This window comes from Perca fluviatilis, chromosome 7 (genome assembly GCF_010015445.1).
Source record: "Perca fluviatilis chromosome 7, GENO_Pfluv_1.0, whole genome shotgun sequence".
Classification (NCBI taxonomy): domain Eukaryota; kingdom Metazoa; phylum Chordata; class Actinopteri; order Perciformes; family Percidae; genus Perca; species Perca fluviatilis.
In genome coordinates, this window is record NC_053118.1 from 8,363,908 (window position 1) to 8,435,996 (window position 72,089).

Consider the following 72,089-nt stretch of genomic DNA (forward strand, 5'->3'; position numbering starts at 1 on the left):
TCCAGCTTGCTTCTCTGGTGGTCATTCACAGGAGTTTGGTTGATGGAGGACATCTAAAAATATAGAAAATGCTTCATGTTGTTTTCCCTAAATGATCAGCATAGTGATCACAGTGCATTCTGGGTCTAATATATGTATTTATGTTTCAATGAGATGTATGTTTGCTTCAGGAAAAGGCCAGTGTCCCAATAATGCGCCTACGGTATGGTATAAGTTTGATCATTGCTTATGATATTTTGTCTGTAGGCTACAGAGAGCTTCACCATTCAGCTGATAGCATGCTAGCTGACATGTCATTGTAAATGAAGAGTTCTACTTTGTCGAACTGATCTCAGTACTTCGACTGTATCAGGTAAATATGCATAGCCCATAATTATCAATAGCGCATAGGCTACATGTGCCAATTAAAGAGGTGAGTGTCATCGCGAGATCTGAGCGCGGGATTTCCCTCGGCGGTAGGCGGAGACTGGAGCCTACCAGCAGCCAGCAGAGTGGACGGTATCCAGCGGCAGCTGCTCCGTCTCTCTCGTTTATATACTGTCTATGGTCTCTCTGCCGGTTCGCAGCTAGACTATTAGCCCGTCCCCGGAAACAGCAGCACCGAGAGGAGCTGCGCCGCGCCGACGGGAGGCGAGAGAGGAGCCGCGCCGAGAAGAGCCGCCGCCGCTGGTGCCCTGCCAGTCTCGGCTCTGCTCTGCTGTTGTGTCCCGCTGCATGGCTTGTGTTGCCCGCCGCTCAGCACCGTCCGTGGAGCTGCAGGAGGAGAGCTAACGCTAGCGCCGACCCAACCTGTCTGCTGCGAGGCAACGTTTCACCGAAGAGCCACGGTAATGATGATGGGCTGTGTTTGTGTTTGTGTTTGTGTTGGGCGGGCAGACGGAGCTATATATATATATGTATCGAGGTGACAGTCCTTTCTTCAGTTTGATAATAGCAACTGTGTTCTGTGGATCTCTGCTTTAACATGCAGTTCAGTTCTTATCCAGAAATAAAAAGAAGAGAGAGTAGAATGAGTTTGCGTGATGCAGCTGCTCCCGGTGTGTGACAGTATATGTGATGATGGGAAGGTTATAGAAGGTGAGGGTTTAAGAAAAATGATCCTTCCTCAGTGTGACTGAGCAGGCAGGGAGCTTTATAATACACACACATATATATATATATATATATATATATATATATATATATATATATATGTAAAAAGTGTCTATGGTGGTATTTTCTTATACGTATATAATATATAAGAAAATACCACCATAGACACTTTTTCATCCAGTCCCTGGAGTTTGTTGTATTCTTAAGGAAAACACCCTGAAGTGACAACTGATGTTGACCACATGTGGTTGTCGATCCCAGAATTATGATTGGCTTGTTGCAGAGCAGGGGCGGATCTACAGGGGCAAGGGGCAGCTGTTCCCCCACTGTAGGCCTTGCCCCCCAGCTGCCCCCTAACTTTGGCATTCAAAAAACCTTTGCTTGTAAAACAAACTGCCACTATGTGCACAGGCTTCTTAAAACATTGAAACAAACAATTAATTTATATTAATTCATAATAAATAATAATTGTAGATGTAATCTTACCCCCCTGCCACTGCACATATGCTACGTCCCTGCATCAAACGTGCAGAGCGCCGTTCGCACATTCAGGCTCGCACACAGCGAGTCTGCTGCGGTGTGGGGGCCCTGCATCCCGGCAAAGACTGGAGCGACTGAGCTGCCCCCCCCCCTCCCCGAGCCTCTCAAAGTGAAGTCTGTTTCCCAGGTGAAGTTAAAACACACGTTTCATCTAAAGTTAAATTTGTAATAATTATAATGTCTGCTAAAGGCGAGTCAGTATCAACAACTGCGCGTCCATTACGTTAGCCAAAAGTCAAATCGCTCCCTCGTGGGTTGTAAGCGCATTCTGCTGTTTGATTAGTTTGATTTCAGTAAAGAAAAGAAGAGCATAATACAGAATATTACAAACTGGCATGTTTGAATTCATAACGTTTACAGAGGGTCGCCGTTTCGGTGGCGTTACGTTACAACACACTACACAGTGCTCGCTGAGACCGATCATTTGTGTGTGATTAGTTAAGGAGTAGGCTACTATAAAATCCACTTCCTCTCACATATCACGGCAATACGGCTGCACAAATTAAACCAGGCAACATACTTTACTGTCAAACTGGGAAAACCACAAATACAACGGGATTAAGAAGGCTAGTCTAAACATAACTGATGTGTGCATGTAATAAATCTCGTCTGATGTTATGTTTTTTAGGCTACTTATTAGCTACAGGGCCATACAGTCTAATGTAATACAAGAATAACAAGAGCTTTTTACATCTTGACTTTTGCAGGCCAGAGTAGCTGGAGATATTAGCTGAAGCCTAAAAGTGGGGATATTGCCAGCCAAGAAAATCCTGAGTAGTGCACAGGAGGAAGAGGAGGAGGGAAATGAAGAAGGAGAAGACAGTAAACTGGAGAGACCAGGCAGGTCAGAGCAGGAGAAGACCACAGAAGGAGATGCAGAAATGAGTGAAAGAGAAGAGGGAAAGGAAGAATTGACAGTGAGGGATGAAGAGGAGGCTGCAGGTTCAGAGAGAGGGACAGAGGCAGAGAGTGATCAGGAGGATGAAGATGACAGAGAGGAAGAGGAGGCTGCAGTAACCCCTGGACCATATGGTTGGTTTATATTCTCCTTACATATAAATTGCAGTACAGTAACATAACATGTCCTGTGACATGATGTGTTTTCAGTTTTTGGCTATTTCCATTCTGTTGTATATGTTATAGGGTTAGATATGTAAATATTTACATATACAACAACAGTTCACTCTTCTCAAGACACTTTACAGATAGAGTAGGTCTAGACCACACTCTTTAACTTACAATGACCCAACAATTCTCCCAAGAGCAAGCATTTGGTGCAACAGAAACATCAGACATATCCAGGGTCTTGGTGGTCGCTGGTTACATACAGATGGATACAGATATAGAGAATTATGATTCATAATAATGGTAATTATAGTAACAAAAAAGATAATGGAACTATGAATAGAAATAATAGTTGTAGCAGTTTAGGGCGTAGCAGTTTAGGGCATAGCAGGGCGTTGCGGGGCGTAATAGGGCATATCAGTTTATGTATGAGGGTTTCCATGTACCGTCTTCCCCTGCCACCCTACCAAGATCTCTCGCTACCCCTTTGCCCCCCCATGTAAAATTTTCTAGATCCGCCACTGTTGCAGAGTCATAATTAGCCTCTGTATCCTGTTGTTTCTGGGGCTGCTCCCTCTTAGTCGATTAGTCAACTAATCGGTCGTTTTGGTCTGAGTCAACTTAGATTTCTTTAGTCGATTAGTCATGTTTTATGCTTTTTTTTTCATGCTGAATGACTTATTTCCAAGAAACGTACGAGCACACCTCTGGTAAACACAAGAATTAAAGGGGTGCTTTTGCATGACTCTTTGCGGAGAAACTCGGATTTACAGATCGGTCGATTAAATCAACTAATCGGTTAGTCGATACAATTGAATGAGTGTTAGACGACTAAGAATTTCTTCAGTCGAGCACAGCCCTAGTTGTTTCCAGTATATATGCTGCATTCAGCGCATGGATTGGCTGCGCTGGCTCACTTTAGGAAGTAGCTGCTGTACGTAAATGTGAAATGTCGTCACATGTTAATTACATCACCATGTGCAATTTTGTGCAATTTGTCAGTTTCTTTAGTATTCCCTGCCCTCTTCGTAAGGTGTGAAAGGTCTGGTGTTGCAGACCCTGTCGTACTTAGGATCTTTTTTGGAGTAGTTCGTTCATTTAAAGCCTTTCTTTCCCAACAAAACTGAAGTGCGGACCAGTGCTGACAGATGAGTTTGGATCACCCTCTGTGAATCTTAAACGTCTGTTTTGTTTCTAAGATCACTGGTATTCATGTCTTTCCACATCCCATAAGCGCCGAGCAGAGTTGTGTGCCACAGCGGACGTTCTCCCACTCAGTGTGGGCTCCAGAGCTTTGTTAGAAAACAGATTATGCATCATGTATAGTATATTCCACCGCAAAGGTGCACATAAACGCATCTGCAGAGAGACGTCCAAGCTGCTGTGCGTGCACCTGAAACCTTCAGTGATTCAGACCGTGCTCAGCAGGATTCCTGACCCAGTGACCCCGGTACGGGACTAAAAGAGGTGCATCTGATGACGAGCTGATCCAAGGCTGGCTCTGTCTGTTTATATGCATCAGGTGACCCCATTGTTTGATTTCCTGTTGTTTGAAATCGATTTTTAGTTCCATGTTTTCTTGTTTGGTTCTGTCTCTGGTGCGCGTGCGTGTTTTGGGCTGTTGGACGTCTGTTAGCCCTGTTTGGGACGGTCTCATCCACTGAGTGGGAGACATAGAAACACTGTGGGGAGTGGCTGTGCTCAAGTTACCCAGATGTACGTTTGCAAAATAACTCATTTATTCTTTATTGTAGATAAAAAAAAAATACAGTTTGAAAACACTGAAACTCTGATAAAACATAAATCTCACCTTTTGTATCACTTGTCAAAGTGCGAAGGGCCCAAAAAGGTCTATTAGGCGAGAGAAGAAGATGCTGCACTAGAAAACCGACTCGGACCACAGAGGGGAGCTTTATGTTTTATCTGAAGGGTTTTCCAACGGTATGTTTCCACTTTACTGGGGAAAGAATTCCAGGAGGACGACTAAGTGCTCGGTTTGGCAAACGTACGTGTGGTTGACTTCACCTCGTGGGATAAAGCGCAGCACACGGTCTCCCTGCAGCATCAGGCCTACTGTATGCAGGCTACCCTCAAGTCTAGTTCAGGCTTTTTATCAAAGAAAGTCAAACCCCATGTAACTTAACGGAATAATCTGTTGGTAATAATCCACTTGCTCCGTCTAAAGATTCAGGTTTCTTAATGACTTTATGTTATTTATACATATATATTATATTATTTATCCTGCCCGGGGCGTCAGGAACAAGGAGAACACCACTGCCAGAGGCTTCGTCTAGATAAGAAGCTCTCTTTTCAGATTTACCCATAGAAGGTGGCAGTAATTCTCTTTGTGGTAATTCATTTGAACCTCCTCAAAGCTGACTAGCATGCTGTGCAGCCAAACTTTCTTAGTGTTGAGGAAAAACTCAGGAGCAGCACAGCTCCTTCACATACGTTCAGAAGGTTCGGGAGACTTACACAGGAGCATTTAAAGGTCCCATGGCATGAACATTTCACTTTATGAGTTTTTTTAACATTAATATGAGTTCCCCCCCCCCAGCCTGCCTATGGTCCCCCCAGTGGCTAGAAATGGTGATAGGTGTAAACCGAGCCCTGGGTATCCTGCTCTGCCTTTGAGAAAATGAAAGCTCAGATGGGCCAATCAGGAATCTGCTCCTTTATGAGGTCATAAGGAGCAAGGTTACCTCCCCTTTCTCTGCTTTGCCCGCCCAGAGAATTTGGCCCACCCATGAGAGAGAGAGAGAGACATCATGGCTTTCAAACGAGTAGTGGCAGTTGGTCAAGGCCACACCCCCACCCTCCACCTTGCCCCCCCCCCTCCTCAATAGCATTTAAAGCTACAGACACAGAAATGGCACATCCTAAGGAAAGCTCATTGTGGGACTGGCTCTAGTGGCTGTAATTCTGCACCGAGGCTGAATTTCGGGAAAGAGACTTCAGATACAGTATTAGGGGACCATTAAGGCCTATATAAAAGAGACTTCAGATACAGTATTAGGAGACCACTAAGGTCTATATAAAAGAGACTTCAGATACAGTATTAGGAGACCACTAAGGTCTATATAAAAGAGACTTCAGATACAGTATTAGGGGACCACTAAGGTCTATATAAAAGAGACTTCAGATACAGTATTAGGGGACCACTAAGGCCTATATAAAAGAGACTTCAGATACAGTATTAGGGGACCACTAAGGTCTATATAAAAGAGACTTCAGATACAGTATTAGGAGACCACTAAGGCCTATATAAAAGAGACTTCAGATACAGTATTAGGGGACCACTAAGGTCTATATAAAAGAGACTTCAGATACAGTATTAGGGGACCACTAAGGCCTATATAAAAGAGACTTCATATACAGTATTAGGAGACCACTAAGGCCTATATAAAAAGGAAATTCAGATACAGTATTAGGGGACCACTAAGGTCTGTATAAAAGAGACTTCAGATACAGTATTAGGGGACCACTAAGGTCTATATAAAAGAGACTTCAGATACAGTATTAGGGGACCACTAAGGCCTATATAAAAGAGACTTCAGATACAGTATTAGGGGACCACTAAGGCCTATATAAAACAGACTTCAGATACAGTATTAGGGGACCACTAAGGCCTATATAAAAGCATACAAAGAGCACCATGTCATGGGACCTTTTAAGCTTGGAGATTCAGAGCTGTGACGCTAGCATTAGCTCGAGCAACTCCACATGTCATCAGAGTAATACATGTCCATGGAGTCTGTGTTTGATCAACAGCCCTGTGTCCACATCCATTCTGGAATAAGGGCAGGGATGCACCAGGTGACACTTCTGTCCCTGACACTGTGTCATACACAGATTCTAACAAGACGGACATCCTTCCGATTCTCCCTTCTATTTCTGTCTCTTTCTGGAATATTGCCTGTTGTCTTGTAGAGGTTGGCCTTCTCACTTTGTTCCTCCTTCTCTGTCTGTCACACACAAACACGCACAAGGTGTGCAGTTGGGCTGCACATTATATGTTTTTTTTTAATTATCGTCATCGCAATATCAATTGGCGCAATAGACACATTGCGAAAGGCCGCGACACATCGCGAAAGACAGAGATTTTTTTGTGTTTGGATGAAAGAAAAAATCAGTAGAAAACTGCACTTTAAAATGTAATTTTCATTCTTTTTAAGTGTTGCCTTTTTATATTCTAATACATGTTCACTTTATTCAACAAAAGAATGTTGGAAATGATTTTCTTTCATGCGTTTAAAATTCAACAAGCAATGTGTGGTACGAAGTTTTTAGCAGAATACCGAAAGCAGCAGAAATGTAGGACTTTATTTTTATCGCAAGCACTATCGTTATCGGGATATTCAACAACGTTATCGCACATTTTCCTCATATCGTGCAGCCCTCGTGTGCAGATCGTCCACACCAGCCTCGGTTTTCTGTGTGTCTTGGGAGAAGAGACGGCATGATGTGGTGGCGGGCAGCGTCGGCCTCATATCTGCCGTGTTTCACCCAGGCACAGCGGCTCGCTGTTAGCAAACGATACAAACAAGGACTGACATGTTATTTAGTGTGCAGGCGCTCGGTCAGGCGGCTAATGAGTCTCGGTTCAGAACAGGCGAGAGGACGGACACACCGTGTGTCTCGCACAGACCAGGGGCTTTTTCGGACACTCCCTGGAAGACATTTATGAGGCAGACAGCCTATGTTTCACCACCAGACTGGATGGCATTGCACTACATTTATGAACTGTGTGTGCGTGCGTGTGTGTGTGTGTGTGTGAGATGCACAGTGAGAGAGAGGGTATGAGACTTGTCTTTGTGCAGCCAGATTATGGCTGCTGAGCCATTCGTTCTCCCCAGTGCCGCACTGAGCACCGAGCTGCTTGATCCGAGCTGACGGGCCACATTGGGTCCAGGAATGAGGACGACAGCGAATAAGGACACCTCATCACGGCCAGAGGAGATCAGCAGTCAAGTGGCCGGAGGGAAAGAAAAAGCAGGTGGAGGGAGGAAGGAAAAAAAAAAAAAAAAAGGACTTCAGCGATAGGCCTACAGTTAATGTTCTTCATTTTTATTTCTCTTTTTGAAGAGGCATGTCAGGGCAGTCCGTAGAAAGAACGTAGGGGAGGAGGGAAGAGTATCTCCAGAGAGAGGGGACTGCGAGTGATGCGAATGCGCCGCCACTCCTCCCCGTAGCCCCGTGGCTTTGGCTTTCCACCATTCTCATTAACATGCATAAGACTCTCCAGCGTGCCCCGGCACCACCTTCCACCACACCACTGGGCTGCTCGGTGTCTCCACAGCAACCACACAGCTAAATAGAGAGAGAGAGGGAGGGAGAGAGGGAGGAGAAGGATCGCTTTGTGAACCCGGTGCGTTCCCGGCGTTTGGGGATGGTGGTGCCACATCAGGAGGGAAACGGGTAAAATCCTACTCCCGTTCAGACAGATTTCCAGCCCACCAGACCCGGGTCGGGCCAATCCCAACTATTTATCTCCTATGGGGCGGGTTTCGGACGATGACCGACAACTTGCACTTTGCGCAAAATGTGTGACGGCGTCATTTTTTTGGCTCGGAAAACGACCAAGATGGCTGCAGCCGATTTCTGTTCCTGTGACTAGAGAGATCACATTACACGTCATTTAGCTGACGCTTTTATTCTAAGCGACTCAACAGCTGCTATATGTGTCAGAGGGCTCACGCCTCTGGAGCAACTAGGGGTTAAGTGTCTTGCTCAGGGACACGTTGGTTGATGTATCGCAGTGGGAATTGAACCCAGGTCTCCCACACCCAAGGCATGGGTCATAGCCACTGCGCCATCACCACCAGAGATCTTACGACCCAGACGCTTACAGTGGCTTAATAACACGCATACTCAGAAATAGAACACGGAGATGAGACCATTCCCTAGTGTTGGAGTAGCTCAGCAGGTGGAGCCCATCTAACATTTGATTATATTTAGAACTGCTGTGACCTTTTTTCCTGATCTGAACATTTTTCTTCTCGGGCAATGTCTCTGCTCGCTCCTTCACACTGCTGACCACACGCACGCACACACACACACACACACACACACACACACACACACACACACACACACACACACACACAGAGGCGTCCTTTAGCTTCCTCCGGTTTCTGCGTGCTTTAAAGAGCCGAGTGTTGTGCAGCTCTCTGTCTGGAGGGGGGCTGTGTGCGTGCTGCGCTGCCTTGGCTTTGACATTTCAAAGCTCGGCTCGGACAAATTGCAGAGGGCACGGCCACGCAGTGGAAGCCTGTGTGCAGGGAGAGGATTCCCAGTGAGTGGCGTAAACCCAACCCCTGTCCCTGCCATTAGGCAGCCTCCTCTTCACACTTCATTTCACTTCATTTCACTTTAGTTTGGCTGCTGCGTCAGTATCAAGGCGACACTCCAGCATATATTCACATCCACTGGAAACGACTAGGGGTGTGAGGAAAAAATCGATACACTTGAGTATTGCATTATTTTATTTAGCAATACTGTATTGATTTTCAAAAAGGCAATATCGATTTAAAAAAAAAAAAAAAAGTGGTTCACGTTTATGTTGTGTTTAAACCCCCCTACCGCTAGATGGCTATGCTGAGACGCACCACTGGTGTCCTTGCCTAACAGTGCCTAACAGTGCCTGACTTTTTGCTAGAAGCTAACAACGTAGCTATGGCTGAACTTTGGCCTACTTCAGCATATCAACATTAGCTCACTAAGAACCTGGGAACCACAATCCCCAACTGGCAGTTTGGTTTTCTGTGTACTGAATTGTTTGACTTTTATGAACATAACGTCTTTTTTTAAATATTTGTTTTTTTCTAAAATGTTACTTCAGTTCAAGTGTGTTTGTCTGTTCTGAATGTTTAAAATGAAAAGAAAAATGAAAAAATCCCAATATATCGCCTTACGCACAGTATCGAAATATATCGCAATATATTGAATCGTGATACGTATCGTATCGCCAGATTCTTGCCCTAGAAACGACATTATGCAGAGTGTAGACAACTCTTTTCCTGGCGGTCTTTATGGGCTGCGTTGCTTTCTCTTTAGAATTTTAAAGTGCACTGGAGTTTCTCCTTCTCCAGATTCATTTCCTTTTCTTGTTCTGGATCTCTCATCCACCAACACATGGTTTCTTATGTAACAATAGCTAACCAATATGTATCCCTTTTGTGTCCTATCTGACCGGAGGCGGTTTTCCCAGCCATGTCAGAGGCTTGGCTGTGGACAGTCTGGGCTAGGTAAAGCCATGAAGAGGGCACCACAACGTAGCCCGCTGCATGCAGCTGTGTGCCTGCTCTGTCTGGACCTGGCATGCTAATGAGGCGGCCACAAAAACACAAGAGACGGGGACAAAAGGAGGGTTTGTTGTCTCCACCTCTCAAATCCAGGTTTCCAGGTCCTCATTTATTAGTCAATGGACAGCAAATGAAAGTGCAGCCCATTTTAATAATGGATTCGTCATTAGATTTGGGCATCGTTTTGATTTGAACCATTTTGATTTCAATTCCAGTTCTTCATTTTGTTCCCGGTTCTTATGGATTCCGATTCTTTTTGAGGGGTGGAGTTGAAACGGGTCACATGCTTATTTCACAGATACGAGGAACATTTTGTTTTGGTTCAGTTGGTACCGAGCCTTTTCAGCGTAAAATAAAGCCACTCTAGAGCGCCGCTTACTGCGCTCCATGGCTGCAACGCAACAAGCCTTGAGGTACGGTGGTCGCTACAGGAACCCAAACTTGCGCGTGTTAAATTTGGAACCGATGATCGCCTTCAGTCAGCTTGAATCTGTTTTTGCAGTTGTCCAAGTTGTCCTTTCTTTGAACAGTCCTCCGCTGCAACCTTGGTCAGCTTTTGTCTTGCGTCGTCTTCGAGGGAGGTTGGCTACAGTACCATGGGCCTTTTTAAAGCAACACCAAATCACTTTTCCTCTTCGGTCCCCCAACAGTTTGGAAGCGGGAATCGTCCATTACCGCTGTCGTAATGTCTCATTATGTCTCATTCGAACTACAGATCCACTACCCTGACTCCGCCAGATGGATTACTTCGCATTTGCTCGGCATATCCATCTGGGAACTTTCCGTTGGAGAACTTTTGGGAAGGGGCGAAAATACTGGTTAGCTGATTGGATAAACCATCTGTCTATCACCTATGTTGGTGATAGACGGGCCAAATCAACCAATCAGATCCACGAAGCTTATGAAAATACAACCACAAGCCGCACGGGCCTGCGCTGCAGGCGAAGCGCGCTCGTTAGCTCAGCAAGCAAGCAACATGTCGGTAAAGGAGATTTGCCGTTTGTGTAACGATAATTTAGGAATAAAAGACACCCTTTCAGGTTCCCGCTCCATATTCCAAAAGAAGGATCCAAGAGAAAAAAGCATTAGCGAGCGGCTAACAGAATTAGGGCTACCGCTGTCTGAAAATACTGGTTAGCTGATGGGATAAACCATCTGTCTATCACCACCTAACCCGCCTCAAAACCAACGCTGATTGGCCCGTTCGTTTGGCGAACTGCTCCAAATTTTCTCTATCTCAAGATGCCAGACTGATCTGCGAGTGGAAAACTGGAGCTCGCGAGATCAGGACGGTCTCACGAGGCTACAGATCCACTACCCGATCTGGCAAACGTGCATAGTGCAGTTATAGCCGATAGAGGGCCGCAAAGCGAATGCAGAAGTGCCGTTCACCCTGTTAGGAGTCGATGAACCACTGGAACGATTTTGGAAACATTATTTTAAGGTACATTATTTTAGTGCAAGTTTGCCAGATCGGGTAGCAGATGAGTTATTCTTATGTTCGAATGAGACATAAGAATAATGGGAACTGTAATGGACAATTCCAGCTTCCAACCTGTAGGGGGACCGACGCGGAAAAGTGCTTTAGTGTTGCTTTAAACCTGTTAACAATGGACATGGGACCATCATCTCTGGAGATGGACTTGGAGGCTTGAGATTGTCCAAGTTTGGCTATCATCTTCTGTCTGTCCTCCCCAGGACAATTCTCTGATTTTGTTCCTTTTCTCCATGCTCAGGGTGGTAAACGGATCTTTAGATGTCAGGCACCTGTGACTCACCACAGGTGAGTTCAAGGTGAATCACCTGCAGGGCTGGGTGCTGAATTTGATACTTTTTAGGCACCGACCGAATTGCCTCCTTAGTATCGAGAATGGAAAACGGCCTCGTCATTCAATACCCAATTTCCAGACCTTAGGAGTAAGTGAGCGTCCGTGAGCCAATCAGCATGCAGCACACTTCCACCAAGATCTAATAATGTCTGCGATTGGCTGTTTAACGTTGCACATTGTAGAGGCATGCAGGAAAAACTCTGTTACACAGAGACGGCTCACGCAGTAGGTTAAAAAGATTTAGCCCTATTCACCTGCTTGAAACGTTGAGGGATGGGTCATGATTTTCCGAGTCTTCGAATAGTCAATAAATTATAAAAAATCGAATAGTTTAGAACTATTTTAACAGTGTTATGGTTTTTGTCCTTCCTTGTATGCATGATGTAACGTATGATCTTTTTACCCTCATCCCAGACCATGAAAGTGCTGTGCTTTTGCAACTTTTAACAGGCTGCGAGTGAGTTCTCTTTTAACTTGTCCAACAGCTTCCCCAGCATTCAGTTCACATTGTAAAGACGGCTGCATTTGAGATGCAAAGTGCTCTGTGGATTTGATCACTGTCAAGTGTTATAGTCGTTTACATCCTGAAGTAGAGAATAGCTCGTTGGATATTTCAGCGTTCAGACTGTGAGACTTATTAACTTTGTATATGCATTTTAAGACTCTCGTCTTTTCAGCTGACACTGTCCTCTCTTCTGCAGAACAGCTGCTTTGTGAATTGTGCATACTGTGCCCATATGCATTCACTGAGCTTCATCACAAAGAGTGACCCTGTTGCTAGTGACATATTGTACTTGTTGGGATGACAGAAATAGCCCAGGGACTCTGCTGCTCTGCAGAAGGAAGAGAGAGAGAGAGAGAGAGAGAGAGAGAGAGAGAGAGAGGCGCCTTCACATGCCGGCGGCAGTTTTTACGCAAGTAATTTTTTTTTTTTTAATGGTTGTTTTTGTCATACTTTAATGCAGACTATTATGCAGCAAAAAAAGATGACATGTTGTTACATAACAAGGTTGATTTTGTGACCTTTCGAACCGTGAATAAAGCCATCAACCAATCACAACGTGATAACGGGGATTATAACACAACAACACGGACGCAGTAGTCCAAACCAAGATGGCAATCTTTATGACTCTAATTATTTTACTTTTTACTTCTACGCTATTATCTGTACTTTCTCCTCCTTACATTTTAAAAATAGCCTCGTTACTCCTATTTCAGTTCGGCTTGTTTTCATTCCGGCTCCTCATCGTTCAAAAAAACACCCAACCTATCCGGATAAATCGCGCCATCCAGACAGCGTGAATGTGATTGTGGTTGGATGAGAAGTATAAACATATACCATTCTGACACCCTATTGGTTTGTACGCGATCCATCGCACCTGCACAGACCCGGTGCTAATACGGCACCGGTACCTTAACGACCGTTATCTACCGGACCGAATAGCAACGCAAATTTCGGTGCCTTATTTAGGTGCCGCTTAAATGACTGCGCTTCTCTCTGATGCTCCGAAAACGGACGTTAGAGGGAACTGAAAAGTGTGTAAAAGTGTGTCTGTATTTCACTGGAGAGGATTCTAACACCAGAGTGTAGCTGCCGTTGTCTGAAAAACACAGACTGAAATAAGTTATGGTTATGTTATTGTTATTATTATATAGATTTTTAATAAATCATTTAATTTTGACCCTGTGGCCTTAGCAATACACAAGCCGCTCTTTAATATCTCCTTGTGCTTCTTTTTCTTTTATTTAGATCAACTTTTAATTGTTTTATATTTTTGAACATACAGAATAGACAAATACAATTGAACAAGGTGCTCCTATTTTTTTAATAAATAAATAAATATATCTATATATAATAGAGAGAAGAGATGTGTCACCTTTTTCAGCCCTTCTGAGTTTGCAGGTATGATTTTAATATAACATTATAGTCATTATGGCCTTTAGAAAAATCTTTTTTTGTGGAGGTGGGGTAGTGCACTATAGGCCCCTGTGGGGCAGGCTAAGCATTTGTCCTTAATGCCATTTTTTTCCCCTTACATTACTTTTATACTTTAAGTAGTTTTGAAACCAGTACCTTTACACTTTTACTTGAGTAAAAAGCTTGAGTTGATACTTCAAACCCTAGTATCTATACTTCTACTTGAGTAATGTATGGGAATACTTTTGACACCTCTGGTAAGGAGTAAATCTCATCAGCGTCAGGGAGCCAATAAGCATGCGGCATGTTTCTACCAGGATCTAATAATGCTTGTTTGTGATTGGCTGTGAAGAAACTCTTATGTTACGCCCAGAGACGGGGCTCACGTAGTAGGGGCAGAAAAATAAATGGTAAGATTTGTGCCGTAATGTGTGATGTTGTAATTTCTTTTTTTTTTTTATGAAATTGGTATCGGGCAAAAAAAGTGTCGTTTAGGAACCGGTATCAACGTCACGGTGTCCGTATCAGTTAGCCTGGCTGACGCCAGACCCTTCTCAGTTGTAACTGAGAGTGGGTCTGGGAAAGGTTCATTGACAGTTCATTTCCAGAGGGGGCGTCACCAACGGACGCTGCTCAAATGCCTTTGGCCGCAATTGGATAGTCCTTCAACCAATCAGACCAATGATTCCGGTGACGCTGCGCTTCGGTAGCCGTCATGTTGAATGTAAACAAAAAACTGTGCGTAAAGCCCGCCTCAACGGTTGTGATTGACTGTAAAGCCCGCCTCAGCGGTTGTGATTGGTGCCTCGATTTTGGGGACATTGGAAATGGGTTTGAATGGGCTCATCGCCAGACTGACTTGCAGAGCAAATCTCAAATTTGCCGGAAGTTCGTCAGGGTTTACCCAGGCAAGGTATCAGTCGGGGTATAGAACATTTTTAAATGATACCCAGCCCTGCCTGTGTTTATATGTCACACCCCCGGTGTGTAAAGGCCTTTAGACAGTAACGGAGAATAGAATGAAACAGTGGACATGACAAACGGGAGCATTAGGACAAAGCCAGAGCCGTAACAGAAGTTCAGTGAGTTATTAATCCTACTGACCCAAGAGAGAGTCCGACAGAAAGAGGAGAAGGAGTTGGTGTGTGCGTGTGTGTGTGTGTGTGTGTGTGTGTGTGTGTGTGTGTGTGTGTGTGTGTGTGTGTGTGTGTGTGTGTGTGTGTGTGTGTGTGTGTGTGTGTGTGTGTGTGTGTGTGTGTGTGTGTGTGTGTGTGTGTGTGTGTGTGTGTGTGAGAGCGAGAGCGAGGAGTAAAATAGCCGTAATGTATGTGCGTGGAACCTTTGCCGTAGGTTAATCTAGCCCTTAGATGGGTATTTAGCATGCTAGTTGGCTGGTGTTTGCAGCCAGCTGCTGGCAGTTAGCTGTTGCTTTGATTTGGACTCTCTCAATGACTCACTTGTTCCCTCAGTATGCAGATGAGTAGAGTTGTTCTGTTCTCTGTGCCTCCACAGTTTAATTTGTCTTGACATATCCAGGGAGGGTGACAGGGGGATGTAAGGTTAGGAAAATGTCTCATTCCTTTGCCAAGGTAAATACCCACTACTCCCAAAGGTGAGAGCAGAACGTGCTCTCATGAATCACTGCATGGTGTCGCTTACATAAAGAGCACTGCAGCATTATACTGTAGGCTTGACTATTGATTTGGTAATTATACCAGTGCGCTTTTCTTTTCTCCTGCACTGGAGATAAGGTAATTAATACAATATTAAAGGTCCCATGGCATGAATTTTTTTTAAACCTTAATATGAGTTCCCCCAGCCTGCCTATGGTCCCCCAGTGGCTAGAAATGGCGATAGGTGTAAACCGAGCCCTGGGTATCCTGCTCTGCCTTTGAGAAAATGAAAGCTCAGATGGGCCGATCTGGAATCTTCTCCTTATGAGGTCATAAGGAGCAAGGTTACCTCCCCTTTCTCTGCTTTGCCCGCCCAGAGAATTTAGCCCACCCATGAGAGAGAGAGACATCATGGCTTGCAAACAAGCAAAACATGGCAGTTGGTCAAGGCCACACCCCCACCCTCCACCTTGCCCCCCCTTTCTACTCCTCAATAGCATTTAAAGCTACAGACACAGAAATGGCACATCCTAAGGAAAGCTCATTGTGGGACTGGCTCTAGTGGCTGTAATTCTGCACCCAGACTGAATTTCGGGAAAGAGACTTCAGATACAGTATTAGGGGACCACTAAGGCCTATATAAAAGACTTCAGATACAGTATTAGGGGACCACTAAGGTCTATATAAAAGAGACTTCAGATACAGTATTAGGGGACCACTAAGGTTTATATAAAAGAGACTTCAGATACAGTATTAGGGGACCACTAAGGTCTACATAAAAGAGACTTCAGATACAGTATTAGGGGACCACTAAGGCCTATATAAAAGAGACTTCAGATACAGTATTAGGGGACCTCTAAGGTCTATATAAAAGAGACTTCAGATACAGTATTAGGGGACCACTAAGGTCTATATAAAAGAGACTTCAGATACAGTATTAGGGGACCACTAAAGTCTATATAAAAGAGACTTCAGATACAGTATTAGGGGACCTCTAAGGCCTATATAAAAGAGACTTCAGATACAGTATTAGGGGACCTCTAAGGTCTATATAAAAGAGACTTCAGATACAGTATTAGGGGACCACTAAGGTCTATATAAAAGAGACTTCAGATACAGTATTAGGGGACCTCTAAGGCCTATATAAAAGCATCCAAAAAGCAGCATGTCATAAGACCTTTTAAAGGTGACCTATTATCTTTTTCTGTATTTCCTGTCATATCTATAATGTAAAAATGTCAGATGTTCAGATGTTGAACGTAGCCAAAGCTTCAAATAATGAGGTAAACTGATTTAAAAGAAATCCCTGTGAGCCAAAACCTCAGATTTGCCACTGTTCTGAACCCTACGGTTTCAGCAGTTTGTTCTTCTCTTGGCTCCGTGTGAACCATATAATCACTTCATACGGCGTCGGCTTTCTTTATGCGGTAATCTGCTCCCAGGCAGACACGCTGCAGAGTTTACGTTAGGGTGTGACGGTAAGGTTTTTTTCTTACCGCGGTGAAGAACCAACGTATCACTGCGTGATCTATTTCACAGACCGTTCAGAAAGCTCCATTATCAATAAAAAAAGGTGTGTCGAAGGCAGGGCATAGCAGAGGCTCTGCAGCACAGCAGGCTAGCAGCTGAGCAGAGAGGGCAGTCCCCCGACTTGTTGCTCTCCAATATAAGCTGCTCTGTTTTAGGTTACAAAAACGTGCATGCAGGCAAAAATTCACTAGCTAGCTGCTAGTGTGTATATATAGCAGTGTAATGTGCAATGGTAAAACACTGCAGTGCTCCAGCGACAGCAGAGACTCTGGAGATCCGGAAATGCTGACCAATCAGAGCAGACTGGGCTTTTATCTGGAGGGGGCTTAAAGAGACAGGCGCTCAGACAGAGGGGGAATACAGGAGCAGCTTCCATGGCCAGTGTGATAATAAGTTTTTTTTTTTTTTAACATTATAGCATGTAAACATGTTCTAGTACAATCACAAAATACAAGTATGAACCTGAAAGCTGTATTATCTCCTTTTAAAGACTTTTAGTTGTGGTTTTAGTTTGGCTTAATAATTAATTTGTTCTCAACCATATGTCTTTCTTTCTCCTCACCTACCCTGCCCTATCCTCCCCCTTTCCCCCCTGTGGTCACCCCCTGCTCCACCCTCTTCTCCCTTTCCCAAGGTGTTGCCTGGCGGCGGATGTCTCGTCGCCTCCCTCTGAGGTCGGAGGCCAGCGGGAGCGGAGAGGAGGCTCGGCGGCAGCAGTGATGCGGACTACAGCGGCCGGCTGCAGGATGAGCGTGGGCGCGCTTCTCAACGGGCTGCTGGTCTCCGTCGTCGCAGCTCTGCTTTGGAAGTATTCCAAGCTGAGTGAGCACGCCGCCCTGCTGGAGGAAGAGCTGCACATGACACGGCAGTCCCAGGAGCTTTCGCAGGCCCACATCGACTACCACGTCGCCCTGCAGGCTCTTCAGGAGCACGGCACCCGCATGGTCTGCACCGGCAAGATGCACACCGACCGCATCTGCCGCTTCGACTACCTCTGCTACTGCTCGGAGGCAGAGGAGTTTGTGTTCTTCCACTCCAACTCCTCGGTCATGTTGCCCAACCTGGGGTCGAGGCGCTTCCAACCTGCCCTGCTGGACCTGTCCTCTGTAGAGGATCACAACACCCAGTACTTTAACTTTTTAGAGCTCCCAGTGGCTGCTTTGAAGTTCATGCCCAAGCCTGTGTTCGTACCAGATGTGACACTAATCCTTAACCGGTTTAATCCAGACAACCTAATGCACGTGTTCCACGATGACCTGATCCCAGCCTTCTACACTATGAAGCAGTATTCCGACTTGGATGACGAGGCGCGTTTGGTTTTTATGGAGGGCTGGGCTGAAGGCCCCCACTTTGACCTCTACAGACTGCTCAGCAGCAAGCAGCCGCTGCTCAAAGAGCAGCTGAGGAACTTTGGCAAGCTCATGTGTTTTACTAAATCTTACGTCGGCCTGTCCAAGATGACCACCTGGTACCAGTACGGTTTTGTTCAACCCCAGGGGCCCAAAGCCAACATGCTGGTCTCAGGAAATGAGATCCGGCAGTTTGCCAGGGCTCTGATGGAGAAAATGAACATCACAAGGGGGGAGGAAGTGGAGAAGGACGGAGGGAACGCCGAAGACGATAAAGAGAAAAGGGCTGAATACATAGTTGTGTTCAGTCGTTCAGCAACCAGGCTGATCGTGAACGAAGCGGCGCTAATCATGGCACTGGCCCAGGAGTTCCAGATGAGAGTGGTCACAGTGTCCCTGGAGGAGCAGTCTTTCCCCGGTATCGTCCAGGTGATCAGCGGGGCTTCCATGTTGGTCAGTATGCATGGGGCTCAGCTGATCACCTCTCTCTTCCTCCCCAGAGGAGCTGCCGTGGTGGAGCTGTTCCCGTTTGCAGTGAACCCAGAGCAGTACACCCCGTACAAAACCCTAGCCACCCTCCCAGGCATGGACCTTCACTACGTCTCCTGGAGGAACACCAAGGAGGAGAACACCATCACCCACCCAGACAGACCCTGGGAACAAGGGGGCATCGCCCACTTGGAGAAGGAGGAGCGAGAGCGAATACTGGCGAGCAAAGACGTCCCCCGGCACCTGTGCTGCCGCAACCCAGAGTGGCTCTACCGGATCTACCAGGACACTTTGGTGGACATCCCTTCCTTTGTGGAAGTCCTCAAAGAGGGCATGAAGACAAAGCCCAGCGTGAAGAAGTCCAAGTCGGCCAGCACCGTCCACCCAGGCCGGGTCAGAGAAGCCCAGTGTCAGACCTTAGTCCAGACCCCTAACGAGGCTAAACTCACCGTCTCCTGGCAGATCCCGTGGAACCTGAAGTACCTGAAGGTGAGAGAGGTGAAGTACGAGGTGTGGATCCAGGAGCAGGGAGAGAACACATACATGCCTTACATCCTCCCCCAGCAGAACTACACCTTTTCAGAGAACATCAAGCCCTTCACCACCTACCTGGTGTGGGTCCGGTGCATCTTCAACAAGAACTTGCTGGGTCCCTTCGCAGATGTTCTGATGTGCAGGACCTAACCCTAACACTTCTACACAAAGCTTGTTCCAGACAATCCGTTGGAACAGTGGAGTGTTGGGTTACAGTTTGTCCAGTTATTTGTCAGATCCGTCCAATCCTAGAGCAGGCTGCTGAACTCTTGCCCAGCGCTGTTTTCCTTGGCCAGCACAGACAACAAAGATACTTCTGCTAGAACTGCAAAAGACTGAACCACAGGGTCAGAATTCAGCGGCATCGGCCGTCAATGAATGGAACGGGTATTTCCTGTACCTAATGAAAGAAGTGAAAGTGCTATGTCTCTACTGAAAATACCAGAACTTAAATCAGCAGATTTATTTATGTGCAAATAATATATAACATGTTTTTTTACGTATAAGTCCAAACACTGGTTCTTTACCTTTTACAGTATGCAATATAGCTTTTCTGTGAAGATCCTAAAAAAGATTTTAGACTAGCAAGATTTGTAATGTTTTCTGACTTGGTCCAGTGTCTCCTGTGTGCGTGATACCTGTGTGACTTAGTTTACCTACCAGTTGTCTGATTCCATGCACCATTGTCTGCAGAACCTAGCCAAAACCAAAGCAACATTTTCCATCATTCATGCCGTATTACTTTTTCACGTTCTACGTCTCTCCCACTCCTAATGTTGGCTCAGATTTATGCAGTTTTAAGCCTCTAAAGATATTGTAAAGGATTGGTGTAAGAGAACTGTCAAGCAAGAGTTTTCATGATTGCCACAATAATCAAGGTTTCTGACATAGGTGGAATTTCATTCCATGGAGCATTTTTGGGATGAAATATCTTCAAACTGTTCTCTTCCAAGTGTTTGGGTTTCCACAGTGCCCAGCCGCAAATTATCGGTTTTACTGCATGAATAAAAGATTTCTCTCTAATTGGCACTAATTACGACCATAACTATTATAATTTTGAGTGGAGAGTGAATCGAGTTCGCCAGGCTATAATTAGTAGACCGTCAGATTTGATTGCATTTCCATTATGATAAGAAGGCATGTTGCTGCTTATGATTAACTAAAATAGATTCCCAGCAATGTGTCTTAACTTTTCAAGAAGAATGTTGAGATTGAAACAGACAAGCTGGCTGTTTCTAAGAAAGTGCTGCTTGTTGCTTGATGTGTATGTGTGTGTGTGGATGTGTGTGTGTGTGCGCGCACGCTGTAGCAAAAGATGGTTTATGGCACAAGTTAAAGGTGCTCTAAGCGACGTTGGGTGATGTCACTTCTTGTTGACGTTCAAAGTATTGTGAAACAAAACGGAGGCTAGCTGGCCCCTCCCTCCTCCTCATCCCGTCCCCTCTCCCTCCCTTCCGCGCCCTAACCCCCCATTGTTATGTTTGGTGGTGCAGGTTGGCGCAGCTTGTTTTTGTTGCAGTTTGTGGAGCCTGGGCTGTCTACAGAGACCACATTTTTTTACAGTGTGTTCAGGGGACAGGCAGCTCGCGGATAGTGAGGAGATGTTTGCTGTATGTGACAAAAAAAATGTGTAGCCTAAAAAAGGCGCGACATCGCTTAGAGCACCTTTTTAAAAACTGCCCCCAACATGTTGTATATGTGATATTGTGCTATTGCTGCGACGATGCCATGTACTCCATATCTATGAGCATTACGTCACTGATATTTTCTTCTAAAGTTCTGAATGCAGTTCTGTTGCTGATGCACGTTTTAAGAGATTGCCATTGTTGTGTGCGCAGGACGTGATGTGTTTGTATTGTTGGCTAGATTTGTGCGTGCCCCTGTCCCCACCTCCAGTGTGCGCTCAGTGAAACCTTTTCTACATTAGCAAATAGTTGGAGTTTCTTTTCCAGTAACTGTGATTGAATAAAGAAGCTTATTTCTTACAGTATCTGTTCGGTCTCAGCGGTTTCTGTCAATAACACAATTCTACAATGCTTAACCCAAGACCATATATTGATCAATAAGAGAAAACGCAATGTCTCGTTCATCTTTCCACAAAGAAAGAACATTTCTGGTATCATTGATTAGATAAATTATAATTAGAAACCAGCCAGTTTCCACGTTGTATGACTAAGCTTAAAGGAATACAATAAAGTGGTAACCAAATCTATCTGGGGGAGAGGCTGGGAGCTGGGACTTTATCTGAGGTGGCGAAGTTAAAGATGCAGTAGGTTAGACTTATATAACTAACTTTTTGTCATATTTGCTGAAACTGACCCTATGTTCCAGTAGAACTACATGAAGCAGGTCATTTAAAAAAAAAAAAAATAAGCTCCTCTGGCGCCACCTATAGCCTGTAGTGCGATTTGCAAAAATTCACAGCTCCCTGTTCAGATGCACCAATCGGGGAACGTTCATTCTCCCTTGTGGGGGGAGGGGCTTAGGAGTCCGTTTTGGGCTCTAGCAGAAAGGGGGGACTGAGAAGTTGTCGATGTTCAAATTCTTTGGCTAAGTCCTGGATCTTCACAATCCTACCTACAGCACCTTTTAAAGGTCCAGTGTGTAACGTGTTTAGTTGTTCATTATCAAAATCTGTGTTGCCCGTTCACAAACTTGTCTTTTTTTCATGAATATTTACCACCACCATCAATTCAATTTCAATTTCAATTTCAATTCAATTTTATTTATAGTATCAAATCATAACACGAGTTATCTCGAGACACTTTACAGATAGAGTAGGTCTAGACCACACTCTATAATTTACAAAGCCCCAACAATTACAGTAATTCCCTCAAGAGCAAGCAGTGCGACAGTGGCGAGGAAAAACTCCCTCTTGGGAAGAAACCTGCGACAGACCCAGGCTCTTGGTAGGCGGTGTCTGACTGCAGCTCAGTGTGTCAAAGGAAGGAAGTCCCCCGGCAGTCTAGAAGTATAACGGTGTAACTAAGAGAGACCGGTCAAAAGGAGAGGTTGCCTGTTCGGGCTTGGAACTCTCCCCTAGCGGATCGGGCTGTCCATCAATACCAAGTATTCCATTTGGCTTGAAATTTTACATTTGCACTCGCATGAACTGGAGTAGAAGCTCCATATTCATGCTCCATCTTGAAATACGTTAGCCGCTAAGGGACATACAGGACATACTGCTCCGCCTTTGGCGTTTTCATTGTCACATGATGAACTTTACAGGTGCTGCTAATGCTGCTAACGGGTGTCGTAGCTTCCCGGCCCTCAACAAGTTTGAAGAAGGAAACACGGAGGACCACACCTATTCAAAATCCAAATTTCAGGAACAGGAGTCTTCTTCTTCTTCGCCCAGAAAAAGAAAAAGGATAAGAAAAAGAGCAAGAGACCGGCTTTTTGAAGCGTGAATGCTACCGTAGCTGTAATGCGTACTTTGAACTGCGTGGGCGCGAGAGGGTTGATTGCGATATATGATCTCAACGCTATGGGAGAAATTCCCACACATTGGACCTTTTTAACGTTTGCGTGGACAGTAAGTCACACAATAGTGAGATTTATGTTTTCAGTTAGTTTGAGTTTTCCTCCTCCTGATGAAGAGCAGCTTAAACTTTAAACCATCCAGGGATTCATTACAGCAGCGCAGCCACGATAATCCTCTCTCCAGTTCCCATGGTGCTCTCTGTTCCCACGGCTGTTTTCTGCCAGTTTAACCGCAGAGACAAGATGCCACCTGACAGGTGCAGCTGGCCACACAGACTGTGTGTGTGTGTGTGTGTGTGTGTGTGTGTGTGTGTGTGTGTGTGTGTGTGTGTGTGTGTGTGTGTGTGTGTGTGTGTGTGTGTGTGTGTGTGTGTGTGTGTGTGTGTGTGTGTGTGTGTGTGTGTGTGTGTGTGTGTGTGTGTGTGTGTGTGTGTGTGTGTGTGTGTGTGTGTGTGTGTGTGTGTGTGTGTGTGTGTGTGTGTGTGTGTGTGTGTGTGTTGTTGTTGTGTGTTGTTTGTGTTGTTTGCGTGCGTGCGTGCGGATGCGTGGCGCGCGTGCTTTGTTGTTTTTAAAGCCAGCAGGAATAACGGTGTGTCTTCATGTTCCTCCTCTCCTGTGCAGGAGTTGATTTGAATAACTCCCCTCAGTAGATTTATCACCATGACATGAAATCATCCCTCCCTCCCTCCCTCCATCAGTGCTGTATTAGCACAGAGAAGCTGTGACAGCCTGTGAATTCTTTGTATTCTTTCAGTTCTCCTATAATAGACCACACAGAAACAAACCGAAACTGAATATTCTTTGCAAGAGGTTTAGACGGTGCACAGCTACATGTAATCAAAGGGATCATATATAATTAATCTGTCAACTGAATATACAACCCGCATGTGTAATTCACCAAGACATTTAATCCCCGGGGGGAGAGGGGAGGGAGGTGGGGGGTCTCTGTACATTTCTGAGTTTCTCTTATCAGTCACCTCTGCTGATTTACATTCAAGAAGGTAAAGAACTGAACCACTAAAGCCCGAGACACACCAGGCCGATAATCGGCCGTTGGACAGTCTGGCGAGGTCGGTGCGAGGAGTCGGCGTTCATTTTGGCCGACCTGACATGTTCAGTCGGAGGCAGGGCAGTCGGGACTCACCAGGAAATGGCGAGCGGAATGAGCGTGACTAGAGTCTCTCAAAAATCTGACGAAAATCTTTGTTGAGCTGAAATGAAGACAGATTCTGCAACTGCATGGCCTATTTCTCGCTTAAAATGTTTTCAGAAACACGTTTCAGTGAACTATTTTAGTACAATATGAGATCGTCTTCTGAACGAGCCGCCATGACAGTCTGGCTTTGAATTTCCGGAGAAAACAAACCCATGTGACGCGTTTGTCCAATCAGCTGCCGGTTTTCATTTCTTGGGCAACAATACAGAGTAGCGCCGCCTGCTGCTATGGAGACGTATTACGTTTCTCATGTCGGTGTCGCCTCAGTGTGTCCCGAGGCAGTTTTTTGGACCTCGGGGACCCGACTGATCATTCCGACTGATCATTCCGACTGATCATTCCGACTGGCTTTTCTGTCGACGGTCGGCCGTCTGGTTGGTGTGTCTCGGCTATAAATCAAATCCCCTTTCTCTTCAGCCTGGGGATCCAAGCGTACAAGGGTTTAAGGAGGCTGAGGAACTCAGGAGGGCCCAGTTTAAAAAGCCTTTTATTATATTTATTGGCCAAATCATTAAAACAGCTGTCTGTGTTGAATTTTAAATTGTATTTTATGCCATTTAAACTGTACGTATTTCATCTTCTAGCCCTCTTTCCCTTTCCCTAAGCGGCTTTGCCACTTGTTGGGCTGCCCTTGCAAATAAGAACCTGTTCTTAATGACTTACTGTGCCTTTTTTAAAAAAATAAATAAAGGCAAAATAAAAAAAACACCTCACATAAGAATAGAGCAGCTGTTGATTTGCTGCATGCTGCTCTGCGTTCTCACCACCGGAAGGCTCGTTCACGTCATCGCTACGCATGTGCGCGTCATCGGTACACGTCCAGCCCGAAACCCTCCAAGCTGACAGCAGAGACCTGCTGTATGTGGAGGAGTTTCAGGCGGATTCTTTGAGAAAGCTTTTTATTCAGACACTGCTGTGTGTGTGTGTGTGTGGAGGGGGGGGTGGAAGGGTTCATCTGGGTGTGTTTTGAAGTCTGAGCGCTGAGCTTTTCTTCTCTCATCTCACACACACACACACACACTCACTTTGATCCACGTTAAGAGGTTAAGGTGAGTGTGGGGGATTGGGCTGTGCGGGGCAGTGTGGAGGGCAGGGAGGGCAGAGAGTTGATGTCTGCCGGTGCCGCTTGCTGCCTCATTAGCATAAACTCTTTCATTAGCACATGAATATGGATTAAATGTATCAAAACGTTCCTCAGCTGTTCTCCAGCAATATCTCTCGCTTTCCAGGCGGTGGGAGACAGGAGTCAGTTGTTTGAATGCATCTAATCCAACTATTCCTCGTGCCGTTTGTTGGGGGGAGAGGCCACAGTGTTACTTCCAAATTACAATCCTTTGGCTATAAGAGACAGGCGTGTCACTCGATTGTTCAGGTGAGCCTGCTGGAGCACCGGAGCTGCAAGGAAACAGGGTGAGCGTTTTCAGTTTGAATCTGATTGGGTCATCACGCAGGCAGATAGAGACAGTTTCTCATTCGCATCATTTCCACAGAGAACACACAGATCATTATTGCTGTGGCAGTGTACTGTGTGTGTGTGTGTGTGTGTTCAGTGTGGTTAATGAGACAGCTCTCAGCCTCCAGTGAATCACCTCTCCACTGCTCTGCTCCTCCTTTTCTTCCTGCTCTTCTTTCTCTTTGTCTGCTGGCATCTCGTGGTTTCTCCTGAAGCCACCACTTCTATCTCAAGTAATTCTCCCATTTCCTTTTTCTCTGCTCTTTCTCCCGTCCATCTCTCCATTTACCCTCTGAGCCCGGGGAGCCAGGACAGAGACATCATAAACGGCATAAATAAGGTATGAGGTGGTGTACAAAACACACACACACACACACACACACACTCGTTTTCCTTGAGAAGCCTGGGAATAAATCCAGCTATAAAAACCATGCTGATGGTTAATAAATCTAAAAATGAGGAAATGAATAATATAATATAGTCCTAGAAATGAGTGCTGAAAATGTATAGGACAATAAGTGGTCTGAAGTTTAATATTAATATACAACAGCTTACTGTTAGCCCAGCCGTCAGGCAGCCATGAATATTTCACTAACTATTGAACGCACTTCTGTTCTGCTTGAATATTTTAGGACCTGGGTAGGTACATGGAGACAGGCACCCTACGCCGTAGGTACATGGAGACAGGCACCCTACGCCATAGGTACATGGAGACAGGCACCCTACGCCATAGGTACATGGAGACAGGCACCCTACGCCGTAGGTACATGGAGACAGGCACCCTACACCGTAGGTACATGGAGACAGGCACCCTACACCTTAGGTACGTGGCGACAGGCACTCTACGCCTTAGGGCGACACAACGGTCGGCCTACACATATAGCCGACAGCCGACCGTTGACAGAAAACCCCGTCAATATGATCAGTCGCGTCCCCGAGGTCCAAAAAACTGCCACAGAACAGACCAAAAAGACGAGAAGAGACTAGACGTAATACATCTCTATAACAGCAGGCGGCGCTAATCTGTAATGTTGCCCAAGAAATGAAAACCAGCAGCTGATTGGACAAACGCGTCACATGGGTTTGTTTTCTCCGGAAATTCAAAGCCAGACTGTCATGGCGGCTCGTTCAGAAGACGATCTCATATTGTACTAAATAGGCTCACTGAAACATGTTTCTGAAAACATTTTAAGCGAGAAATAGGCCGTGCAGTTGCTGAATCTGTCTTCATTTCAGCTCAACAAAGGTCAGTTTAAAAGATTTTCATCAGATTTTGAGAGACTGTAGTCACCTCATTCCGCTCGTCATTTCCAGGTGAGTCCCGACTTCCCTGCCGCCGACCGAACATGTCAGGTCGGCCAAAATGATCGCCGACAGCCCCCCAGACGGACGACGGCACGGGACACACCGAACAGATTTGAGTCACTGACCTCGCCAGACTGTCCCACGGCCGATAATCGGCCTGATGTGTCCCGGCCCTAAGGTACATGGCGACAGGCACCCTACGCCTTAGGTACATGGAGACAGGCACCCTACGCCTTAGGTACATGGAGACAGGCACGCTACACCTTAGGTACATGGAGACAGGCACCCTACGCCTTAGATACATGGACAGGCACCCTACGCCTTAGGTACATGGAGACAGGCACGCTACACCTTAGGTACGTGGACAGGCACCCTACACCTTAGGTACATGGACAGGCACCCTACACCTTAGGTACATGGAGACAGGCACCCTACACCTTAGGTACATGGACAGGCACCCTACACCTTAGGTACATGGAGACAGGCACCCTACGCTGTAGGTATATGGAGACAGGCACCCTACGCCTTAGGTACATGGAGACAGGCACCCCTCTCCGCGTAGGTATATGGAGACAGGCACCCTACGCCTTAGGTACATGGAGACAGGCATGCTACACCTTAGGTACATGGAGACAGGCACCCTACGCTGTAGGTATATGGAGACAGGCACCCTACGCCTTAGGTACATGGAGACAGGCATGCTACACCTTAGGTACATGGAGACAGGCACCCTACGCTGTAGGTATATGGAGACAGGCACCCTACGCCTTAGGTACATGGAGACAGGCACCCTACGCTGTAGGTATATGGAGACAGGCACCCTACGCCTTAGGTATGTGAACAGGCACCCTACGCCTTAGGTATGGGGACAGGCACCCTACGCCGTGGGTGGAGACAGGCACCCTACGCCGTAGGTACGTGGAGACAAGTGCAGGGTGTGATGAAGTGTTTTACTTGTGTATGGAAAATATGAGCAGTGCTCATACTGTATTTATTAATATATTTAAAAGAAATGTAATTAAAAAGTTATGTTTTTTTGTATTTTATTGTCCAGTCAAACGTTTGAGAGGGGGGTGTAACGTGAGCCTGGTGTCAGCCAGTTCATCTTCTTTCTTCTTTCGTCGTTTGTTGGACTCTGTTTCTCTGTTATTGTCTCATCTGCTTTTCAAACATTCTTTCTAATATTGGTTGTGTTGATTTCTAGATTTCCAATCCAAAGCCTGCCGTTTGGAACCACTGTCCTTTAGCAGAGCCGGCTTTATAATATCTGTATGAACACAGCGAGTCCAGTAGAATCCAGATGGGGCTTAATGAGCTGGACCAGAAATGCAAGAGAGATGACTGCAATCTAAAACCTGCGGCGGTCAGCTCGCTTTTGGTGGTTTGACACATGAAAGAGTGAAAGAGAGATCAAGTAGGGGATAAAGACAGGATCACACATTGAACCATTTCTCATTAGAGCCATTTATTCAGTGATGAAGGGAGCTATAGCGATGTCATTAATCCATAAAGCTACAAGGGGAATTTGAATTCAGAGCGAGTAAGGCATCCCTTTTCTTTCATCTTTTGCTTCTGTACACTGCTGTGCATTTCAACAATGTGCAAGGACAGTCACTTTGAAAAAATATTTTTTAAATGATGTGTATATATATATACGTATATGGTCCATTTTCATCAAAAGGCTTCCAGGATCCGGTCCAGAAGCTGTTTGCTGACAGAAATTTTTAATCCCTCGATTAAAAGCAGAAAAGCTTATCTCATAAAAACAGACATCCAAACCAATCAGTGGATAAGCTGCTAGCTCTCTGGACAATATTAAAATAAAAAAAAATAAAAAAGATAGAGCGTGCTTCTTTCCACTAAATTGTTTGGAAAAATCAGCACTTGGCTCAGGAGGAGCGTGGGGAATAATTTGTCTCGCGTTCCCCGTCTGTGAGGAGACACTGAATGAAAGACATAAACCTGTTTGGAGAGACGGAGCTTAAGGGACATTTCCTTTGGTGCAAATAATCAAACAATTAGCATGGATGAGACACTTTGGACAGGACAAACGCACGTTGATTGATGCTGTTTCCAGAGCAGCATCCCTGTGTCCTGTGTGCACATTGATGGAATACTGCACATACCTGCATCACTAATCACTAATCTCTAATAAAGCTTCCCCTGTAAAGACTTCATAAATGTATTATTGATTAATAAATGAACTAATGCCTTATAGATCCGTTATGAGCCCATAACTACGGGCTTGCCCTGTCTTCCTCCTGCAGCAGGACAGCTGCTTTGTCTTTTTTCGCTCTAGCTCAAGTTCATCATAAAGACTCCTCCAATGGAGCGCAATCTGTTATTGATTATTATAAGAACCCTTTATTAATAACTATGATAATACCTGCAGCTACGGGCGCCCGGATAGCTCAGTTGGTAGAGCAGGCGCCCATATATAGAGGTTCACTCCTCGACGCAGCACGGCCGCGTTCAACTCCGACCTGCGGCCCTTTTGCTGCATGTCATTCCCCCCCTATCTCCCCTTTCATGTCTAAAAATAATAGGCAAAAATAAAGGCTGAAAATGCCCAAAAAATAATCTTTAAAAAGATACCTGCAGCTACAACTTAGAAATCTGTTATAAGGAGCAACAGGCCAGTTCCTGAACAAAATGACTCAGGATGCATCTGGAACTAGTGGGGGGGGGGGCGGGTGGCACTAGTAGCTACAATGCCGGCTGGCAACAGCAAAGAAACGTAGTGTGGGTGTTACGGGTCGCGAGCATGGTCCCGTTTGAATCCTCCTCCTCAAAAGCATCATGTGTCTTACAATAACGTGGATCTATCCAGGGTCCTTCGTCTCACAGAAAGAGTCTTTAGTGCCAGAACTAAATGTGTTTTACTACTGGCAGTCCGTCCAGCTCGACAGATATCGCACGGAGCTAATGAAATATTCCAGCTAGGATAAATAACACATGTAGCAATGAGCAGCTCAGATCCTCTGACCACTGCTGTCATTACAACACATTATACTATAGCATTCCTTCTGGCTTTATACTCAAGCTCGCTAACGTTGACAGACATTTGTAGCGTTTCATTTGAACGTGAATCAGCACCGGCCAGGGTGATACTTGAGAAGACGTGAGCTGATGAGTCCATATTCTGAACACATTTGTCAGAATGTCATTTCATTTTGATCCCAACATTGCATGTTTTAGTTCATTCCCCAGTTTGAGATTTAGCAGTGTGTGTTTTTTGCATTTGGTATCATTGGTAGATGATGGTAGATGATAGATGTAGATGTTAACGGTTAGTATTGTGGTTTGGTGGCTCTGCTGTGTTTTCGTAATTGTTTGTTAGACTGGGAATGAAGGTGACGAGAAGCATCTGTGATTGGCTGGACCACACGCCCCCCCCCAGCTCAGGATTGGCCACAGTATAGTATGCCGTGCTTGTTAAAGGCTGATGTGAGACAGGTCTAGCGGAGGAGGACAAGGGAAAAGAGGTGTGACAGGCTATTTTTTTAGCACTTTTTATGCTGTGCAAAAGTAACCTGTTTTATTTTAAAGTGCCCATATTATGCTATTTTCAGGTTCATAATTGTGTTTTGAGGTTGTACCAGAATAGGTTTACATGGTTTAATTTTCAAAAAACACCATATTTTTGTTGTACTGCACATTGCTGCAGCTCCTCTTTTCACCCTGTGTGTTGCGATCTCTGTTTTAGCTACAGAGTGAGGCATCTCACTTCGGTATCATCTAGCTAGCGCTAGCATGCTACGGTTAGCCACCTCGTCTCGGCTCCTGACGTAGAAAGCCGTGCGGATTTTGACCAGCTCACCCAGAGACTGAAGGCAGGACACGTTCAGAAACCGTATCTCACTCAGAACAGCATGGATGTTTTCTTTCCAAGTTTGTATGCGTGTGGAAGCACCAGAGACACAAAATAACACTCCAAATCCCAGAAAAAGTGATTTTTTTTTTACATAATATGGGCACTTTAAATAAATTATTGAAGAATCCTCCTGTGAACTCTATTTTTTTTTTAACAGTGGAAACACTTTCTTGCTGTTAAAACAGGACCTCACACTACTGTGTGACACATTTAACACACCATAAAATTAGAAGCAAACCTAACAGGCTGATGGTACCAAGGAAACTCAGCCTTTGCTTTTTTCTGGCCAAAGTGAGCATATAGGATAACATAAAAACCTTAGCTTCACCAACGAGTAAATATTACATTGCATTTATGTGTTCATCCAAAGCCACTTTCAACCATTTAACCATAATGCTACCGAAAAATTTCAAAAATCATGCAAATACATACAATTCATAACATGCTAAACTGCTTCAACCAATTTCTCTTCAATGACCACCCACGAGCATCCGGAAAGCATTCCTCCTATGGGGAGATTCTGAGGCTAACAAGCCATCCCCTTCTGCTAGAATTCCATTGACTCCCATTCATTTTGGCGTCACCTTGACAGCGAATAACTTTACATCTGAAGCATTTAAAGACTCTATTTGTCCATTGTTTATTTCTAAAGAAACACGACAATGTATAAAAGGCTCCATTACCTCGTACCTCACGTATGTCTCCGTAGCAGACGTTTTTGTAAAAATAGGCTAACGATTGTGTCATAACCATGTGACTTTCTGTCGCACAGTAGAGAAATTACCGTACAGTACACAAGAAGCTTGCAGGCAATCGGGGGACGTGGAGGCATACAGTCAAGGGAGAAGCCCATAGAGAGTCCATGAAATTATCAGAACAAAATATTTCAGCAACGTTTTGATGGATTGGAAATACTTCAGTATGTGGCAAGTTAATTCATACGAGGTAACATTTATCCACGATCCACTTTATCCACAAGATTGGGAATGATTGAAATTTCTCTTGGCACAGTTACCAGAAGTCTTACAAATATAGACAGGTTGCTCACGTCACATCTACATTATCAAGCTCAGTTTGAGGCTGCGCAGTAACGCTCAGCCATCACCGGAAAAGTGCTTCTAATAGACCTCACTGGTCTCCGTGGAAGTCTATGGCGTCGCCGTGTCCATTTCGTTTACTGTCTATACCTAACAAGCAAGGAAAATAGGCTCCTCCCTCCTACAACCGCGATGGCTGCACCTGATTGGACGAATGCTGCTCCCGGATTTCAAAACTGACCATAATGGCGGCTTGTTCGGAATACAATCTCTTATTTTTAGATCTGCAAAGGTCACTTTAAAAGATTTTCGTCAGCTTTTAAGAGGCGGGGAACTGAGGCGGCCGCTCCTCATTTGCATAAAGTAGCCTGGATTCAACTTTATGCAAATGAGGAGCGGGCAACTCGATGCCTCAATGGCTCAATGACTAGCTAACATTAGCCGCGTGCTCGTGCATATGTATGTGTGCGATGTGAGAATCTGGGAGTAATGTAGCTGTGAAAACGGAGTTTCAACCCTAACCCTAACCCAGTACTAACCAACAAACATATCAGCTGGTCAGCAACACATTTAGCATCTTAACACTTGGTGCTCTTCGCTCTGCTAACAGGACTCGGCCGGTGCCTGGCTGCTAAGCTAACAGCTAACAGCTACATCGTGTCATGCTGGCCCTGCCAGCTTTGCCTCCCACTCTCAGGTTTGGAGGCTAGGAGGAGCATTTCTGATTGTTTTTTTTCTCTTAAAGTAATAAACATATTAATAAAATCACTTCTGACATCATTTTTGACAGGACGGCCTTTTCTGAGTTCAGTTGGACTTTAAAATACAATCTCACCACTGTTGGCTTTTAGAAGGCAGTGATATGGTTAGGGTTCGGGACCCTGAGGTTATCCAAGCGTGACCCCTGAACCATTTCAACTCTCGCTGATGTGTGGAGCCTGGATGGCCCAGTCAGTCACAGGTCCCTGTTGAGCTGCAGCTTCCTGTCTCGGATGTGCTGGAGGAGAATCTGGCCTCTGCGCTCCACAGTGTGGATGAGGGGCCTGAGACCGCTGGCCCCGCCCCGGCTGTCCCAGAATTCCCTGTCTGTGTAAAGGGAGCGTAGAAGGAGACTGTGCAGGCAGCCTGACTGGAGCACCGACACGGCTCTCTCTGGAAACCTGACAACACAAACAGCATTAGATGGCATGTGCCGTCGCTTCGATACAAACAGGACTACAGATGTGTAAAGCCTCTCCAGCAGTAACACTTACAACACCATGTCCAGTGATTGGCCTTCATGATACGATACGCCATGTAACTAGCATTGTTGGCAATATTAAAATAGTTGATTTGGGCATTTGCGATTGACGTCCTGTTTTTTATTCAGGTTCTCGTCCAAGATATTAAGAGCATTTTATGGAGCGGCTTAGTAATCCTAAGTGACAGACAAAGGGGAATTTCTATCAGACGGATTCCTGCAGCATATTGAACAGCAGGCTAACTGAATGTGCACTAATCTAATCAGACAGACATTGTAACAAAGCCTAACAATCTTCCAGTGGACCTGTCTGAGCAGCTGATGTGAAGGCTGCCCACCAGGGAAATATCTTGTTACTTGTCTTTTTCTTTTTTGTTTCCTGAAACATTTCCTCACATCAGCGTTTGTTGGAGCTGGATTAAAGCCGCAGCTGTGCTCAGATGTGCGTCCTCCTGCTTTAAAAGAATGCTCTCTACTCACTCATCGATGCCCTCGACCAGCTGGAAGTTGAGGTTGTTGGTGGACTGCTGCGGTCTGCCCGCGTTGTCTATGAACACCAGTCTGGAGGGGTCTGCCTTCCTCACCTGAACACACACACACACACACACACACACACACACACAGACAGACACACATGTGCATGCGCGCACACACACACGCATGCACGCACGCACGCACACAAGCACATAACCCAAGCACTCACGCACGCACGTACGCACACACACACACACATGCACTGTGTCTCAGTCCAACATCACATTCAATCCAAGCACTACCACTACACTACCTACTACTGTAAGATGAGATTTTTTTATAAAGATAAGATAGACTTTGTTATACTATGGTCTGGGTGAATACTCAATTCTGATTGGCTGCATGGTGTCCATAAAAAAAGTGTTATAGGACACCTACTAAAGGAGTTCTAAGTTATAGACCTTTTGTCATAGTAGGAAAAGCACAGGTGTATTCAGAACCATTAATGCTGGCTGCATTCCACTTAGGAGAGGACCTGGTATTGTGCATGCTGACTCACTGGGTCACTTGATCGAACTGAGCCATCGTTGAGGTTATCAGTTCCAGCTGTGCTTTTCCTACTACGACAAAGTCAAAATGTCTGCTGTGAAAATTCTGTGATTTAAGTGTTTTCAGCAACCCAAAGCGCCGTGAACTGTGACTGGGAATGAAGACAAAGAGCCCAAAAGGCCGTGTCACGCTTCACGTCATCCATCCTCTTGTTTCCTGTCTGTTGGAGAGGATATGACATCAGTGCTGTTGTGGGTGACACCTACCAGGATGTGGACCAGCAGCAGGTCCTCGGTGCTGCCGCACTTGGCGTGCAGCCGGTTCTCCACGCACAGCTCGGCGGGCTCCGGGCTGAAACCACAGCAGTACCTGTCCAGCCGGTCGTTCACCTGCACCAACACACACACACACACACACACACACACACACACACACACACACACACACACACACACACACACAAACAACACACACAAGACTGAGACTGGTCAACATGTTGTGGCACACATTAAAGGACCTGAAGTAGAGTGTGCTCTGTCAACATTAACAACATTAAAGTACACATCATTAATGAGAGATGACGAAAAACTATGAAAATAAGAACAAGCTGTCCTGAGCAGGAACTATCCTGTCCATCTTTCAGTGACAGAACCCAATACTAGCAGCTGCAGCGTGTGTGTGACTGTGTGTGTGTGTGTGTGCGAGCTGCTGTGCACCTCCTCCACTCTCTCTTCTCTCTTATGGTGCGTTCTTTTTGTCTTGTAATCGCGACTAGTAGCTCGAGCGTGACGTCACATCCGTGTCGAAAAACAAATAACCGCGGGTTGTTGCGTTCTTTTTGTCACACAATACTACGAGTCGGAGAAAAGATGGATTTTTGTAACATTTTTTGTAACATTTAGGATTCTATTCACCCAGTTATTGACATATTACACACATATATTTCACAGTTTGATACATGAAAATTACGTTTTGATTAACGTTAACGTTAGGCTACTGCTCTGCTTTCTGCTCAAGACTCGGCTTAAAGCCATTGTTGTCATATAGCAACCGAGCGTCTCTAGCCAATTTCAGCTGCACAAGCTACAAAATAACTAATCAGGCGGTATTTAATTCCTAATAAGACTGTAGCGACATGCCTATAGGTAGCAGTATACAGCGCTATGTGTACGACTTCTTCATTTGGTTACAACAAAGACAAAAGTGCTTAAAATTGTAGATAACCACAATGTTTACTACGTGTGATGCACGACGTAGCCATCTTTGAAAGTGAGCCCGGGGTCCTCTGAGTTCAGACGACTTGACGAGTCGTAAATACGACGTCGGGGGCGTTCTTTTTGCAACTTCCGGGTCGTAACTCCGGAAAACAACTCGTAAAACGACTTCGGTGGACAAAAAGAACGCACCATTATTTGGTGCTTTCAGGAGACCTTCTTACCCTGCTGCCACATTCCCCCACCCTGAAGTTGGCTACATCCTAAATCGGATGTGCTAGAATGGTCGTCAGTTAGGTTTATGCATGGGGAGTGGGGAATTGGTTGGGGTTATGGTAAGAATACCAGGGTAAGCCAATCAGAGGCAGAATAAGGTAGAATAAGGCGGGCCATGAAGCACGTCCTCTAACGTCTAGTGGATCCGATCTAGCATCCAGCCTGAAGGTGTGAACTCTGACTGTGAGTTGGGTCCAGCAGCCTGGTGGAGAGTTCCACTGGACAGCAGCAGGCCTCAGGCAGAGGCAACACAAGGTTCAAGTGTATGAATTACAAGTCTCCCATAATGCTTTGCGTGACCTGATGGCCAGTAACATTGTTCTTTCCCCTCATCGCTACACCCTCTCCTCCATCAGCACCCTCTCGGGGTGCTAACTGTTTCTTTATTCAACTGCTCTGTGTCCACTTTTTAAAGAGGACTTTTTCAGCTTTTTTAAAATTGTTGACAGTGCAGCTGAAGATTGAAAGGAAAGGGGCGAGCTAGAGAGAGAGAGAGAGAGAAGGGACGACATGCAGTCTTTTTTTCTTAAGGGTTAAGACAACAGGACAGTCAGGACTGCAGAGACAATCATTTGGTGCCAACCTGGGCAGGGGGACACATCACTGGGACCAAGCTGCCATCCATGGGGGACTAACATGCTGAGTGTGCAGAGATTTAGTGGATTTCCCTCACAGCTGCAGCAGAAGGTGCTAGGTAGCTGTGTGGAGCGGCGTACCTTTCATTTAGAAAACCTTCCCTCAGACTGTCAACTTATCCTTAGTTCCCCTGTGTGTGTGTGCAGGTGTGTGTGTGTGCGAAGGTAGGTGCGTGGGTGCGTGTGTGTGTGTGTATGCGTGTGTGCAGCTGTGTCCTTCCTGTGCCTCTGGTGTTTGGTTGCCTGCTATCAGAGCCCAGCGAGGTGTTGAGGGAGCCGCTAGGAACAAGTGTTGGGAGGCTCTCAGCAGATCAATAGAGCCTATTAGAGCCGGGCCCTGTTACAGGGATTGACTTCTGGCAGCCTCATGGGTTATTCATATTCAACCACACACACACACACACACACACACACTGTAGATGGGTGTTGGACACTATTCTGTCTCAGTGTGCGGACAGAACAAAGCAGGACAAAATTGCTACAGTAGGCTGTATAATCAGTGACAGGATGCAAGCCTGTGTGAGAGTGCAACGTTGAAATGTTCAACAGTACTTCTGCTGGAAGACAGTTTATTTACAGTATGTGTGCCCAGATATGACAGCAGCACTACATATATGAAGAGTACAATGCAAAGACACAGAAAGACAGCCGGCTGTTCAGAGGAGAACGACGATATCAGGATATCATTATATATAAAAAAAAAATCACCTGTCAAAGTCATAGCAGATCCATTTTTCTGTCAACTGAATCAATCAATCGATGGCAGAAGTTTTGAAATACTTCAATATCCACGAGTCTCAGCCACCGTGTAACGTGTTTAGTTGTTCATTGTCAAAATCGGTGTTGCCCGTTCACAAACTTGACCTTTTTCATGAATATTTACCTCCACCATCAATTCCAAGTTTTCTTTTTGGCTTGAAATTTTACATTTGCACTCGCATGAACTGGAGTAGAAGCTCCATATTCATGCTCCATCTTGAAATACGTTAGCCGGTAAGGGACATACAGGACATACTGCTCCGCCTTTGGCGTTTTTGCTGTCACATGATAAACTCACAGCTGCTGCTAATGCTGCTAACGGGTATCGTAGCTTCCCCGGCCCTCTGCAAGTTTGAAGAAGGAAACACGGAGGACCACACGTATTCAAAATCCTAATTTCAGGAACAGGAGTCTTCTTCTTCTTCGCCCAGAAAAAGAAAAAGGATATTGAAAAGAGCAAGAGACCGGCTTTTTGAAGCGTGAAGGCTACCGTAGCTGTAATACGTACTTTGAACTGCGTGGGCGCAGTCTGGACAGAGAGGAGAGTTGATGATGTGCTGAGTGAGACGAGCCAATGCTGGGAGCAAACCGTACCATGAGTGTAGCAATGGGAGGAAGCTCTGACGGAGACGGCTGGCTTTTTAGGGATAGAGTTCAGCCAAAGAAAATCAGCAAGGACCGAGTCATTGTCTGGAGACTGGAGACTTAGGCCTGGACCTCATTGGAAAGGGAACAGTGATAATACTGATTAACAGGAGGAATGGAAAGTTATTATTATAATAATGATACGTGCAACTTCATCCAGTCCGGTGACTAAAGCAACGGAGAGGGAAATCGGAAGAATAGAAACTGCCAAATTGCTGAGTAATAGAAAAATGCTGATATCAGCAGCAAATAGCCTACGTGCTGATCGCTTATACCAGGAATTGATTCTATATCATAGTACACACAAGAACCGCCCGCCCGCTGGAGCGGCAGGAATCAGCTGTTCTTATAATATTTAATGTGTATGAGAGTGTGCTCCTAGCGTACTTCGGTATATACATAACCAGATACAATGAATTTTACTGAAGCAGAAGAGAAAAAAAAAAAAAAAAAAAAAGAGGTGGATGTGCTCAGAGCAGACAGCTGTCAGCGAGCCTGTACAGAGATATGAATAACCTGATTTCTCTGAGTGTAAACAGCAAATCCCCAATATGATAAAAAAAAAACGGGATAAGCATCATAACCCCAATATTCATGTCCATGTTAAAGGACAAATCCGCCGCAAAATGAACCTAGGGGTTACTAACACATGGGTACCGAGTTCGACCGTTCTCCGGGAAATGTTGTCATGCTAAGCGAATGAGACCGGTTTTAATTAGCGCTAATTAGCCTATATAACGCTAGTCGTCGGGGCAGAGGGTAAAGTAAAAATAAATCTCTATTTCTATACCACTAACAAGACTCAAAATAGCCCCACACTTCCACGGTAGCAGAATGAGGGTCCCTGCATGTAAACCGAAGCATTGAGAACTTTGTAAGTGTACAGTTTCGAAAGACAGTACCGTTCACGTATACAGGCGGCGGGCGCCATCTTGGGGAAACAGTCACGACCAGTCGAACGACGAGCGCTATGTGTCCTGGGCCTACAAATCCCTTCCTACAGACTAAAGAAAACATCTTTGTTTGGTACAGATTCATGCAAAAAATCACACTACATGACTATCGTACATTTTTATTTGCGTTTCAATGAAAATGAGAATATCGTGAATCAAATTGCAATCGCAACATCAGTCAAAATAATCGCAATTTGACATTTTCCTCATATCGTGCAGCCCTATTTAAGGGTTACACTTTTCTCACCAATCCTGACTCCAGTTATCTTTTCTCGGATGGCAAACGGTTATTTTCCGCTCCCCTGTGACTAAAAGGTGATGTAACGTATGCGTTGTTGGTGGCTGTCTCTGTCTCTGTCCTAGAGGAGGAAAGAAAGCGATCTTACCTGTAATAAGAAGTCGAAGAGAGCCAGTCTGCCCCACTCTGAGTGCTGAACTCCCACGCAGGGCGCTGACCTCAGCTTGGCCTCCGTCCCACAGCGGACCTGCAGCAGCTCCTGGTACTGGGCCCAGCTGAGCGCCACCGAGTTCTGGTCGTTGTCTGGGTCAGCGAGGTGCTGAATATCTGGATCCCACCACACTACAGGCCGGGGGACGCCGCTGGTGTATCGGTACGGTAAAACAGGGCTGTGGAAGGTCCGGAGCACCGCAGGGAGACTTCTGTTGAGCCCCAGCACCCGGTCCAGGTGGAAGGCTAACACCTCGAACCAGTCATCGGGCCGTTTGATCAGGGAGCAGTGGCCCTGCTGGCAGCGCTCGGCCAGGCCTTCTGGATGTCCGCGGCCAGCCGCCCGCTCAGGGCCACCCCTCTGCCCTGATGGCTGCTGGGATGGACACACACTATATAAGGCTTTACATTTAGTTTCAGTTATAAAACAAAAAAACGTTCAGTATTAGACACCACAGCCAATATCTTGTGCCTCAGCTACAGCCATGAATATGTCTGTTCACTTAATGTGAATGTACATAAAAGGAGCCGATAAAAGCCTTTAGCCAGCAGTTAGTTATGACACCAGTAATAACACCAGGTCTGCCCTCAGCCTTCTGCACAGCTTGTCTTATCTGGAACGCATGGGAGTTTTACATGCTCACTATTTTTAAAATGCACCTGCACAGGTTTCTATTTTTTGGTTTCCAATAGAGCTGGGCAATATATCGATATTATTTCGATATCGTGATATGAGACAAGATATCGTCTTAGATTTTGGATATCGTAATATCGTGATATGGCATTAGTGTTGTCTTTTCCTGGTGTTAAAGGCTGCATTACAGTAAAGTGATGTCATTTTCTGAACCAGACTGTTGTAACTGTTCTGTTATTTGCCTTTACCCACTTAGTCATTGTATCCACATTACTGATGATTATTTATCAAAGATCTCATTGTGTAAATATTTTGTGAAAGCACCAATAGTCAACACTACAATATCGTTGCGGTATCGATATCGAGGTATTTGTTTTTTTCCATATCGCCCAGCCCTAGTTTCCAATCATTTCTGTACAGTATGCGAATCATTTAGCAGACCCATGGCACCTGCTGGATTGTATAAACCTAACACATTAAACATCAAGTCTGTATTATTTCTTTCATCCGTTTAGCATTATCATTTCATAGTGATTCTATTTTTATTTTTATTTATTTTTTATTGTCAACAAACCCCAGGAAAAAAGGCAACAATTTCTGACTTCCTTAGCCTGTCTGGGGCAATCAGCTTTAACCCTTTTAATTAAATAGCATTAAATATGCTAACACATATATGTTTTTTAGCAAAGCTCAACCGGATTCATTTGTGGCAGCAAGACGGTGTGTGTGTGGGACAGGCTGCTCTCTTACAGCACAGAGGAATAAGATGGTTCAGACTTTGGATGGGCAATATATCGATATTATATCGATATCGTGATATGAGACTAGATATCGTCTTAGATTTTGGATATCGTAATATCGTGATATGGCATTAGTGTTGTCTTTTCCTGGTTTTAAAGGCTGCATTACAGTAAAGTGATGTTATTTTCTGAACTTACCAGACTGTTGTAACTGTTCTATTATTTGCCTTTACCCACTTAGTCATAATATCCACATTACTGATGATTATTTATCAAAGATCTCATTGTGTAAATATTTTGTGAAAGCACCAGTAGTCAACACTACAATATCGTTGCGGTATCGATATCGAGGTATTTGGTCAAAAATATCGTGATATTTGATTTTCTCCATATCGCCCATCTCTACACATTACTGTTTTCATTGGATTTGCTGACAATAATAAACATATACAATATATATGTATATATAAATGAATATCAGCAGCCATATCCTGCCTCATGTTTTCTTGTAGAAACAAGTCTGTCATAGGGACTGGTACAAACTCGACACATTTCATAATATGCAGGCCACCATGCAATCGCAGTATTAATCAGATAGTATTAGAAAGTCATATATGTTTCTCCAATCATTCAGGTATATACATTATGTGCTTCATGTACTTCATGTCGTGGTTGTGTTTCTCCATATTGTAAATCCAGCTCTGCTCGGCTGCTGGAGGACCAGGAGTGGGGGGAAAGAGTGCTGGCATGTGTTGCAAAGACAAGCTCGTATGAATAAAATGGACCTGACTAATATCTGCTGAGTCCCCGACAGAGCCCAGAGCTCCTGGTCTCTGTGTTGGACACTGTGTGACATGTGATTGGACAGAGTGGCGGAGTGTACCTGCTGCGGTGCAGGAGGATCCAGCTCCACCCGGAGCACCTGGCCGTGTGCGGGCACCCTGGCCTTACTGAGCACCTCTCCCCCAGCCAGGAGCTCCATCTTCTGGATGTCATCCTCGCTGAGCCAGGGGAGAGGCCCCAGATCTGGACTAATATGCCTGATCTTCCTGTGGTCGGCGTCTGGGAAGTCCTGCTCTCTGAAGCTGCGACACCAGCCGCCGACCTCTGACCCCGCGGCGACCTCGGCTCTGGACGAAGCCTTCTTACGCTCTGACGACCCTGGATTCACAGCCTGCTGCTCCTTACCCACTCTGTCAGATTTCCCAGAGTGCTTTGTCGCTCGTCTGTGTTTTTCCACAACTAGCTGTGCACTCGTGTGGCTGCCATGTATTTGTGTGTTTGTGTGTCTGTCCTCCTGTCGGTCTGCGGCTCGTCTGCCACTCTTCGGGCTCTCTGCTGGAGCAGGGAAATGTGCCGCGCCGGATCTGCTCCTTTCAAGATAAATAAAGGTCTGTGCCGCGTGCTTCGCCACAGCACTGTGGTTGCTGGCCTTAATTCTATGCCTTGGCCCTGTTCTGTTGACTGTAAATTGCGGGACACGGTCACGCTGATTGATGGTTGAAAGCTGGATGGCGCCTGCCATCCCTTTTCTCTTGGAAGCGGTGCCTTTGTTTTTGTGTTTGTTTCTGTGTAATTCTGCGTGACTCCTCTCTTTGAAGCCATTTCTGTTAACGCCGGCAGCGTCCCCGGAAGGTTTCGGCGGCACCGAACGTCCGGACGTCTCTTTTCCAGCGCTGGATGTCCAGGCCCTGTGAGCGAGGGGCTCCGTGACTCTCAGCCCGGGTCTGAACCCCCCGGCCGAGCTCAGGGCTCGCGACGACCGCCAGTCAGCGTCGGCGCGCGGCAGAGCAAGGGGGAGAGTCATGGTCATCACAGAGATGGTGAGGAAGAGGAGGAAGAGCGGGGAGAGGAGGAGCAGCCATTTCTGACCACAGCACGGTTTTGACCACACTTGCCAGGCCTGGAAGACAAAAACAGACAAAAAGAAAGAGAGAAGCAGCGTTAGAGAGAGAGAGAGAGAGAGAGAGCACACACCAGGACCATGGTTAACATGCAGACTCCTGAGGGAGTTAACCAGAGGTTGGCTCCAGGCAGGCATGATTCACACTCTGCAGTTGAGGGGTGGGGGGGGGGGGGGGGGGAGAGAAATGGCACATTATTCTGTCCTGTGAAACCACAATAGTGGTGCGTGACCTTTGAGTGTGTATTACCCAAAATGGAAATGCGAGAAACAGCAGGAATGTGGTGACAAAGAGGGAGCAGAGCGCGAAAACATTCTGTTCATGCTGCACAAATCTGAATATGTAAGCGTCGGAATACGGAGCTTGTGTTTCCGCTGGCTCACAGCAGAAATGAATCCACCCGAGGCCAATGCGATTGTGACGTGCCCATAATTCAGTGCTGCCTTCTGAACGTAATGCAGAGCACCAGGAGAAAGCCATAGTATATCACACAGTAGCCTGTCGCTGGCCAACGTGGCTCGCTTATGAAGGTAAATATGGTGCAAAACGTGAGAGCTTGTAGAATACAATGTGAGAACTTGCAGAACAAAAAAATTTAACTTGTATGTTAAAATTTGCACTTGTAAAATAAAAATTTGCACTTGTAAAATAAAAATGTGCACTTGTAAAAATTATTCACATTTGAAGTCACAAAAAGAAAAAAAACATGAGAGCTTGTAAAAAAAATCTGAACTTGTAAATTGAAATTTGCACTTGTAGAAAAAATATTCACAAATGTGTAGATTGATATTTGCATGAACACAATGACAGCTGCAAACTTGTAATGCAACATTTTACTCATGTATTTTTTTTTTTACTCAGGTTGATTTTCCATCACAACCACAACTCAGTGATTACAACCTCTCGAATCTGTCACTGTATGTGCTGCTCTCGCATCACAAAGAGGCCGAATCTGCGCCGCCTTTTGCAACACTTGTTGCGATACATTTGGTGCAAAACTAATTTGTACCTGTGGACTTAGGCTGTGGCGCTCTGATCCAACAGGACGGGAAAGCAGGGTTTCTATCGCCAGATGAGGGACAACTCTGTCCGGCTTATTTAGCTATATTCGCATGGAAGCCTGGTTGAATAGCAAGCTAGCGTTAGCTAACTAACCAACCAGCCTGATTCTAAATAAATACCTTTTAATTATCTTAACCATTTTTTAACAGTCAAACTGAAACACTGGCGGTGAGCTCCAGGTCCTGCAGACGGACCGTCAGCAACGGGTATCGCCAGCCGAACCACATACTATTATTGCCAGAAAGCTTCGCTGCCGACCTCGACCTGAAATCGAGCTCCAGCCGGACACAGAGACGCCCCCCGGCATCGGCACATCCGCCCGCCATGACCACAGCTTGCTTTGCTGATGTTGTGCCTCACTGCCAATCATTGCACCCGCTTAGGGCAGCAACAATAGCTTCTGCAGAATTACATCCACCTCGCGGGCAGCAGCAATCATTTTTGCCGAATAATGCGTCATCTCTTAACCCTCGTTGCTGCCGAGTTTTCCCCACAGGTAGCAAGGAAATGATAGTCTGATAAAACATTGATGTCTCTAAACGTTGTAAAATTATAATCATCATTGATGAACATGACAAAGGAATGTATATAGCCTACATTTTAATTAAACAGTAGCTACTTTGCCTTATAAAATCATTATTTCCCCTTATGGATGGAAGTCTTGGCAGGGATGCAGAACTTGGCACGTGTTCCCGCTGATGGCCGGTCCGTCTGCGGCTGCAGGACCTGGAGCTCACCGCCAGTGTTTCAGTTTGACTGTTAAAGTGTTTAGATAACTAAAAGGTATTTATTTAGAAGCTGGTTAGTTAGCTAACGCTAGCTTGCTATTCCACCAACACTAGCGGTGAGCTGCTACCGGTGCGGGGCTCTCCGTGTTCCGCTGGAGCTCCGACTGCAGGTCGAGGTCGGCAGCGAAGCTTTCTGGCAATAATAGCGATGTTGCTCCGCGGCCGATACCCGCTGGTGACGGTCCGTCTGCGGCTGCAGGACCTGGAGCTCACCGCCAGTGTTTCAGTTTGACTGTTAAAAAGTGTTAAGATAATTAAAAGGTATTTATTTAGAATCAGGCTGGTTGGTTAGTTAGCTAACGCTAGCTTGCTATTCAACCAGGCTTCCATGCGCATAGCTAAATAAGCCGGACAGAGTTGTCCCTCATCTGGCGATAGAAACCCTGCTTTCCCCGTCCTGTTGGATCAGAGCTCCACAGCCTAAGTCCACAGGTACAAATTAGTTTTGCAACAAATGTATCGCAACAAGTGTTGCAAAAGTCGGACGCAGATTCGCCTCTTGGTGATCGCGAGAGCGCATACAGTGACAGATTCGAGAGGTTGTAATCACTGAGTTGTGGTTGTGATGGAAAATCAACCTGAGTAAAAAAAAGTACATGAGTAAATGTTGCATTACAAGTTTGCAGCTGTCATTGTGTTCATGCAAATATCAATCTACACATTTGTGAATATTTTTTCTACAAGTGCAAATTTCAATTTACAAGTTCAGATTTTTTTACAAGCTCTCATGTTTTTTTCTTTTGTGACTTCAAATGTGAATAATTTTTACAAGTGCAAATTTTTATTTTACAAGTGCAAATTTTTATTTTACAAATGCAAATTTTTATTTTACAAGTGCAAATTTTATTTTACAAGTGCAAATTTTAACATACAAGTTCAATTTGTTTGTTTCGCAAGTTCTCACTTTTTGTTCTGCAAGTTCTCACATTGTATTCTACAAGCTCTCACGTTTTGCACCATATTTCCTACATACTCGCTGTACATTCACGGCAGGCTCTATAGAAGTGAGTCTGTGTAGTACATGACAAATAATAGAAGCTAAATAAAGCCTTTGAAAGAAGTATTGTTGAGTATTCCGGGGTTTTGTGTTGGAAGAAGCCTCTACAGCAACACTTATGGCTGTTTTACAGTACGCCCAACGGCTGGCGCCACGCTCGTGGCGATCAAAGTGACGTGGATCTTGCCGGCGCGCGCCAGGATTTATAGCGCACGAGCACAGGTCGCGCACATTGACATATATATAATGGACCAATAGACCCGTTGCTCTGGACGGAGACGAGTGAAGGATATTAGAAGCACTTTTTCCGGTGATCTCTTGTGTTACTGCGCACGCCTCAAACGTGTCTGAAAGTTGGAAGTCTTCTGGTAGCTGTGCCAAGAGAAATCTCAATCATTCCCAATCTTGCAGAGACGGAGAGCGTAGGTATATGTAAGGAGATAACATGGGCACAGGCTAATTATTGCTAACTAACATGCTAGTTAACATTATTAAACCTAAACAGCTAATGTAAGTCAAAACTGCCTGTGAGCTTCTCCTGTACTATACGGTAATTCCTCTACTGTGCGACAGTACGTCACTTGGTTATGACACAATCGTTAGCCTATTTTTACAAAACGTTTGCTACGGAGCCATAACGTGAGGTACAAGGTAATGGAGCCTTTTATACATTGTCGTGTTTCTTTAGAACTAAACAATGGACAAATAGAGTCTTTAAACGCTTCCAGATGTAAAGTTATTCGCTGTCAAGTGACGTAAACAAAAAAATGGCGGTCAGTGGAATGCTAACAGGAGGTGATACCTTTGTAGCAACAAAATGGCGCCATCGGAGGTTCGAGTTCTGAAGCGAAGCTTACCCCCTTGGTCGCGCACCAAGGGGGTTCTTCTAGTCCGTAGAAAGAGCAAAGTCGGTAGCCTTTCCTCATTAGCGCCACCTCTGTTCAGGAGAAGACTGCAACTAGTGTCGCGACCACCACGCGTAGGTATAAACAGCTACGCCGATCCCACGATTTGCGCGCGTCAGGTTGGGAACGGCCAGTGTACTTTACACTTCAGGCCGGCTGTACACTAGCTTCGTGAGCGTGGCAGTGTGCACGCTCTGACCTGTTAACACGGGAGCCGAAATATAAACGGACACGCCACGCAGCTGACACGCTCCCTAGGGGTATGCAAAAAAAACGATTCACATTCGTATCGCGATTCAAGCTCAATTCATAGAATTCCAAAAATCAATTCATAGAATTCCAAAAATCAATTCATAGAATTCCAAAAATCAATTCATATCTTTCATATATTTTTTCATATCTTTCATATATTTTTTTCAACAAAAGTAAAAAAGAGTAACTACACTTACATACTGTGAATCGTTTTTGGAATCGAAAATCGATTTCGAATTGGATCTTGAGCCTAAAAATCGATATCGAATTGAATCGTGACATTTTCTGAATCGTGCGCCCCTAATGCTCACAGGCAGTGTGCAGGAGGACTTATTCTATGCGACGGCGGCCGTATGAACACAAACCACCAATCCGACGCTTCCCCTGCAGACAGGGTGGCCTGCACTCCGCGTTCAGTGGAAAGACAAACAGCAGTAGAGGAAGCAGAGAGCATTTATCCCTATAACGAAGCTTCCTTTCATTCCAACTAACTGGAATCGTGCCCAAACAACGCGATCAACTGAAAGCTGAAGCAAACAGGGCAGCTCCATTTGAATGCCCTGCTTTGAATCCCGGAGCCGTAGCTGAGGCCGCTTCTCCTCAAGACGAGCCGGCTCTCTCCCTCTCTGTCCTGCTTTCATGTGAACGCAGAGTGAAGGAATGTTTCAGACCCTTGAGATGTCTTCCCCATCTCAGAGCCGTTAACAACATTCCCAGATCCGTCCACCTGTGAATGGATCCCAGTGTTCTTCCCCCTGCAGAAAGGCTGCCTGTGCTGAGAGACGGCCACTTCGCAGTGGGGTCCCGATGTGAGACTGGCTGTATGTGCTAACACTCCGAAATATATTTAACCATTGTAGTTCCATGAGGTGGACGTCTGCAACGGCAGCATCCGTGCTTTGCAAAAGGCTTCACAGTGAATACTAATCAGTCCCCCCATCGACCAGAGGCGCTACATGGAGCCAGTGAATGTCACGGGAATAATTACTGATGATTGCTGCATTTAGCGGGAGCCTTTTGTGAATGACACTGAATAAATGGGATCATTGCTGACAGGGTTGGCAGCATCTACTGACCTCTAAATGGCTTTTTATATATATATTTCACATCACTGGGTTGCAGTTTACAGCCCGACTGCCTGCCTGGCCTTAACTCCACTCCAGTTAACATCATCTGGTTCTGTCTGTTTGCCCTTGTTGTCGGGACATTTAGATCCGCAACCATTCGTTAATTCATCAATTAGTCGATGGAAAGAAAAATAATTTCAATCATTTTTTTTTCAAGCAGAAATGCCAAACCTTTGCTGGGTCAAGCTTCTCAGATATGATGATTTTGCTACGTAGCGTATGATAGTAAATGGAATATCGTAAGGTTTTAGATAGTAGTAAGTTAGTTGCAACCTGAGCAAGCTCCCCCCCTTAAAAAACTATCCAATGCAGGGCAGGACCAGACACTTCTGTCAGAGCAAACATCAGTCTCAGTGATTTTCACCAAGATTCAATGCGGTCATAAAAACATAAGGGGCTCTGTGTTGAGACCTGACACGAGGACAAATCCGTAAGTCACTGCATATTAATATTATAAAGCATATTCATGTGCTACCTCCCTCGCTTGTTTTGGCTGAGCATCGCTAACAACGGTCCAAGCCTGTACAGCCTGGCGTTTCTGAGTGTGTTGACACACGCCGTACCCACCTGCAGTACAAAGATAACAGGAGGGGTTAACACACACACACACACACACACACACACACACACACACACACACACACACACACACACACACACACACACACACACACACACACACACACACACACCTCCCAGCTGTCTGACAGCTCTTTCTTCCTTTTCTTTTAATATTCCTCCTTTTCTTCTGTTCCAGCTGAGTGCTGTGGGGGAGGAATGCAGCATTAGGCCAAGACATGCAACAGGTGGGGGGGGGAGGGGATTTCTAGAGGCAGAAAACTGTCTCATTACATCGAGACGGAGTGATAAGTCAGTTTAAAGAGAGATGCACACTGAGTCTGTCCAAAGAGGATTCATCTGGCAGAATCCCGTGGGAAAGGACTTGAAGCTGCTAAAACATACCAGCTGGAGGTCTTCACAACAACCCTAACAACCCTGTACGGGAATACCAAAGGTGCTTTCAAACCCTCACCCTAACCCAAGATAAAAGAAATGAAAAAAGCAAAGCAACTATAGCAAACTGATGTACCAAGACGTAACTGTTGATTCATTTCCTGCGGTGTTTGAGCCTGAGGATGATGAAAAGCCATGAAAGATTAAAAGTAAAAGAGTTGAGCTTTCCAGACGGCCTGATGCCTTTCAACGTCTCTACAAAGAAAATAATGAAGGTAATGGAGGCGAGGATGAAAGGTCCTCGGCTCACGCGGCGCAGCGCGTCATTGCTAGTTTCAGACTGGTGCAGTTGTCATTTTCATGCCCAGCGCCCACGTTGTTGCAAATGCACTGCACCCATTGATGTTAAAGTGGCCATATAAAAAAAATCTTTTCTGGGATTTGGGGTGTTATTTTGTGTCTCTGGTGCTTCCACATGCATACACACTTTGAAAAAGAAAACATCCATGCTGTTTTGAGTGAGATATGGTTTCTGAATGTGTCCTGCCTTCAGTCTCTGGGTGAGCTGGTCAAAATCTACACGGCTTTCTACGTCACTAGCCGAAACGAGGGGGCTAGGGGGCTAACCGTTAGCATGCTAGCTCGTTCTCAATGGCAAAACACTGCTACAACACACACAAATTCACCCTAATCTACAAAATAAATTGTATAGAACTACTGACATGTCCCTGTTCTGCAGGTATTCCACGCAAAGTTGGAAGTGCGCCCTCGTTTAGAAGAAGTCTCCCGGCTAATCCTGCCTCATACAGGCCGAAGTTGGAGAAACAGCTAGCTAGCTCATGTAGTCCTTACCTAGCTACTGCACATGTGCGACTGACGACAAAGATGTTACAGAAGTTGAGATGTCTCACTCTGTGGCTAAAACAGAGACCTGACACAGGGTGAAAAGAGGAGCTGTACAGCAAAAATATGGTGCTTTTTTAAAAATTAAACCATGTAAACCTATTCTGGTACAACCTCAAATTACAATTATGAACCTGAAAATGAGCACAATATGGCCACTTTAAAACAAGGTGTGGTTAGGCGCATTGCTCTCGAGGCACCAGAAAGCGATTGCTCCACTGACCAACAAAACCCTATCTGTATAATATAATCTATTTTAGTATTTTCATGCTATTCAAAGGGTGCAGTCCTTAGATAGCAAGGGCTAGTGATGCGCCGTCTAACGTGGAGTTGGACATGCCCTAAATGCACCTGCGCCATGCACTTTACACAATTCCTTAAATAGGGGACATCTTACATCATTTTAAAATGTCTGTATTTGCAATATAGGTTTTGCAATACAGAGGGGAAAGCATTGTCCTGCTGTAGCTATCGGGTTTAAATAAGGCTGAAGGCTAAAGACTCATAGGGAAACGTGTGGATGACAGATTCTCCTTTAAATCATGAATCACCGAAACCATTTCTTCATTTCAACGCTGCAAAATATTAATCTGTTAACTAGTTTTTCAAATTTGCGATGAAGTGATTCATTATTCAGTTGATAAAATGTGAGGAAAGTTACACTTATTAAATGCCATTTTGTTGTACCTTTGCCTCACACATGCATTGCACCAATGACACAGCTCAGAACTATGCTATTAAAATCGCAGCTATAACAGACAAGAGGATGTGGTATTTATACAGAAAGCTACGATGGAGAGAGGAAGGAAGCAATAAGGTAGAAGCCCAACAGCAAACGTGCCCGACACACCCACACACACACACACACACACACACACACACACACACACACACACACACACACACACACACACACACACACACACACAAATGAATGTTCCCAAAGCTGGTAATATGCAGTTACACAAGTGGAGTAAGAAAACACATTGGTAAGTGTAGGAAAGCATACAGTATGGACTCCATCTGGTGAGTCCTTTACAGAAATATTTCCACATATGGTGGACAAGGATTTATGTATTTCAATACAGTCCTGTGAATATGCCTATATCTAATGATTTCCACAGTGACGCTTCCTGAAGAAGAAACCTTACACTGCTCTTCCTGTTGAGTGAAATGAGAGCAGTCCTGTCAGCAAATTTCTCCTCTGTTCACTCTGTTATTGCAGAGTTTTTTTTTTTTTTCAGAATATTTGGATAGGGAATTAGTTATGTCATATTGATAATATTTCTGTTATTCTAATTTGTTGTCTTGCTGAAATTGTCTTTGTCCAGATATGATCACCAGATGCTCCCATTCCAAGACCCAAGAGACCAGGACCGGATTGCTGACGAGTTGCTGCACTACCAGATGCTGCAGGACACACAGACGTCTCTGACACCGGTTGGCAAAAGGAGGAAGAGGAGTTCCACCACATGGACATGGTATGGGTACACTTGAGTGAGCAGAGGAGCTGTGTTATTTCACTCAAAAACCACAAATGTGACCCTTGCACTGGGAGAATTCCCAGTTGGCCGGTCTGGATCCGGTTTTTGGCCGTGATCATAGTTAAGCTATATCATGGATGCTGTCCCTGCTGCCTGCAATCGCATCCCACTCTTTATTTACAGTATTTACGTTTTCCTGCAGCCCACCGTTCTCTACGTTCATGCAGCCCACTACACAGTGCAGCCTGGTGATTATGACATCATTACGTCTCGACTCCTTCAGTCCTCAGAGGGCAGCACCTTGCTGCTGTATGGAACACACTTTCAGTTTATAATTACCGTAATATCTCTGCTGTCGTGGCCGGCTTGGCTCAGTTGGTAGAGCAGGCGCACATAGAGGTTTATGCCTCGACGCAGAGGTCCAGGATTCGAGTCCGACTTGTGACGATTTCCTGCATGTCTTCCCCCTCTCTCTCCCCTTTCTCACCTAGCTGTCCTATCCATTAAAGCCCCAAAACATAATGTTAAAAAATTGAAAATATCTCTGCTGTCCAAAGTATTGATAGCACGCTTAGTACATAATTACACATGAAGTGGACTTGAATTATAGACCATTTATCTGTTTCAAACTGAAGCAATGACATGCTGCATCAAGTTTCCATGGTAATACAATTCATAAGCAAGGTTTATAGATAGTCACAAGCAGCATTTGAACTAATCCCTTAATACTGATGAGTTATTGTGTGTAATATCACTCATAATAAAAGACTATAATAAGACAAACTACATCATTTTTGACCTGCTCACTTTATTACAATAACACCACAATCGGTGGTGATTAATTTAAGGTTTGGCTGTCTTTGGAGAGGCTTTAGTTATTTCAAAACTAAAATCCATCTGAATCATTTTCCACTGCCCTTGACTTTCAAACACTAGCTCAGAATAAAATAAGTGCTTCAGGCAGCCACAGACATCTCTTTCTGTTCAGAGTGCCAACCCAACCTCAGCTTGGAAAGTAAACGCTGTGTTTAATAGCTTTGTTGCGAGTGAACCGACTTGACAAGGAAAAGAGGACGCGGTGCTTTATGTTCCTCATGTCTGTGTGTAGAATGAAGGCCAGACATCAGATCTCAGCTCTGACAGAAACCGATGCTCCGTATGGCTGCAATGGGAGTGTGGTTCAAGCTGGTTCCCACTGCACATTCCATTCTCCTGAGAGGAAGGTGCAGCGTGAGAGTCAGAGAAGTGGGGGCCAAAAGAAAACCAAGGCGGACATTTCAAAACCATTTGAAGGAACACGCTTCATTTGGGCAGGGGCCAAATCCCATCCAATTAAGCCAGAACGACTGTAACGAGTGTAAGTAACAATGAAGACCCACAGCCTCTTCACTTCCTAGTCCCTTTGAAGGCCAGTGACTATGCGGGTCACCCAAAGATGCATTAGCGACATCACCCATTGGTTTGGGGACTGCCCTTTTGAAGCCGCGAGTTGGCATTTTGGCCGTCGCCATCTTGTTATTTTGGAGCCAGAAGTGACCATATTGGGACAAAAGGGCGGGGCTGGGCAGGATGACGCTGCTACGCCAGTGTTGTGTATGGTCTCAATGGCGCTTCGCTAAGCTAAACGCTAAAGAGGGAAAGTTGGCGATTTTTTTAACCGCTGCAGCAAGTCATCCAGCGGTTGTTTATCGGTAAAGGCTCTTCAGGTACTGGTGCTGTTCGTCAGCATGTCCGGAAGTACACAGAGCTTTTCCCTTAAGTTATCAGCTAACCGTAGCGCTAGCTAGCTTAGCTTTGGTTGGCGAGATGCTATCCAACGCTGAACAAGACATTTTAAGGCTCTGACATGCCAACCTGACGGCCGACCCTCGGCAGAAAAGGCAGTCGGACTGATCAGTCTCCCCGAGTTGGTCAAAAAAGTCCCTCGGAACACACCGAAGTGACGCCGACTTGAGTGTACGTTCTGCGCGTGCGCGTGATGTAATACGTCTCCATAACAGCAGGCGGCGCTAATCTGTATTGTTGGCCAAAAAATGAAAACTGGCAGCTGATTGGATGAACGCGCCATGTGGGTCTGGCTTCTAGACCATAATGGCGGCTCGTTCGGAATACGATGAATGAATGAATGAATATATTTCATATCAAAAAATAAACCAAACTTTTTAACTAATAAGTTAAATAAGCAAAACATTCAATAAACAATAAGTAGCATTGGCCAACATAGACATGTCTGAAAAGGAGTAGGAAGAAGTATACACTTATTTAATCCTACCCCTGTTCCATAACTCAGTAAATTATTATTATTATTATTTCATTTACCACATATTTATATCGATCTCGTATTTTACGAAAATAGTTCACTGGAACGAAATAGGCCGTGCAGTTGCTGAATCTGTCTTCATTTCAGATCGACAAAGGTCAGTTTAAAAAATTTCCGTCAGATTTTGAGAGGCGTTCGTCCCGCTCGTCCCGCTCGTCATTTCCGGGTTAGCACTCCACCAATCAGATTGGTCACTGAGTCTGACTGCCCGCTGGCCGATTCAACGAGTCAAATCGGCCCAAACGAACGCCAACGGCTCCTCCGGCTGACAACGGCACGGAACAGACTCGGGTCACTGACCTCGCCATCCGAGGGACGATAATCGGGTTGGTGTGTCGGCGACTTTAGTCGACCAAAATGTTCCAATTATCTTTGATGTTGTGACGAAGATCACAGGCACCAATGGACTGACCGACAGACAGTACAACAAACAACAGCAACCTTAGGCCCCACTAGTACGCCACGAAATGCATTCAGCTCATTTTTTTTGGCATTTAAATCCAGACTTTGCCCCTTGCACCTTTCTTCTCCTACCTCAGATACTTTTCCTCTTATCCCTTCTATCCTGTTGAGTTTATGTCATATTCGGATATTTCACTGCCAACTGCAGATGCAACCTTTACACATGCTCAAGTGTGCTGGAGCGAGACGCTGAACACCAGGTTGCTCTGCTTTACAGTGTTCCACTGCTCCTAACGCTTAGGATGGGTTAAATGCTTTGGTCACATCTCACTACGTTTTGCTGTGTAAAACTGAATGTGACAATAAAACAAGGAGAGAAACAGACAGTTAAAGTCTTCCTCAGAGGTGTGTTTTTCACAAGGCTCCCTCTCCTTGTCTGAATGCTTTAAAGAAAAAGGGGGAACACAGTCATATATATATATATATATATATATATATATATATATATATAAGACCACCACTGAGTGTAAACACTGCTGTGCTACAACACTTCTTCCAGCCTTTATGTGTCAGTCTGTTCATCCCCCTCTCTACCTTCTCCTTACCCCTGACTGTCTTTCTCTTTCACCGACCTCTGCTTGGTTTGTTTAAACAAGTAATACTGCACATCATGAGTGTTCAACGATAAAACACCTCCCCCCACCACACACGCAAACGCGTGGGGAGGAGAGAGAAAAAGAAAAAAAAAAAAAAAAAAAAAGCCACACACACAAAAACACCAAAAGAACAGAATTAAAGAGAAAGGAAAAAAAAAGAAGGGGGGGGGGCCTCTGAAATAGGCTTGTGCCGATTGGTGTTCAGATCGTATATATCGACGATAGAAGGAAGGACGTTTTACACGACTTTACGATATAAAGCAATTTTAATTCACTTTCTATTAGAACTTTGTAATTTCTAAAATCTGTGCCCTACTGTTCATTTGCAGATGTTTCTGGTGGAGCGGTAAGGCCACGTTAATAAGCACAAGTGACGAGTGAATTTTAAATCCTTCCGTCTCTTTTCCACGGATCTGACACCTGATGGGTTACACTGCTGCCCATTAACATCCTGAAGATACTGGCTTAACGACTAAATACAGGAGTCACGGCTTTGTTTAAAATGTGCTTCAGTTTCCCCTCCAATCGTTTGGCAGGACGCTGCACCTTTACAGGTGACAGAAGCTGAGATTTCATAATGCAACAGGGCAGCAAACGCTCCGCCCTGCTGGATATGTGTGTCAACATGAGTGGGAGGGTGAACCTACTCATATATGTGTTTGTGTGTGTGTGTGTGTGTGTGTGTGTGTGTGTGTGAGTGTGAATGTGTGCGTGTGTACAAGAGGTTGTGTGTGGGTAAACGATCGTGCATTAGGGCCCTCCGGGGCCAGTGTGCTGCCTCAGGCAGAATCAGTTATGTCACCCAGAAACCTGGTCTATAATGAGGCTGATATTTCCTGTAATTTAAAATTACTTGGTTTATTTAACTGAAAGTAATGCACATGTTTGCTTTTGCACATATAATATCCATAATAAATGACAGAGGAGCTGCTCTATGCGTGTGTATGTGTGTGTGTGTGTGTGTGTGTGTGTGTGTGTGTGTGTGTGTGTGTGTGTGTGTGTGTGTGTGTGTGTCTGTGTGTGTGTGGAGGCTGTGGAGAGTAGCCAAATCACAAAGAGAGAAAACTTGGAGAGATAACAACTAATTTCTCAGCCAAGTGAAAAGATAGTAATAGTTAAATAGAGTTAGAGTGACTGCAGAGCTCTGGGTCCTAGTGCCGGGTAACTCAAACATAGTTGTGGTGTGTGTGTGTGTGTGTGTGTGTGTGTGTTAGTTGACTCCTCTCATTGCCATAATGTTAGGGAGTGTGAGGCTGATATGGACTCAATCAGGGGGATCAGTTGGAGCCTGTCTAGCTTCTCTTCTCTCCACATGCACAGACACACAGACGTGCAGCACAGGAAGAGGAGAGCCCAGCTGAGAACACAAAGACTGACTGTACTGTGGTGTTTGTGCCCAGCACTGAATCCCAATGTGGGCCCCGTAACTGAAGAACAGTGGTAGTTAGACCTGACATCTGTTGTGTTTCAGACTTAAAGGGAACAATAGCAGCGAAGGAGCGGCAGAAACATCTCCACATCTCAGTCCATCTGTCGCTTCATTGAATGAAATGTGCAACAGCACATTCAGTGTCTATTTAGTGAGAAACATGGCTAAACGTGAGAAGAGAGAAGAGAGGAGAATGGGCAGAGAGTTTTCCATGTGGCAGCTGAACCCAGGAGTCTGTCTGCTCGGCATATGGAACCAATTAGAAATGTGAGACTACAGGGACGGCTGAAACACACATGGTATTTTGGGGATAGCAAAACACGCTTATTTTAAACACTGAAGAATGCAAATGTCAGGCGATGTCAGTGATGTGCGTATACTTCTGCATGATATCAAATATGGCATGGAGTCACAGAGTGAGCGCATATTTCCCTTCCATTTGTTATTTGAGATGACTAAAGCCCAGAGATACAGTAGATTGACTGATAGAGTGAGACGGAAACGCTTTATAGTCAATTATTATCATTTCATCTGTAAAAAACCTCAGAAGAATTTCGAAAAATGCCCCAAAAACTACTTTAAATTGCTTATTTTGTCCAAACACAAACACAAACACAAAGGTTTGCAGTGATTTGAATGGGAAGGTGCAACCAGACAATGTTTTCTTTTTGCCGATCGACCCACTGATTAGTCTGCGAATCCTTTCACCTAGAGTCCTATTTATATGCAACACACCAAATGCTACAGCTCCAGCAGCCGCGGCGTTTGAATGCGAAGCGCGTCCAGCTACATCAGGGATCCAGCTGTTTGAGAAGAGCTGAGACAATGTGTCTACTTCCCTACCCCATTCATCACCACCCATCACCTTGGATGGACTCCACTGGATTAATCTAAGTTCAAACAGCATGAAGTCATTAGTCGTAGCAGTACAATGCTGCTTAATAAATAACAATAGATATCACATTACTTGCTAATTACTAATTACTAATACTTTAAGTTGGCTACATTTGGCTGATCATACAAGTGCACTGTTGCTTCAGTCTGATGTGGTATGAATGAGTTTGACTTAGTTTGTTGTAAAGGTACTTTTATTGAACTGAAGGTATTTTTCTAGAAAAGATCTACAACTTGTATAATCTTGTCACGTGAGCTAAACTGTAATCCATATCGTTCTGGTGTGATAGAGAGACTTTTAACTGCTGATAGCAGCAGGTCCAGGATCAGCCCGGGCTGCTGCAGAGAAACGGGCTTACCATGGTTCATCTCCCCGGTCGGGACATTCCTCTGTAGCCGCTGGAAACAAGTCAGTTAACGCAGAGACATCCCGTGGACCGGACCCTGGACCCTGGAAGCCTGGACCCTGGAAGCCTGGACCCTCAACCCTGGAAGCCTGGACCCTGGACCCCGGACTCGGACCCTGGACAGCCGCTGGTCCTGAAGTTGTAGCCGCGCGCGCGCCCCTCAGCAGCTTTAAGTCTGAAAAGTGTTCCCACAGTTTAACCCAGCGGACTGGAAGGCTGATTTCAAAGTAAAAGCCCCTGTGTTTACTGAGGAGTGAAATAAGAGAAGCGTTCCTCCTCCACACCGCAGCGGGAACAGCTCAGGCTTTATTAAAGGGGTTTAATGTGTCTGCATGTTGGGAGGGGGAATTCACACAATAATATAAACATATTTTCCCATCCGCATGCCAAATGTGAAGTTATTATCTTTATAATGGAAAGCAAACATAATACTATGCAACCAAACAGGAAAGAATCCCATCACACGGCGTGTCTCAGTCCTCAGAGATAGAGTAATGTCTCTCTCTCTCTTTTTTTTTTTTTTTTTTTTTTTTTTTTTTTTTTTTTTTTTTTTTCTTCTCTCTCTCTCTCTCTCTCCATGTACACATAGAGCATGCATGTAGAATCATACCGGTAGAATAACTTAACTCTTGTGTTGTCTTCAGGTCAAAATTGAAACTTTTTTTTGTGCTTTTCCCCCCAACATTTTTAAATGTTGTTTTTTTATTCATGGTCAATAAACCTAATTAATGACATTATACCTAGTTTTTGAGTTAAAACCCCCCCGGAGATCATGAATTATTTTGACTAATAGTTAAGATCAGAGGATGTTGAGTGGATCACAGTTTTGAAACCATTTAAAAAAAAAAAAAAATTCAAATGCTATAAAAATGAAATAAAACACCTAAAATTTAATGGAAGAAATCATTAAATTTACCTGCGAAGAACGTTGTAGCCATAAAACGCACATGCATGCATCCATGTTATTTTTTTGGGGGGCAATTTGGTTGAAAGAAACCCATGTTTCTGATATTAAAAACTTGAAAAAATGGGTCAAATTGGACCCGAGGACAACACAAGGGTTAAAGCTCACCCCTCTGTGTGCAGCCCCTCCCATCAGACCAGCACCCAGTAACATGTAGCAGTACCAATCATTTCATCCTGATGGCATTACAGAGCACCACTCTGTCCTGTTGTCTTTGTATAGCCCTTTGAGATGACACACTGTGAAGCCATCAGATTCCCACTCCCATTGTGTAAAATATGCTTGGTCAGGTGCCTTTGGCATTGTTATTGACGATAAAAGTATCCTTAAGGAGTGGCCTAACATTTAGAGAAGGTCCAGTCCATGGAGACCTGCCCCTCCCTCTTTACCAGCACTGATGTCCCACTGAGTCTGAACCTCCAGCTGCTCCACTGAAGCCCACAGATCAGGCTGTGGTTGTGCTGCGGAGCTTCTAGGTGGGATTGAGCTATCTCTGGATTAAGCTCTGCCACGGCTGTGGCCTACAAGCTGTAGAAAGGGTTAGGATGCCCTCTTGTGTTCAACAAGGCGTTTTTTATCTTTTACATGTCTGTGCACACCACCGGCTCTGTTTGTGTTTGGCATAAGCCGAGTAGATCAGGTTGCCAAAAGATTGAGCTACGTTTTAACATGTCCAGCTCTACCAATGATTTGAGTATTATCCTACCATCAACAGGCTAACAATGCTTTGATGTACGCTACTGGGCCACAATGAAACACACATATGGTTTAAAAAAAAAAAAAGCCAGTTTCTTCCAGGAAAAGAAAAGATATAGATTAAAGTAAGGAATAAGTAGGTAAATATGCAAAATTATGAGATAGTACATCAACAATCCATATAAAATGGACCTCTCCAGGAAGATCTCAGGAAACAAAATTAGCACAATGTATATAATAAAGATATACTTTTTGATATATGTCTGTTGTCATGCGTCTTACAACACAACACAAAACTAAAGTGTGTGTGTACTTGTGAGTAGTCATTAGTACGTATACAGTATGTGTATGTATAGTATGTGCTGCTCTCAGATGTGTTGCAGAGCATTTGCCTGTAGGTGGCGATGTTGGTGTGTTTGGCGTCTGAAAGGAATCCCCCCCCCCTCCCCCCCACACACATGTTTTTATTTTTTCATGTCATCTGATGAAGAAACATGGATCAAATCCAGGCCCTCTCTAATGCATCTACCTACACTCAGAACATTTTTAACACAATGAAAGTTCCTATACGATGGAAACAATTCAGTGAAATGTATTTATCATAATTAAACAGGAAGTGAAGAGTTGGATTTTGGGGGGGGCTGACGTCTTCAGTGCCATCTTTCACCCACTAGAGCGCATCAAAACACATTCTCCAAACTCCTTACTCAAACCATCTGAAAACTATTTCAAGCTGTGTGTGTGTGTGTGTGTGTGTGTGTGTGTGTGTGTGTGTGTGTGTGTGTGTGTGTGTGTGTGTGTGTGTGTGTGTGTGGGATGGTGCTCTCTGACCTTTCTGCCTTCAACCCACTCTTTCCTAATGTTCAGGCCGACTGTCGCACTGGACAATCAGCTGCTTCATCTGACTCTGCTGACCTTTGACCCCTCACTCTGACCCCCCAGCCACGCGACCCCCACGGCTCTCACTGTGTGACATTTCAGCAGAATAAAAGATCCGCTTAACAGGGCGCTCTGTATTGTGTGTGTGTGTGTGTGTGTGTGTGTGTGTGCGTGTGTGTGCAGCAGAAAGCACGTCCAATGAAGTATTCAAGTGCATGTACAGTACACATGTGGGCTCATCCCTCTGTCACACTGCACAGGCTTCATGAAGACATAGGGAGAATATTTCCAGACCACAGAGAGGCACATAGAGAAGAGAAGATCTTCCCCTGCCACACAGTGAGAGCTTTGTACCCTGGCAGCATTCCTCTGGCTTTACACTTCTGTACATTATCAGCAGTTTGGAACCACACCAACAAACTGCCCCTTCATTCAAACTACACACATTTGAATTGTACTGTACTCAGAGTAAGACGAGGGAAGAGTGAGCATCTCACAGAGCTGGGTTGTGTCCCTACCTAGAGCCATGGTCTGCCCAAGGTTCCTGCCTGTTTGAAGAAAGACCCACCAAATGCTTGCTCGTGGGGGGGAATTGTTGGGGAATTGTTGGGGAATTGTTGGGGAATTGTTGGGGAATTGTTGGGGAATTGTAAATTATAGATTGTGGTCTAGACCTACTCCATCTTTAAAGTGTCCTGAGATAACTTCTGTTATGATATGACACTACAAATAAAATTGAATTGAATTGGTTAAAATAATTGATAAAATCCATCTTGGTTTGAGTGATCTGATATTGATGAATAAAATCCTAAAATCGATCTTTTCATATATGTCTTACAAACCATGGATTGAGGAGGGCATCACTTGACACGCACACACGCACACACACACACACACACACACACACACACACACACACACACACACACACACACACACACACACACACACACACACACACACACACCACCTACCAAGAGCCTGGGTCTGTCGCATTTATGCATGCTCTTGGGGGGAATCACTGGAATTGTTGTGTCTTTGTAAATTATAGAGAGTGTGGTCTAGACCTACTCTATCTGTAAAGTGTCCTGAGATAACTTCTGTTATGATTTGATACTATAAATAAAATTGAATTGAAAGTGGCATAGTGTGGGTGTGTGAGTCATTACTTTCACCCAGGAAACGGATCCCGGGAGTTCTATTTACCGTAAGAGGACCGCTGTTTTAACCCAAACCACAATCAGTCCGACCAGTTGAACGATGAACGCCGTGCAATATATTTTAATAAACAGATATAATTCATGCATTTACATGCATTTATTTACATTTCATAAACGTAATTTCTATCGACCCATTGGGAAACCACGGACCATGGGAGATTTCAAGTAACAGTTCAGCTCACGGCGTTCGTCGATCGACTGGTCGCGACTGTTTTCTTAAGATGGCGCCTGCCTGTACACGTGAACGGTACTGTCTTTCTAAACTATCTTTTTAATAAACTGTCTGTACACTTACAAATGTTCTCAATGCTTCGGTTTACATGTAGGGACCCTCGTTCTGCTACCATGGAAGTGTGGCGCTATTTTGAGCCTTGTTAGTGGTATAGAAATAGAGATTTTTTTTTACTTTACCCGTGCCCCGACGACTAGCGTTATAAGCTAATTAGCGGTTTGCGATAAAACTGGTCACATTCAATTAGCATGAAAACATATCCCAGAGAACGGTCAACTCGGTACACATAAGTAATTAACCCCTAGGTTGATTTTGCGCCGGATTTGTCCTTTAACTGTCATCGCCGCATGAGAGTCAAATTTGTCGGCTAAACTTAACTGTAACGGCCGCTGAAACAACCGTGATCTCGCGCTGTCCTGGCTCACTGTCACCTTTTCTCGACCAGAAGTACTGTCAACGTGTCAAAGAGAGGGCTTTTCTCATTGTTTAGCATGGTGTAGGTGGGTAGTTTTACAAGAATGTTCTTCAACACGGTCACTCATCTCACTGGCTGTATTCGACAGTTGAGTCAGGGTTATCCATGATAGATAACAGTTTGTTCAGTGATCTCCTCTAGCCTGGTGGACACCAGACCCTTCTCAGTTGTAACTGAGAGTGGGTCTGGGCAAGGTTCATTCACAGCCCATTTCCAAAGGGGCGTCACCAACGGACGACGCTCAAATGCCTCTGGGGCGCAATTGGATAGACCTAAAACCAATCAGAGCGATGAAAGAGATGATGTATGCAGAGCGACGGAAAAACATCTCGACCAGCGAGCGTGTTGCAGAGCCCGTTATCGTGTAAAGCCGGTTGTGATTGGTGCCTCGATTTGGAAAAATTGGAAACGGGCTTGAATGGGCTCTTGGCCAGACTGACTTGCAGAGCAAATCTCAAATTTGCCGGAAGTTCGTCAGGGTTTACCATCTCCTCTCCACCACAGCTTCAAATGTCTCCTGTTTGCAGCCAATAACGGAGCCAGCCTTCCTGCTCAGTTTGTTTAGTCTGTTTGTGTCGATGGCTCTGATGCTGCTGCCCCAGCAGGTGGCGGAGGAGAACAGAACAGAGCGCTGGTAGAACATCTCCAACATTCTGCTGCACACGCTGCAGGATCTCAGCTTCCACAGGAAATAGAGTTTGCTCATCCCTTTTTTGTATACAGCCGTGCTGTTGGTCTTCCATTTCAGCCTGTTATCGATGTTAACACCCAGGTATCTGTACTCATCAACCATGTCCACATCTCCACCAAGAATGCGCAAGGGCTGCAGAGCCGTCCCCGTCCTCCTGAAGTCAGTCGCCCTCTCTCTCTGGTGTTATCAGTCACACACGTTGCTTCTTGCTTGTACAATTTACAGCAGAAGTTCTCTAAGAATCTCTTTTATATCCAAGATAAACTGGTGTTGGAACTGAAATCATTCATTCGTTGGGAAATCATTGGCGATAACTATCCCTAGCATCTAAACTTTGTATTCCCTGAAATACTGTCCACTTTTTTTTTTTTATTCCCAAGACTGTGCTGAGTGCGTGAGGAGACCCAGCAATCTTTTAGCTGGGAGAAATATACCACACTCTTCTTTGTCAACGCTGCTGCGGTTATGTAAGCGTCTTGTTGCAGGATCCACAGCTGGTCAGGGCCAGCTTCATGACAATCTGCAGAAACACCCACCTTAAACCTACAAGACCATGAGTCACAGTCAGAGATAACAAATGGGGCCTTGTTTCTCAAGTTCTACCGTGATCAGATAAGCCCTCTGGTACTGTTAGTCCGTGGGTGTAAAGATAATTTGATGCTTTGATAGGTTTGGAAACCCCAGCCAAGACTTTTCCAACCATGACAGTTTGCTCTTTTTGTTCAGCTGTCACGACTCGCCTTTTTCATTTTTAATCTGTCTTAGCCTTTCTCTTATTTCTTCTTTTTTCAACTAGAAAATACATTTCCCGAATGCTGAAAGCTTATAAGCTGAAAAGCTATCACTCTAAAGAAGCACAATACACACCTATTGTAAACTCAGAAAAGATCTTAAATAAACAGTACGCCTAACCAGTGATTACACAAAAACTGATAAAGATATCAGAAAGCCAAATACAAGTGTGCTAGCTCAAAGTACTTACAGCTAAGTATGCAGAAGTACAGTAGTAGTGATGCAAAAAAACCTATGGAAGAAGAATAAAGTATAAAGTATAAAGATTGAGACAACAATACAACAATACAATGCATTTTGTATATTTTTTTTTGTATATTTTTTTTGCAATACATTTATTCAAGTTGAGTTTTCTCAAGGAGGATACCTGTACTTTACTGGTGCAGTTTGGCTATATTATAGTATGATTTTTTTCGTTGCCATTTCACTCACTTAGGCCCTATAAGTTCTATATAGGGTTAAATCTATGAAATTAGAAGTAAAGTTATTATTAGTTCCAGGCCTCTTCTGTCATCTCATCCCAACCTCAGACGGGGTGGGAACATCTCTTGCCTTGTTTTCGTAAAAGGTGAACATGAAATGGACACACGGAACTATTCGAGCTGGATCTTTACATGGTGGGAACAGTTTTATGTTTTCAATTGTTCCACGATGAAATAATGTCCAGGATGGGAAGAAGGCTAAACCATGCTTGTTCTACAGAGTTGTGATGTCTGTCAGTGCTGATGTTCTGCCAGAGAAGTCCACCAACCAGAGGACGAGGATGGAGAAGCACAGATGGAAAGAACCAGTCAATCTGGAACTAGTGTCATGACTTCAGAGACCTGCTTCTGAATGATTTGAGCTCTGTGACATGAACGTGTTTGAGTTGCTGAATATCTAACAACACTGCTGAGGTATGGGTTCCATACAACGTTCTTCCACGGTAAAATTAATTAATGATTACTTCCTCTGAATTTTGGGTGTTTTATTCAATTTCATAGTATTTAAAAAAAAAAATGTAATGCTTTTTATACAGTATCCTGACCAAAGTAAGATAAAAGTAAAGATAAACCAGTCTGTGATTCAACTCAACATCCTCTAATCTTAACTATTAGTCAAAATAATTCATAATTTTGGCGTTTTTTTTTTTCAAACTCAAAAATGAGGTATAATGTAATTTAAGTTAGTTTTATTGACCATGAATTTTAAAAAAACATTGAAAAGAAGGACAAAAACGTTTACAAAAAGCATCAAAAGCATAAACCCCCCCCGCCAAAAACATCAAAAAAGTGCCACAAAAGGTTTTTCAATTTTGACCCGGAAGGACAACAAGTTCGCTGTCGACAGGCAGACAACACAAGGGTTAACACTAGGCCGACTTTCAAACATGTTCGGCTTTCATTCATTGATAGATAACTATAAGAGGAGGAAACACAACCCTGCACTTCCTCTTCCAATAAACAGGAGCGGTTAGTGTGGAGTGAAGCTCTGCTCTCTCTCCTGCTGCCACATCATCGGACAGGACCAAGGCTTTAGGGCTGCCTGTGTGTAGTTCATTTTCGGTTTAATGCATTTGAGGGGTAATTTATATAATTTATGTCTGTCAGGTTTCAGGCTAGAAATAGCGAGGCTTGGACCCAAATGCAGAGTAGAGGTTCATTTATTAAACAAAAACAGTCTTCCAAATGAAGGTGTCCTCAAGAAGGCAGGCAGGCAGGCAGGCACAAACGAAGAATAACCAATAGACATGACAGGGAACCAACTACCAGGAAGAGCGACGCAGGGACAACCAACAATACCGACAATAATCCGACACGAGACAAGGTTAACAAGGGACAGGTGACACAAGGGAAAGGAACAGGTGGAACACATCAGGGTGAGGCAGCTGTCAGCACCCGATCCGTTCTGCCTGCACGATCCGTTCTGCGCATGCGCAAGATGTTCGCGCATGCGCTGTTGTACGAGGATTTACGACACTACTCGATCTGTTCCACGCTAGCCTCCACTTTTCATTTGGCTAGTAGTTTCCATATGAGAAAGGCTTTTTTTTCTGTAACATGAGCGCCATCTATTGGTGCTATTCTGCAGACTTTAGGGTAAATTCTTACACACCATCACCATTCTGCAGTAGACTGTTTCATGGTAAGTCGCATATACTGAGCTCCACTGTTAAAGTTAGGTAAATGTGTTCATTGTGACAATATGTTAGTATGCGTGTAGTATATCCACACGGGAGGTCTCAAATTTTATATTAGAGGCCAGTTTTGTTTTGTTTCTTTCGTTTTAGCTTAAATGAAAAAGCTCACCATGTTGTGCTAATTTGCTAGTCTGGTTGGGGCCTAGCTTGATAACCTAACTTTTATGATCCAACCGTGGCAACAGCAAACTGAATAATTTCTGTTTTAATTTTAGCTAACTGGAGCTCTTTATAGCGACGAACGTGATTGTGAAACACTGTTCTGCTATTTACCAGGTACAGTTGTCTACTTCTGTGATTTCATATTGGTATTTTGTTAATATCACGTGTAATACTGTTAACCAGTCTGCAGTAGCCTGTTTCATGCTAACTGGAGCTCTTTATAACACCACACAACGCAAGAGAGAGAGCACACAACAGCTACACTTGTATGTTTTTTAATGTGGCTATGTTTCATATGTGTTTTTTTTATGACTTTAGGGACAGGCATGGGAATTAACAATAGCTATAAATGCAAGTGTTTGTGTGGTAGCATCTTTCCCAACCTTAAAACATGAAAGGAAATGTGTAACGGAGCTGTGGTGTCCTGCTGGTACAATGCAATAAAGTATGAACCTATAGCAGGAAAGACACCACGTTCACCAATACTGTGCCTTTTAAACCAACACAACATTACCTCATCAACTTTTATCTTGTGCATCTGGACTCTTTTATTACATCTGTCTACCCATCATGGTGTGTTATGGCAAAGAGCAGAAATAGTTCGGAACATAGTGTAAAAGCCTATACTAGTGAGGACCTACCACAGTGGAGCCCAGCGAGAGCTGTGGAACAACAATGATGTCAGTGTTGCTCTGGTCCAGGGTGGAGGCTCTGCACAGCAGCTTCATGTAAGGCCTCTCTCATGTTAAACTGGTAGAGGATGAAACTCAAATGGGACCCCCCCTTTTTAACTCTGTGGGTGTCTCTCTAACATGCTCTTACTCCTACCATGCCCTGTGGTGACTCATTTCTTTTTCTTTGTAGACTTTATTCCTGTGGGGCGCAGAAGAGAGGAAGAAGTCGTAGGAATCGGCAGCTTGAATCTCCCTTGCCTCTCTCCTCGTCCCTACAGTTTGGAATATTTCACCTGCCCCATGTGTGTCTTGAAAGATAAAGAAAGCTGGAGAGCTGGACTCGCTTTCCCAGACAGAGGTATTTTTCACTGCCATGTCTGCAGAGTGTTTTGGATCTGATCTCTTTTCTCTCTCGTTTCCACTCTTTCTCCATAGATATGTTGGCGAGCCCAGACGCTTGTCTTAGGGCCCAGATTGGTCGCCATGGGGATAGACCTAAAAACAGGCGTAAACAGAGATGTCAGGGCGAGAATGACGGAGAGGAGGGTGAGATGGAAAAGAACAGAGGTTAAAGGACAAGTGGAACGGACCAAGGGGCAACACAGAGAGGGCTGAGCAATGAAGAGAGGGGTACTGTATGTTACAATACTGTATGCAGATGGGCAGGACATCGTCTGACACAGGATACCCTGACTGCATGCTTTAAAACAAGCCTTGATGTGATAAAACCAAACCATATACAGACAGGGAGCCGAGTGACCAGGGTCATGAATAATAAAACTCAACGCTGGAATACCAGGGTACTTTAAAATCTTCACTTTGATGTATCACATCACATCTGAGCTGGTTCAGACAAACTGGTTTGAAATGTCAGAGACTATAGCTGCTCCTGATCTGTCCGCAGACAGCTGAACTTCACAGTGCTGCCTCTAGTTTCGGCTGTGAGTGGACTGACGAGCTCTGCTGGTTTGTGTGTTTGTCTAAAGAGGACACCCAGACAGTTTGGATGACACGAGGATGAGTAAAGCCACGACATAATCTACAGTCTGTACAAAAGCTGTCTGCTGATTTAAAGAACAAGACTGTGTGTGTGCGTGTGTGCGTGCGTGCGTGCGTGCGTGCGTGAGCTCCTGGATTGTTGTTGTCAGTTATTAATCAGTCTGAACTTACCCAGACACAACACAGTAAGCATTAGAATACTTTGTCGTCTTCAGTGCTCATCTGCAAAGTCCATCAAGAGATTCTGCAGTGTGTACTTAAGAGTACTTTTGATCTCTTCCAGCCACTCTGGGACACTTTGTTCTGAGAAAACCTCTGAATTTGAATCATCTTTTGGGATTATTTTCCTGGACTGAAAATGTGTGTGTGTGTGTGTGTGTGTGTGTGTGTTTTCGTTTAACTATACAGTATACTTGTGGGGCCTGGACAGCATTGTGGGGCCAAAATTCTGGTCCCCACAAGTTTAAAGGGCTGTTTGAGGGTTAAGACTTGGTTTTAGGATTAGGGATAGAATTAGGTTATGGTTAGGGTGAGGGTGAGGGTTAAGGTTAGGCATTTAGTTGTGATGGTTAAGGTTAGGGTAAGTGTCGTAGGGAATGCATTATGTCAATGACGGGTCCCCACAAAGATAGTGAAACGCACTATGTGTACGTGTGTGTGTGTGTGTGTTTGTTTCTAGGTTATTATTAGGAAGTATAATGGCTGGGACACATCAGCCAGACGGCCGACCGTCGACAGAAAAGCCAGTCGAGATGATCAGTCGGGTCCCCGAGGTCCAAAAAACTGCCTCGGGACACACTGAGGCGACACCGACATGAGAAACGTAATAGATCTCCATAGCAGCAGGCGGCGCTACTCTGTATTGTTGCCCAAGAAATGAAAACTGGCAGCTGATTGGACAAACGCGTCACATGGGTTTGTTTTCTCCGGGAATTCAAAGCCAGACTGTCATGGCGGCTCGTTCAGAAGACGATCTCATATTGTACTAAAATAGTTCACTGAAACGTGTTTCTGAAAACATTTTAAGCGAGAAATAGGCCATGCAGTTGCTGAATCTGTCTTCATTTCAGCTCAACAAAGGTCAGTTTAAAAGATTTTCGTCAGATTTTGAGAGACTCTAGTCACGCTCGCCATTTCCGGGTGAGTCCCGACTGCCCTACCTCCGACTGAACGTGTCAGGTCGGCCAAAATGAACGCCGACAGCCCCCCAGACTGACAATGGCACGGGACACACCGAACAGACTCGAGTCACTGACCTCGCCAGACTGTCCAACGGCCGATTATCGGCCCTGTGTGTCCCGGCATTAAGAGCGCCAAATTAAGCATAAGGAGGGACAGTTATGGTGGTGGAAACACAGGACTTTCGCCCACGATACAGCGGTTCCTGTCCTCTTTGAAAATAAAAGTAAAGTAACTAACCCTTGTAAAGTAAAGTAACTAATGGAACAAAGTTAGCGTTAGCTTGATCATGACATGAATGTGACTATACTTCACAGTGTTTTGCACTGGCCTTACTGCGACAGTAAACACTACTACAGTGTAGTACAGAGTACAATTCTGTGATGAATGATTTACAACACACTTTGGTTTATCTTTTTCGGAAGTTAAAGCATTGATTAAAATGACAGATTCCTCTGGGTTCAACATTGTTGGAAACAGACATTTAATGCAGAAATATTACATATTATTTCTTTAAATGGTTCTTTTGTGTAATATTCCCAGTTAACAGTTATGCTTGACCATTGTGTGTATGCACACATTTTTGGGTTTTTAAGGTGGATCATTCATTCATTCAACCTTTATTTATACTTGAGAGATCATTAAGGGGCGACCGTCATTTAAAATGACATTGAGTCAGTAAGAGAAAACTCTAACAAAACAACATAGAAAACAAGCAACGCCATCATAAGAACCGTAGAAAGTAGAAAAAAATGAAAGAAAAAATGATTTGATAAAATACATTAGGATAATAAGGATGTGAAAGAAAATATAATTATGTAAAGCAGTAGAAGTTTGGATGTTTAAAATCAAATGTCTAAATTGTCCAAAAGGCACAAGTGAGTTGGTTTTAAGAAAGTTTTTCCAAGTTCAGAGCGAGCACGTGGAACAGGAAATAAAAGCCAGTCAACAGAGCGAGTCTAATAATGTTTCTCTGAGTAACAAAGTAGTTCTGTAAGGTAGTATGGTAATTTTCCAAGAAAAGCCTTACAGTTAAAAAGATACCAGTAAGTATCTCTCTTGGAGAGAAGACCACCTAACCCTTTCATATAAAATACAATGATGTGTACCATAGACACGACCGGTTATGAATCTCACGGCGGAGTGATATACTGAGTCCAGAGATTTAAGAGTTGAAGATGTTGCGTGTCTATAAGACATATCACCATAGTCCAAGACTGACAAGAAAACTGCCTCAACAACACTTTTCCTACAGAACATGGGAAATATGCGTTTTCATTTGTAGAAATAGGCAACTTTTTGCCTATGTTGGCACACAATTTTATCAATGTGAAATTTGAAAGAGAGCTTTTCGCCAATCCAGATGCCGAGATATTTATATTCTGTGACTCTCGATAGTAAGTCTCTGCTTAGTGGAAATATTAAGGTTAGTATAATCTATAGCTCTGGAAAATAGCATCAACTTTGTTTTATCAGGGTTTAGTACAAATCTTAGGTCTCTTGCAGAAAATTAAAGGAACGCTGGAAGTTTTCAAATGCTAGATGAACAGAATCAGCAACATGATACAGCAGTCATCCACATACAGATGGGCATCGCAGTTTACCAAAAATGAGATTATATTATTGATATAATGAAAATGACTAGTCCTAAATTTGAGCCCTGTGGAACACCTTTTGCTACTGATAAAAACTAAGAGTTGTAGCTTCCCATTTCAACAGATTGTTGTCTCTTTGATAGGTAGTTCCTAAACCAGTTACAAGCATTAATATCTCACCACCTCTGCAAGAGCCAGCAATGATCTACTGTATCAAATGCTTTTGAAAGATCAACAAAAAGTAGGGCACAGTGCTTTTTATTATCTAAAGCTGATACGACGCATTTACGACCAAAGTAACAGCAGTTGTAATACTGTGTCCTGCTCTAAAGCTGGACTGAGAAGGGCTCAAAAAGGAGGCTCTAGACCGAAACACCTTCAATTAATTATTTATCAGAGATTCCAGGAACTTTTACAGGCATGGAGTGGATATTGGTCTATAGTGGTTTGAGATTGTTTTCGTCACGTCCCTCCTAAAATATGTATTATTCCACGACACCAGATGCCTCGCAGACACCTTATGTTCTCATATTAATAGAAGTTGTTCATTCACAATGTTGTAATGCTGGATGCTTTAAGTCAATATGAAGAGAAGAGTCGTGCTAATCCAGTCTGGTTCTGTCTTCCCTTGTGCTGTGATTGCAGTCAGCTGATGGTTATGTACACAGGGCTAATTGAGCTTTGGTTTGTCTTTTCTGGTTAAAGCGAGTGTTTGATCTCCACTAAGCCTTTGACCACTGTCACGGCTCGCTGCCAGAGGAGATGGAGCCTCTTGGTCAGCAGGACCAGAGGGACTAACTGCTGTGTGGGTCAGTGTATAGGCATACAGTACAAAAATCCAAATATATACACATAAGGCATGCAGGTTCAGTGCAGTCATAGGTTAATAAAGGGTAATCGCTGGCTTCTTCCATAGGATGTAACTGGGTTTATACTCATCACTCACTTCAGAAATAAAAATAAGTAAAGAAGAAGATGATTGACAGAAAGAAGAGGAAGAACAAGAACATACAGTTAAATGTCACGCCAAAACAGAAAGTTGAAATTAAAAAAACTAAAAGTAAACAGACGCTGAAAAAAGAGTGACATGAAGACAAACAAGATTGTGATTGAAAAACACAGAACGCAAAGAATATCAAAATAAAATCATTTTAATTGCCTGTGTCTTACACAGCATTACCGTGACATCACGCTAACAAAAAAACATGACAAATCCATAAAACAATTGAACAAAAATGACATTAATCCACCCCTGAACAGTGACACATGGGCCGCACATTGAAAAGCACATGGGCTGTTGTGCAGAAATTATGGCTCATTGTGGGAGGATGAGGATGAGGGGAGAATAACTTGACATAATAACTTGTTTTTGCCCGTTTCCTTCATCAGTATTTTTAAGAAATCCACCCAAACCACCACTGACTACATCCCTGCCTCTCGACGGACTTCCCAGCCAACTGGGTTTCATTAGGAAAAGCTGATCCACCCAAAACTAAGACTACCCCCAGCCACTACTACCGGCATCGCTCAGCAAGGGAAATAAATGATCTCTTTCCTGTTGGGAGGGCCCTTCCGTAACAGCAATCTGGCAGGTCAAGTGTGGAGAAAACATGTGAGGTGAATGCAGAATTATGATGATATAAGAGATTAAATGATATGTACTTCCTTCCCTACCGTCTCTCTGGGTTTTTCCTTTGTTTTTCACATCCCATGCAGGCTTAACTCTGTGTTTTCCAGCCACAAACCTCTGTCACTTTCCCATGCTGAATTATTCCAAGTGCTTCCCCACTTACCTCTTATGAGTTTCTCCTAATGTCAGCAATTGATTTTTAATAATCCATCCTTCTTTTCCTTTTGTCTTGCCATGCAGGGAAACATCTTACACTTTTACATTTACACTTACTTATACGTACTTACACATACATTTTTAAGAAGATTAGTACACAACAAAAGCTGATTCCAAAATGATCCAAAATAGTACATCCAAGTGTGTAAATTGCACATCCATAATTAAAGGAATGAATATTCATACATAGACTCGTTATGCACTTGTGGGGTGTTTGTTTCGCACCTGGCATGTCTGTTGATCATCGTAAACCTCTGATAGCTAGAGTAACTGCAGTTCTGGAGAGTACTTCCACCTGACAGAATACACACATCTTCATTTTATATAATATTTACATGCACACACGCCATAATCCCGTCTGTTTGTTTATTGGCCGCCTGGCTGGGGTGGGTGTGGCCTACCTGCGCCACCGGGCTGATGGGAGGCTCAGAGGAGTAGAGAAAGGCTGGCTGTCTGATGGAGAAAGTCAGCGTTTCCTGATTTACTTGAATAATAAAAGTACTTAGCTGAACAGCAAAATGTACCTGTTGAATTCAATGCAAGTTAATAACAAAAAGGTAAAAACCACTGCTGACTGAAGAAAAAAGGCATCAGGATGAATCAAGCCAGTTCTGGAGCAGGCTTGCTGCACAGAATAAATCTCCATGGTAACTTATGTGCCTGATATCTGGAAAATACTGCTATGTAGGTTTTGTGAAACAGCCCTCTGATGTTTTATTGTGTTATCAGGGGCGTCTTGCCATTTTGTGGGATTAATAAAGTTGTTTTGAATTAGAATGAGCGGAGGTCAGAGGAGGTGGTGGAGCTGGTTCTGGGCTAGGTAA

The 72,089-nt window shown here is 44.5% G+C and overlaps 2 protein-coding genes across 5 annotated transcripts; one reads left to right on the forward strand and one right to left on the reverse strand.

The window, feature by feature from the left end:
• The first annotated feature begins 448 nt into the window (after nt 1-448).
• Nucleotides 449-20,713, forward strand: pomgnt2 (protein O-linked mannose N-acetylglucosaminyltransferase 2 (beta 1,4-)). Of its 2 annotated transcripts, none has more exons than XM_039806352.1 (2): nt 449-827; nt 17,526-20,713. In XM_039806352.1, exon 2 carries the CDS (start codon nt 17,611-17,613, stop codon nt 19,411-19,413), a length of 1,803 nt encoding a protein of 600 aa, XP_039662286.1. In that variant the 5' UTR covers nt 449-827; nt 17,526-17,610; the 3' UTR covers nt 19,414-20,713. The 2 variants fall into 2 exon arrangements, with proteins under 2 accessions (XP_039662286.1, XP_039662287.1); XM_039806353.1 differs by lacking the exon at nt 449-827 and adding an exon at nt 2,617-2,664.
• A 10,709-nt stretch (nt 20,714-31,422) lies between these two features.
• gask1a (golgi associated kinase 1A) lies at nt 31,423-56,836 on the reverse strand. 3 transcript variants are annotated; one of them, XM_039806355.1, is made up of 6 exons: nt 56,635-56,836; nt 41,082-42,101; nt 38,763-39,197; nt 34,161-34,283; nt 33,352-33,455; nt 31,423-32,791 (listed from the first exon to the last, which is right to left on the reverse strand). In XM_039806355.1, the coding sequence occupies exons 1-6, from the start codon at nt 56,635-56,637 to the stop codon at nt 32,587-32,589; spliced, it is 1,890 nt and encodes a 629-aa protein (XP_039662289.1). In that variant the 5' UTR covers nt 56,638-56,836; the 3' UTR covers nt 31,423-32,586. The 3 variants fall into 3 exon arrangements, with proteins under 3 accessions (XP_039662289.1, XP_039662288.1, XP_039662290.1); XM_039806354.1 differs by having other exon boundaries at nt 38,763-39,200; XM_039806356.1 differs by lacking the exon at nt 33,352-33,455 and having other exon boundaries at nt 38,763-39,200.
• Nucleotides 56,837-72,089: the final 15,253 nt, after the last annotated feature.

Coding starts and splice junctions, on each gene's coding strand:
- pomgnt2 (XM_039806352.1), top strand. CDS start 17,611: ATGCGGACTACAGCGGCCGGCTGCAGGATGAGCGTGGGCGCGCTTCTC.
- gask1a (XM_039806354.1), bottom strand. Junction 34,284..38,762: donor TCTTCGACTTCTTATTACAG/GTAAGATCGCTT, acceptor GTGTTGGTGCAG/GTGAACGACCGGCTGGACAG. Junction 32,792..33,351: donor CTGGTCGAGGGCATCGATGA/GTGAGTAGAGAG, acceptor TTGTGTTGTCAG/GTTTCCAGAGAGAGCCGTGT.